Source organism: Nelumbo lutea, chromosome 6, assembly GCF_056320005.1.
Source record: "Nelumbo lutea isolate HS-2025 chromosome 6, American lotus-T2T, whole genome shotgun sequence".
In the NCBI taxonomy this organism is placed as follows: domain Eukaryota; kingdom Viridiplantae; phylum Streptophyta; class Magnoliopsida; order Proteales; family Nelumbonaceae; genus Nelumbo; species Nelumbo lutea.
In genome coordinates this window covers 37,238,846-37,310,934 of record NC_142689.1, presented here as the reverse complement: position 1 = coordinate 37,310,934, position 72,089 = coordinate 37,238,846, and the positions used below count along the sequence as shown (strand labels likewise).

The following is a 72,089-nucleotide window of genomic DNA, read 5'->3' as shown; positions in this document are numbered from 1 at the left end:
GACCTGATCTAGGTGTAGTAAAATGTGGGATTTTGATTCCAAGAAACAAGAATTAGACGGATGTGCCAAATGCATCTACAAAATTCTTTGGATGAGAATTCTGAGAATCTATTCTTTTCTGGATGGAATTTGAGAATAAGATTTTTCAGAATTGATGCCAAACAAAGCCAAAATTACTGGATAATTAGCTCCTAGGTGGGGTTAGAAAATTTTAAAAAATTCAACCAGCCACAAAGCCTGGTTCATCCATGTTTAATCTGGTTTCTAATCCTTCCAACACATTCATATATTTTAAGCAGTAATATGTTTTGGGGATTTAAATTTTGAAGCTCTTCCTTCCATGGATGCCTCTTTTAGTCCTTGGCACCATTCTCTCTTTCTTTGAGTTCTGCATGGTTTGTGCTATATGATGCTTTGGGGGTTTTGAATTCTGAAACTCCCCCTTTTATGGATGCATTTCTTAAATCATGACATCATTTTCTCTCTCTTCCTTCTCATAAAAACACATGCATATATAACCATGATGAGAGGATATACAGATTAGTTGGAGAGTGCCCAAAACATATGTGCCAACTAAATTTGGAAAAGTTCTAAATTCCCATGTCTCAGCTCTAACAAGCATCTTTTGGCTTGTTACCGGGACATATTGAATCAATTCCCCTTTTCTTATCCTTTATCTCATGGGCTAAAATTTTCATTTCTTTCACAAATAGCATTCATAAATGTTTGAGCAATTTCGAATATATAGAGATAGAGGTAATCAAACATTCATAATCAAACATTTAACAACATACATTCATAATTACCCATAATATGATTGTAGTTGGAAACATAAATTCATAATCAATCAAATATAAACAGATCTACCATATCTAGTATCTTTGGTTGTGACAAGCTATTTTTATTTGTACAATTTGAAGAATGTTTAAATTTTACTCCCTTTGTTCTGTTTAATATTTAATTCGGGCAACTTATAATTGGTGGGGAACATAAATTTACAATAAAGATGTAGCAAATAATTTTGCTTGTTTTAGGAGTAGAGGTAACCAATCTAGCTCCTAAGATCCAATGCCTTCATTGGGCTAGGGCACGTATGACCTCTTGTTTTTTTTTTTTCGTTAGATATCCTTGTTTCATGATAATATATATTAACCAATCAAAGTACATATGGAAAATTTTGAAGGAAGGTAGATTTCTTCAAGAGAGTTCAAGAATATTTGAAAATTTGTTTATGGAACACAGACTTTGACATACATAGATACTGAGGTGTTCATTTTACAATCACTCTATCTCCCCTTTTCGAAGAAGTGGATAGTCATGGGTCATCAACACTATAATGACTGCCTATGTTTTCTAGATTACCCATATGTAGGTTTGGATACCTGTTTCACCAAATTTAAAAGTGTTCTCTAATAACCAAATATTTTTAGGGTGAAAACAAATTCTACTTTTTAGTCACAACTTGAATTTGATATCCCTTGATTTTGGCTCCTTATAGTTGATTGAAGAGGTGCTTGATGCAGCGATGGGTGGAACATCGAAGACTTCCAACCAATAACCACTCCATGTGGGATATACTCCTTGGTCGGTGATAGAATTAATCTTGTATTCCTTTTCTTTGTTAGCCTTATTCAGCGTCTTTATTGGTTGAGACGAAGATATGCAACCTTCCGGTCCAACGGGAAAATCTACACTTGGTATGCCTGCCTATCCTCTACTCACATATTCTCTAACTATGGAGATTTGCCCTTGATAGTTTGGAATTTTCCCTCCAGAGATCATTTTTGAAAGATGATAATCTAATGATCATTATATGCAAAAACTCCAGTGATTATTAAGAATGAGTTATACCTGATATTTATGTTCACAAATACAGATATCAAAGTGATAGTTCACACCCAAGCTCAGATCATCCCAAGAATATCTGCAACAAATTGAAGATGGTGCAGTTATGCGTTTACAGTCACAATGCAATTTCTAGAAATTCCAACAAGAAAGGTGACACTTATGTTATGAGTTGGAGTGGATTTCCCACTCAAATTTCTTACAGAATCACTCTCTAATGGTTTTTGTCCAGGTTTGATTTAATGGGTTACAAAACCCTACTTTATTCTCTCACCATATGTAGGCCAAATTTAGTAATGATGGGGAGAACATGCATGGTCTGATCATCATGTTTTGAACCCTATTTATAGATAAGGGAGAATTACAAGATTCCCCTCCTTAAACAATCATTAATTTCTGAAAATCACTTTAATATTGGGATATCTAGGCTTGTATGGCATGTAGCCCACAACTAATGAGAGAACCAACATTAAGTCACATGTTCTCAATACTTGAGCTAGTGGGTTTGCCACTTAACATTAATCAACCTAAGTGGCTAAACACTTAACAATTGTGACCTTACCATTTTAAAAGCCCAAGTCCCATCGGTTTAGCTCATTATGTGATAATCAAGTTAATACAACCTAATCTATTACTTAAGTAATCTTTTTACTGACAATACTTAACTCCACATTGTTTTTTTGGTCGGGGAAAGGCTTTTTCCCTCTGTCTCTATGACATAGTGCCCAACTTCCAATACTAGTGGATCTTTTATAGAGGATTTAGATAATCTTATTGTCAATATATTTAGGTATCCAAAGAAGGAGTTGCACAAAGTATTTTCCATATCTTAACATAGTAGCAAATCCTATTATATTGATTATCAGTTGAACCATCTACGAATATCCAATATGCCCAAATATTTGACTTTAGAAGGATCTCATTGATTGGCATGTCAAAGGTAGACAAATTTGATACTCAATTTGATACCAATATCAAGTCTAGAGATTAAAAGTAATACCCAATATTCTACTTGTCACATAGTCAAGAAACACACTAGGTTTGGTGTAGTTCAATGATTCTTGTAAATACTCATGCTCACACCTTAGGTCATAACCCAAATAATTGACTTTTTGCTCCACTACCTTGGGCAACGTGAGAATGACAATGTTATTAGGATAGACTCCCTAAGTTTATCCATTGGTTGTGAACATTTAAGTACATATTGCAATAACTATATAGTCTCATACATAATACTAATATGAACTAAGAGGTGATTTAGCAGAACAAATAGAGAAGGAAACAGGGCAGGTTTGGTGAAGGTTTTGTAAATTCTAGACCCTACTCGTCTCCCTAAACCTCTCAACCTATACCCACCCCAAAACCCATATTAGATTGTATTTTGAGAATCCAAACCCTCCTTGCACATGAAAGAGCAAAACCTTCCCTACACATAAAAGTGCAAAACCCTCCCCGCATTCAAGGGTAGGGATAGGTTGGATTTAAAACCCACATCTAATTTCCTATTATTTCTTGTCATATATAAGCAATAAATAAGTAAAATAACACAAATAAACATCAATATTTCTAATTATTTAATTAAGAAATATAGAAAATACATAAACTCTCAATTATTTTTCACATAAAAGCCAAAATATTATTACATTCAACACATAGTACATAAAGTTTATATGCTTTCCAATAATATACAGGTTGGGGAGGGTCGGGTTTAGCATAATACTGCATCGTATCGACACCCGCATGGATTGTAGAATCGTAACACCCATACCCGCCCCAAAACCCGTCATTTAAGCAAAAATCCCCGCCCTGTCAGGGAGGGTAGGGGTGGATACCCACCGGGTAGGGTAGAAATTTCCATCCCTAAGAACAAACTCATGGCACATGAAATAAATGCTTTTCTATTTATAACAAAGATATGTATAGTACATCAATTAGAGTTGAGGGCATACACACTGTCTAATAGCTCCCATTTGCACTCAGGTCCAATCTAATATAAGCCATATTCCCATGTTGTTCATGTGTTGCTCAAACACCTTCTGCATTAGTGGCTTTATCAATGGGTTTGTCACATTTCCCACTAAAATTACCTTTTGAATCTCTATATTTCTATGTGATATGATCTTTCAGATTATGTGATACTTATGTTTTATGTGCTTTGACTTTGAGTGTGTTTTAGACTCCTTAGTTTGAACAATAACTCCTATGTTGTCACATAGCAAGGGGATGGGAAATTCTATGGTGGTTACAACTCCAAGCTCTTGGATGAATTTCTTCATCCAAATAGCTTCCTTAGAAGCTTCATTCATGGCAATGTATTCGACCTTTGTTGTGAAATCCTCCCTTGCGTACTACTCTTCTAACTAATATTTCCTGACCCTAACAGAAAGATGAATGTAAATGAAGACTTTTTATTATCTAGGTTTGACTAGAAGCCAACATCAATATACCCAACTAATTGCAATTAACTTCCTTCAAAGATAAGATAATAGTCCTTTGTTCTTCGGAGGTATTTTAATATATTCTTTACAATAGTCTAGTGCCCGGGTTTTGGATTCAATTGATATCAACTCACTACACTTATTGCTTGAGCTATGTCAAGTTGGGTACACAACATTGCATGCATAAGTGTATATGTATAATAAATGTATATAAATATAATATATTAAATTTATTAATATAAATTTTATATATAATTATACATAATATCTATATGTATACATAATTATACTACATATATACATAAAATAGTATTTTTTTATTAGACTTGGATTTTAGTTGCATCGAATGGGGTTAAATCCACATCCGATCTAATTATTAATTGGATTCAAGTTATAACATCCAAATTTAGGATAATTAGATTTGGAGTAGAATTGGGTATTGGACTTTCAAAGTCCATTGATAGTCCTAGTAGGCTGGGCCCAAGCTAAGCAACACTTAAGCTCGACCTGGAAGTTATATACATATATATTTAGATAACAAATTTTACATTGTATAGATAGAAATTTTTATATGTTTTTTATACTAGATTAAAATTAAATAAAAATTTTAGTTTGTAAAAAAATCATAGTTTTATAATTAAATTGTGGTCCAAATAATGCATGCATGGGTTGGGTTGAGAATCAATCAAAGCCCAATGCAGAGTCTTGAACCTCAATCTCGCGCTTAGATTAATTTAATTATGACTATCACCTAATTTTATATATTTACTAATATTTAAATAATAATAAAAAAATTATAAGGTATCATTTAATCATTAATAAAATAAAACAAATAAAATAGAACACTAACAAGTAGTATGAAAGAAATAACTATTTTATTAAGTAATTAACACTGCCTTATTATTTTTATTAAAAATTATTAATATAATTAATCCAAATTACTAAATTATTTTAATAAGAGATAATTAAAGTGAAGATTAATTATTTCAAACAACATTGCATTCCTCCTGGGTCCCACTGGTGTTTAAATATTTGCATGCTGAGCCTAAAGACAAAACCAACGCCGAAGCCTGGAATTTCCGGCCGGACCGAGCTGAAACGATGACCTTCTCTCCTTCAATCGTTGGGCTGAAAAACTCAAAACAGATGTACCATTAATTTCGGGCGTCTTACGTGAAATAACGAACCCAACTACCAACTTAAGAATAGCAAAGTAGTTGTCCATCTCTATCTCCTTGCAATCTCTCCTTCGACTATTTCTCCTGAACTCGGTCAGAATCTCTTCCATGTTTTCCTTCACCATCGGAATTTCAATAACGTATCCATGCATTCATCCAAATCAGACTTCAGAATCTCTTCAATGTTTCCTACAGCATCGGAATTTCAATAACGTGTCCATTCATTCATCCAAATTAGACTGTAATCTACCTGGTGTTGTATCGCAGAAAGCGAACCCCAAGCTCCGTTATAAGCTGATTTAAATCGTTATGGATTAGGCCTATCCACACGATTTGTCCTATCTCAGTTTCGAAGATAAAGATAAGAACTCCGAAAACATTCATTCAAATTCACATTCGAAATTTTGCTCAGTTCGGAGTTCTTCCATCCTTTGTGATTTTCTTTGTCTTGTTTGGGATCTTAATTTCAAAGAGAAGATGGCGTTCAGTGGGACGCTGCAGAAATGCAAGGCTTGTGATAAGACTGTTTATGTGGTGGATTTGTTGTCTGCTGATGGAGTTGCCTATCACAAATCCTGCTTCAAATGCAGTCACTGCAAAGGAACTCTTGTGGTATGCCTCATTGATTCTTAGCTTCATTTTACATTTGATGAAGAAAATATGTAAAGCTCATAGACCAGTTCGATACTGAGTTTGTTGCAGAGGACTAACATTTGATGGGGCAAACCCCGCAGAAAAAAAATAAAAAAACAGAGAAACTGGAAGGATTTTCTGTTCTTTCGATTAGGTTTGGAGGTCTTGTATTAATTTATCTTTATTTGAAAATAGTTTCTGGGTAACCATCGACTCTGAAATTAATTACTAGATATGAACACATCTAAAATATATAGGACCTTGGATTGAAATGGATTAATGCTTTCATTATTCTTCTCTTTTTTTTTTTGTTTGGGATGGTTCCTTTCTTGGTGATGCAAATGGTTTTTTGAGATGCTCAGAAACCAAATGAAATGATTCCACTCCCATACGGTTTCCAAATGCAACCTAATTAATATTTTTCATGCAGATGAGCAATTACTCTTCCCTGGATGGGGTCCTCTACTGCAAGCCTCACTTTGAACAACTCTTCAAGGAGAGTGGAAATTTCAGTAAAAATTTCCAAACAGGTCACATTTCTCTCTCTCTCTCTCTCTCTCTCTCTCAATATTCATTTTTTGTTGAGCTAATGACGTGTGATTTTGGATCTCCATCAGGAAAGTCTGAGAAGCCAAGTGACGGGGTACTACTTAGTTCTTTGTTTGTTTGTTGCATGATCCATTGAAAATAAATGAAATATTTCGTTGGTTGTTGATAAATATTTTTCACTGAAGATTTCTGATGTTATTAATTTTATTAACTCTGTATTACAGTCCAAGGCCCCTAGCAAATTATCCTCAATGTTCTGTGGGACTCAAGACAAATGTGCCACTTGCCATAAAACTGCCTATCCACTAGAGAAGGTATGCAATATCAAAAGCCTTGTTAGCATTCTCGATTCTGTTTCTCAGAGATTAGACGGTCTTTTGGCCTCTTTGGATGGGAGAATGGAAATCCTGATAGAATGGCCATTCCTCCATTTGAAGGAATGGCCATTCCTTCTCCCTTCTTTGGAAATGAAATCCCATTTCGGCTGATTTCAATTCTCATTTTAATTCGTGTCTGAACCAAACAAATTGTAGGAAATTTAAAAGGAAATATTAATAATTAAGTAAAAATTTTGACAGGTGACTGTGGAGGGTGAATCTTATCATAAGTCATGCTTTAAGTGCTCTCATGGAGGTTGCTCTCTTACACCTTCAAACTATGCTGCATTGGATGGAATTTTGTACTGCAAGCACCATTTTGCTCAGTTGTTCAAGGAGAAGGGAAGCTACAATCATGTCATCACGGCAGTTAAGAAGAATTCTGCTCAAACAGATGGAGAAGGAAAAGCTGAAGGAGAGGGAGAAGCAGAAGCAGAAGAATCATAGGAGCAGCCATCAAGGCGTGCCATACTTTTTGGTTGTTTTTCCATCTTTGGAGATGGAGATGGTTCTCTGGAGACAGACTAGGCTCTCTGAATTTGGGATCTCCAATGCTCCCATATTTTTCTTCTATTATGAATGAATTTTTGTTTAATTGGTTTTTCAAGCTTATATTTTGGATTTGTAAGCGGATATAAAATGTTCTATATGTTATTCATATGAAACTAATGCATGGTAAAAGAAAAATAAAATTTTATGTAATTTTTCTTTCAAGTATCTTGACAATGTACACATTCAAATTAAGATCAAATAATAATTTAATTTCCACAGTTTTTTCTTATTAATTTTACCTAAAAGATGTGGTCCATCTTGAAACGTGCTTTCATCATCATCATCATCATCCACGTAGACCAAGCCTTATTCCCACTAATTTCTTTACCTGCCCTGATCTTGAAGGATGCAAGAACCTTTACCTATTTATTTAACACTAACTGGACGTTGTTGTGGTGGATCACTTATGTTGTCTTAACGTATTGAATAGTAAGTTTTGTGCTATATTGACTAATAGTTTTTTTTTTTAATTAGAAATTTTCTTTTGTTTAGATCAAGAAAGCAGACGTTATGTAGTTTTATATTTTTCTAGCTGCTTAGTATCGTGGGCGTACTATTTTTATCTTGAAAAACAAGAAAGGCGATGTTTATATGGTATTGTTTGACAGCTATGTACATAAGCTCAATAATAAATAAACAACTAAGTGTTAGGAGAAACATTAAAAATGATTTTTCCCTAACAGTTGGTTTTCATACAAATCAAGAAAACATTTATTTAATAATTAAGTTTTAACTTTTTTTGGTATTTTTAAAAATTTAAAATAGAGCCGGATTAAATTCAAATCCTATCTGAGTCCATTAGAATTTTGGATTCAAGTCTAAGTCTTTAAATCCGTTTGGATTTCATATCAGATTCGGGTGCAGGTTTTCAGTAGTTAGATCGGCACAGATTTTACTGCATCCGATCCAAGTCTGAACCGATTACAACCCTACCTAAATTCCACGTGTTGACACTACGATGGTTGGATCACCTAAGTACCCATCACATACATGAGATGACAGAAGAAAAAAAAAAGTACATCTCCCCTCCCCCTCTCTTTGATCATACTTGAGAAAAAAATAATAAAATACATACCCATCACATACACGAGCGCTGACAAAAAAAGAAAAAAAAGGTAAATTGGTGAAACCCTGAACTTTCTAAAACAATTTCAAGTAGTCCCTCGAGTAAAGGCATCAAAACGTTCAAAATACTTTGTAGTTATTATTGAGGCTGGTTTCTATGGAAAAATAAAAATAATACAAACTTTATGAATAACAAAAAACAAAAAACAATACGAATTTTGTGAACAATTATCAGTCGGGCCGGGTTTACTTAGGTTTAACTATAGGTCAGGCCGGGCCGGGCTTGGGAAAGTACATCTCCCCTCCCCCTCTCTTTGATCATACTTGAGAAAAAAATAATAAAATACATACCCATCACATACACGAGCGCTGACAAAAAAAGAAAAAAAAGGTAAATTGGTGAAACCCTGAACTTTCTAAAACAATTTCAAGTAGTCCCTCGAGTAAAGGCATCAAAACGTTCAAAATACTTTGTAGTTATTATTGAGGCTGGTTTCTATGGAAAAATAAAAATAATACAAACTTTATGAATAACAAAAAACAAAAAACAATACGAATTTTGTGAACAATTATCAGTCGGGCCGGGTTTACTTAGGTTTAACTATAGGTCAGGCCGGGCCGGGCTTGGGTTGGGCTATTTGGGTAAAGCCCTAGCCCGGTTTGAATTTTATGCGGGCCGGAATTTTTGGCCTGAGGTTAAGCCCACGGGCAAAAAAGCCTGTTCAAGCCCATCTGGGGGTCGGGCCGGGCCATGCTGGCCCGTCGAGCTACCCGGCCCATGAACAAATCTACTTGCAACTATGTAAGAAAGTTCAGAAGAGGTGATTGCAATTGTCAAATTTAAGGGGAGCTTTCAGCAACAACCAGAAACTTTATGGGAGGTTTCAGCAATTTACCTAAGAAAAAAAGTACATCTCCCCCTCCCTTCTCTCTTTGATTAATTTTCTCTCATTTTTGTTGTGTGAACTGAGTACAACTTATGCATGATTCTTAGTAGATGAGAAGCCGGGGGCAACATTGAGAGAAGAGTAGGGTAAAAAGGGAATTAGAATAAAAAAAATAGAAAAGGGCAGCTGAAAACGGGTAGGAAGAAGTGTCCATACAGGAAGAGAGAGGAAAGAAACTTGGGAAACAACACCACTGGAGAAAAGAGATAAAAATAGAAAAATAGAAAGGGCAGATAAAAGGGTAGGAAGAAGCGTTCGAACAAGAAGAGAGGAGAAAAATGTTGGGAAACAAAAACACTCGAGAGAAATGAGATAAGAAATAAACCGTAAATTCTTAAACTATTCTTATGGTTTAGTTAATTGATTAAGTGTATCCTTACTGTTTGAAAATTGACAAACGCTATCCCTATTGTATTTGACAATTATAATGTTAGATATTCTCTCGCAAGAGATGGCACTGCAGCATTACACAGAGCAACATTTGGAGGAAAGAGGGGTTCGACTCTGAGAGACCCCCCTAATTTTTCTTCCAGATTTTCTCTTGGTCGGTCTTTGGCAGTTGCGGCTGGGAAGAAGAAAGCAGCAGTGGAACCAGAGAGTGATTTCAATATTGTGAAAACCAGAGAGAGGTAGAAGGCGGTATCTGAACATGTACTCTCTCTCTTTTTCTCTGATTTATTTTGAAATTTTGAAGAAAAATAAAGGGTAAAATAATCTTTTTTGTCTTATTGTTAATGGATATTAAGGGATGCTAGCAGTAAGGAAAATTAATGAATTGTGAGAAACAGTAAAAACAGATAAGTAAATTTTGAAATAATAAGAGTATATTTAATTGATTAGCTAAATCATAAGGATAGTTTAAGAAATTTAATGCATAAAGTATCCTTTTTGGACATTTTGAATTTTTATAGCTTTGGGGTGAGAATCAGAAACCTGCATTACACCTATCCGTACTTTTTTGCAAAAAAGAGAGGGATCGTCTTAAAAGTGGATTGTGGGTTTAATCAATCAAATCATAAAAATGATATAATCAAAGTGAAACGAGACCGGATAACAAACTAAAGTCCTTAATCTGACAGTTATATTTATACTTTTAAAGCGAAAGAGACAAGCGATGGAAAGTTGTTGCAAATAATAATATTTAATTTTCCATAATTTAGTTGGATAGAATTATAACTAATTTTTTTATGAAAAGAATCAATTATTGCCATATGCAGTTTGCGCATATATATATATATATATATAGCCCGGGTTAATGCGAATTCAATTATTGCCATATGCAAATAATAATATAGTTGATTTGTTGGTGTCAGTGGGTAAATGAAATTATTAGTAGGTTTGGACAAAAGTAGGGCTCCAAAATTTTTAGTTGCATGAAAGTTATCTCCTATGCATGGCAAATCATATATATACAAACAAATGAAATGTTGTACGGACGGCTTCCCTCGAGTCGCTAAATGAAATTTACGCGCACGTGTGGATAATGACCATTAGATAATACGTGAATGACGTGATCCGCGCGCGGGTGGATACAGCCCATTGGACAAAACCCGACCCATTGGACTATGGTCGTTGGGTAATATCCGATTGACAGGGCCCACGCCTAGGTGAACAAAGCCCATTGGACAAAACCCGACCCATTGGAGAGGGGACCGTTTGACAGCCTGGCCCAGCAAGCGGTCGGCTTCTGGTTTAGCCAACCAGTCTGTCGTGCCATCCTACTTCGTAGCCGGTCCAACTATGACCCATCATGCAAGACCAGCCAAGATCGACTTGGCTCATGAACCAGTTTGCTATCCTGGGTTGACCTAGTCCGCTTGGCGTGATGCTCTGTTTCGTTGCCGGTCCACTTGAGCCCCGACCAATCGGACCGGTTTGTCTTACAGCGTTTGTGACCCAGACTGATCTGGTCGAACTTGGTCGTAGCCGGTCCACGTAACCGACTGGGGTAGTTGGAAAGTCTTAGCCTAATGGACAAAACGAGGTTAACAGTTGTCTCTCAGTCTATCATAACTCTCTCTCACCATCCCTTTGTGTCTCTCTCTACCTTCCTCCTGTTGCGCCTCTTCGTCTCTCTCTTCTCTCTCGCTCCTACCCTGGTTGTCTCTCTCCCTCTCTCTCTCTCTCTCTTTTCTCTCGCTCCCGCCCTGGTTGTCTCTCCCTCTCACTATCTCTCTCTCACCTCGTGTTGTGTCTCTTCATCTCTCTCATCTCCATCTGTGTTTTCATGGCCTTTCCTATTTCCCTATGCTCCGTTTTTCTTGCCTTTCTTATGCTGGCACTACTGTTATTGCTTTGCCTGTAGGGTATTATTACGTTGGTAGTGGTGATGGTGGTGGGTTTGGCAAAGTTGTATCGTCTGTGCACATTTCTGGAGGGCACTGGTGTGTTCGGAAGCGCATCGTTAAACACCCCGGAACACCAGTTTAAATATTTATAATTTTTACCATTTATCAAACAACTACTAATATAGTAAATTGGTGAGAACATGTCGTATCCACAGGGAAGCAAGTGAAAATTAATATATACTTAGATATGGACAAAAGAATACAATCGGAAATGGCAGAAAATACGAAAATAAAATATATTATTACTGAAAGTAAATGTTTTGAATATAAACAAGACAATAAATATAAATCAGAATTTAATAAAGTATAGGAATCAACAAAGGAAATAAAAAGAAATACAATAAAATGATCCAGAATTTGGATCCGGTGGCGGTAGTTGCAGATCGACTAGACAGCTTCCTGAAATCCCTCCTGACAAGAACTGGGCGTCCATCCTTTCTACAACCCTCGAACCCCTTGAGACACCTTAGCCTTGAATCGAACGAATTCAGATATGCAAAATAGAAAAACGAATAAGAATTAAATATAAAAGATTGCAGAAATAAAAATAATAGAAAAGAAAAGAATGGTTGATTAGATCCAGTGGCGGCAGTTGCAGATTGGTTGAATAGCTTGCAGGAACCCCTCCTGACAAGATCTGGGCGTCCTCCCCTTCTACAACCCTTGAACTCCTCAAGAAACCTTAGCCTTGTTAACTGGGTGAATTGACCAACCCTTTCTACAAGGCCCCTGTGACCCTTTTTATAGAGAATGGTGGACACAACTAGAAATAGGGAGAAAGATGGGGGGCGGTAGTTGGGATTTAGCAAAGTCAATGATGTCCTAGGGTTTCTAATGGATGGATAAGATGGTTTTGGGGTGATCTTATGGCTGAAAATGGAAAGAGAGGGCACCCAATATTATGTATTGCTGAGATTTGGGCGCCCAGAAATGGAGGATGTAGATTAGAACATCTAGGGTTGAAGGGTTAAGATTAAAAGAATAGGTGGTGCCTTAGATTGAATGGTTGGGATATAAGATGGAGGGAGTGGCTGAGATTTGGAGGTGAGGGGCTGAATGGTGAGGATTAGCAGAATAGGTGGTGCCCTAGGGTTTAAAAGCTATTAAGGAGAGCCCTAAAATGAGTGGTTGAGATTAAAAGAGGTGGAGGGTGGAGATTAAACACATAGGGGCGGCTAGGGTTTGCTAAGAGTGAAAAGATTAGGTTAAAAAGGCTCCCTAGGGTTTGCTAAGGAGAGGGGAGCATGGTAATATAGTAGGATGGGTGCCAACTGGGTTTAGCAATAGGAGGCGCCCTCCTGTTCTTAGTTCTTTACAAAAACACCCCATTTCTCAGTTGGTCTTCACACCAGTTTGCCAAAAACTGCACTTCAGCCTAGAAAACTTCCCAGTTTTCTACATAATTTGCACAGAGACCCTCAAAGGTCACATAATTGATTTTAACTGAGAAAAGGATACACTTTGACTATTCTAAGGCCGAAAATAGCTTTGAATTGATTTCCTTAAGGCATCAAAATGCAGGGTTATCAGGCATTGTGTTTTTTTTGTCCTTCTTTGTATTTCCCTCTACTCCGTTTTTATTTCCTTTCTTATATTGACACTACCATTATTGCTTCATGTCGTTAACCACTTCAGAACACCAATTTAGAGATTTATAAATTTTTCTAATCCCCACGTAAGTTTAAACAACATACTACGTGGTGAGGAAGGGGTTGAACCCATAGGGAAGCGAGGGAAAATTTATTATTTTCTCGTTCTGGACAAAGAAGAAAATGGAACTGGGGATTGTAGAAAATAAGAAAATAAAATTTATTAATGCTGAAATTAAAGGTTTGGAATTAAACAAGACAATAATCAAAATTCAAAATTAAAAGAACACTGAAATCAACAGAAGAAATATATAAAAAGTGATCCCAAAATTCAGATCTAGTGGCGGTAGCTGTAGATTGGCTGGACGGCTTGCAGGAACCCCTCCTGACAAGACCTGAGCGTCCTTCCCTTCTTTATCCCTTGAACCCCTCGAGATGCCTTAGCTTTGAACCAGACAAATTCGGATATGCAAAACACACAAACGAACATAAATTAAATCTAAAAGATTGCTGAAATAAAATGAATATGACAGAAAATAAAGAAAATAAAAGGATGGTTGATTAGATCCAGTGGCGGTAGTTGCAGATTGGCTGGACTGCTTGCAGAAACCCCTCCTGACAAGATCTGGGCATCCTTCTCTTTTACAACCCTTGAACTTCTCAAGAAACCTTAGCCTTGTGAACTGGGTGAATTGACCAACCTCTTCTCCAAGGCCCTTGGGGTCCTTTTTATAGAGAATGGTGGATAAAACTGGGATTAGAAAGAAAGAGGGGGGCATTAGCTGGGCTTTTGCAGAAATATGGGTGCCCTAGGGTTTAGAATGGAGAGTTAGAATTGTTCTGAGGAGATCCTAAGGCTGAAAAGAAAAGGAGAGGGATCCCAAAAGAGAGTGCCCTATAATGAATAGTGGAGATTAGAAGGGATGAAAGGTGAGGATTTAGCAGCTAGGGGTGGCTAGGGTTTGTTAGAGATGAAAATGAGTGGGGAAGCGCCCTAGGGTTTTCTAAGGAGAGGGGAGCATGCTAATACAGTAGGAGGGGTGCCATTCTAGCTTTAGCAGATAGGAGGAGCCCTCCTGTGCTCAGTTTTTCACAAAAAACACCCCCTCTCTCAGTTGGACTTCACACCAACTTCCCAAAAACTACATTTCAGCCATGAAACTTCCCTAGTTTTCCATAAGATTTGCATAGAGACTCTCAGATGTTACAATATTGAATTTACTGGGAAAAGGGGACATTTTGATTATTTTAAGGCCTAAAATACCCCTAAAATGATGCCCTTAAGGCATCAAAATACAGAGTTATCACACCCCCAACTTAACCAATGCTAGTTCCTTAGCAGTGCAGCCTTAAAATTACACTGAGCATATAGATCCTTCCCATTGCAAGGTTATCCCTAACAAAATTAGCCAAGTACCCTGAATCTAGAATTCTCAAACTTTGTATAGATCAGTATTGGGCTTAAGGGGTAAAACCATCTTGTTTTGAATATTACAGAAGCTTGGCTTAAAAATCTATACTGTCTTGATAAGGTGAGATTGATTTTTGAAATCAGGCAGGTATTCTTCTTATCATTTCTGATAGTGGATTTATATCCCTGAACTTGAGATGCACACTCAATTTTTTTATTGCTACCTTTCCATCGTTTGACATAAATCTCGACACTTGCCTTAGGTGAAGAGACCCGGTTACTAAGTGTTAGGTGATTGTCTTTGATACTCTCTTTTCCATTTGACGCAAATCTCGACACTTGACTTAGGTGAAGAGAGCTGGTTACTAAGTCTAGGGTGTCCATTGACCTTTTATTTTCTTTTTATTTTCTTCTTTTTTTTTCCCACACTGTTTAGGGTAGTCCACTATCTCTATAAATTTAAAGAATTTTTGTGTCTAATTTCTCAATCTTTCTCTTCGTATCTCTTACAGGGGTAAATTTGGGAATATTTTCCAATTTCTAAACGGTTTTGACAATATTCAAATAAGACCAATTTTGACTCCTATCTCTTTCTACCAATTTCTACAAAATTCAATATTCTTTTATTAGTTTCTTCAACTTTTTTTTTTTTGTTTGGAATCTCTTTTAATGGACAAGAATTAAAAAAAAAATTCAGTGAAATTTTAATTCTACATATTTAAAGGCTTAGCTTCTCAATTTTTTTTTCTCTTTCTTTCCTCACCCCCAACTTAAATGCCATTGTCCCCAATGGCATGACTAGAATGTTGCAAAGGGACTTGGGCCAAAGGAAACAATCAATAGGATTTTCTTGGGGGTTCAAGGTCTGCCATCTGGTTCCGGATCAAGAAAAGAAAAACTCAAATCCTAAAAATAGAAACACTAGAAACTATGTTGGGTTGCCTCCCAACCAGCGCTAAGTTTAACATCTTCAGCCTGACACATTCACACACTTCTCTCATCTACACTCTCAGACTCACTTTCTTCCTTACACATAGAGGGCTCAGATTGGGCTAACCAAGGGGTAGACATGGCATCTAAAAGATCATCTACTGCATCCACCTTGCAGTTATCTTCCCCTAGGGTTGGATACTTAGAGGCACTAAAAACATTTAACTGCTCCCCAAATGAAATGTCCATTTCTCCCAATTTACAGTTGATGTTTGTATTGGCCATTGCTAGAAATGGACATCTTAAAATTATTGGGATATGGTTCAGTTCCTCAGTTGGGGTCTTGTCTAGGTTGGTATAATCTACTGGGAAGTGAGAACCCTCCACCCTGACAATGACATCCTTAATAACACCTCGAGGAGTCTTGACTGACCAATTAGCGAGTTGTAGAATTACCGGGTAGGTTTTAACTCGCCAATCTTGAACCTGTCATAAATAATGGATGAAAGCAGATTTATACTGGCCCCAAGATCCAATAGGTTCGATCGAAGGTGATTCTAGAGATGACACAGCTTATGAGCGAAGCACCAGGATCTTTCATTTTTTGAGGAAGTTGGTTTAGGAGAGCTACACTAACATCTATCGAGAGCATCACTTTTTGTAGGGCCGATCATGGCTCCATCATTTGAGTACACAACTCTTTCAAGAACTTGGCATATGCCGGGACATGTTGGATTGCGTCGAGGAGAGGGATGTTAATATGGACTTCCTTGCTCTCCTTGTTGCGAATCTCTTTCTTCCTTCGCACTGACCCGATTGTGAGTGTAGTTGGAAAGGGAACTATGGGTTGGTTCACTATAGGCTCTTCTTCTAAATTTTGGTCTTCTTGCTCATTTTCTTCTTTACTAACTCTCTTTTCCTCATACGGGTCCTCTAAAATCCTCCCACTCCTTAAGGTTGTAATAGCCTTAGTATTTTCAAGCTAAGGGTTCTTAGGAGGTGGTTGAATTTGTTGTGGAGGAAAACCAGGTGGCTGATTTCTAGGATTTGCAACCGGTTGACTCGATAGTTGCCCTATTTTTCTCCTCGCCTTGACTTCAGCTAGCTGTCCTATTTAGCTCTCTAATCTATTAATGGGTTGTTGTTGAGTTAGAACCAGCTACTGAAGCTGCATGAATTGGTCATCAATTGTACGGGTCTGAGGAGGTTGTGGGTAAGCCTGATAAGGTTGGGCCGGTTGGTTCCTAGGATACATCTGCTGGAATTGGCTATGCACTTGTGGCCTCTGAAATTGTTGGGCCATAGAGTTAGATGGATGGTACTACTGTTGGGATTGTGTATAGGTTTGACATGGTTGAGTCGATTGAGTCCTAGGATAATCATTGTACTCCTAGTGAGTCTGGGAATCAGACCATTGAGAGTGCACATCTGGCAGGGGGTTTCTTGGGCTTGAGCCCCATAAGTGAAGTTGGGTTGATTTTTCCACCTAGGGTTAAATGTGCGAAAGAATGAGCTAACATTGGGTTGGAAAAATCTGTTGGCCGCATGTACTTGGTTTGGAATGATTGGTTGACATGGGCCCGCCGTAGGGCAGTGACTAACATGATGGGCCGGGTTTGCACAGATGGAACATGTTGGATAGAATGACAAGGTTGGGTATGGGCCACTTTGCTAACGAAATGCAATGACTTGATCAAGTCTTTGGGCCATTCCATTAATCTTACCCAGTTGTTGAGACACATGGTTCCAATCTATCAATGGTATAGGTTGGAAGTAGTTTTTCATTCCATAAACTCCGGCCATTGAATTCATTTTGTTTTAACCCCCTTTTTCTTCTTTTCTTTTTTTGAAATTTGAAATTTAAAATTTGAATTTTAATTTCAATTTTAGATTTTGAAAGTTAAAATCTGCAATTTAAACTCAAATTTGATTTTTTTTTTGTTTTTTTCTCTTTTTTAACTTTTTTTTTCTGTTTTTTCAATATTTAAAATTTAAATTCAAATTTAGATTTTGAAATTTAAGTTCCTAAAATTTAAATTCAAATTCAAATTTTTAATTTTTTTTTTAAATACAAGCAATTCAAACACACGACCTATAGGTTGACCTAAGGTTTTCTAAACTAGTTCAACCAATGTGAATCCTCTTAGGTTCACTTGGAATTACGCCACTTCCTTTGGTTAGCCTAGTAAGAGGTGGGAGGCTCCCCTTGCTCTCGCAAGGATCTTGCTATCCAAATTTTAAATTAGGGTTTAGGGTGAATCGCACGGAAAGGATGGTGATTTTTGGGCCAAGGAAGGGTGATGAAATTCCCACCTTATCTTATTTAAGTTGGGTTGCCCTTAAATGGATTAATGGAAAAAAAAAACAAAATAAACAAAGTGAATGCAAATGGAATAATTAAAATAATAAAAAGAAAACCTAACACATTCACAACTAACAATGATAATTTCAGCAATTAAATAATACTAAATGATGCATGATCTAGCATATCAAACCGTAAATGTTGGAATGCAAATGCAAAACTTTTTAAAATATTAATTATTTTTTTTGAATTATTTTTTATTTTTTTATTTGTTTTCTATATATATTTTTTTGAAATTCGAAATTTGAATTTTGAAATTTGAAATTCAAATTCATATTCATATTCAGATTCAAATTAATGTTTAAATTTAAATTCAAATTTGAAATTTAAGTTCAAATTCAAAAATTTGAACAATCTCCTATTTAACAATTAATTATTCAACAAAATAACTAAAAAAGAGGAAATTAAATAAAGCAACAAATAATTATGGCAAATAGAAAATAAAAATTTAATTGTGCTAAACAAAATTAACTAATACCAATGTAAATTCTAACAACAAAAAAAATAGCTACTCAAAAGATGAAACCGAAAATACAAAAAAAAGAAAGATTATGCGGCAATAAAAAAATAAAAAAAAAATAAATGGAAAAAAATTATCTGAGAATAAAAAAGACAAACCTAATAAAGCAGAAATTTGAACAAGAAATTAAAATAAAGGAAAAAATAGATCTAGAAACAAAATGAAAGAAAAGTAATACTAAAAAAATATAAATCGGATTTAGAAAAAAATTAATTAAAAATTCAAAAATCACTATTCTACCAAAAAATGGAGTTCAAAAATAAAAATAAAAAATAAAAAATAAAATGGGATGACTACACCTGAAATGCAATCCAATTTCTCTTCTCTTTTCTTTTCTTCCGTAGTCTGGCAATGCTCCAATACCCCACCTTTCGCTATTACGTCTTGCAAAATCAAAGAGAAACAAGAATTAAAATAAGATTACAAATAAAGTAATGAAATGAAAATAAAAAAAATAATGAAATAGATTCAAACAAAGCAAATAAAAATTTTTCTCCGTTGCTTCCCCAGCAATGGCGCTAAAAACTTGGTGTCTCCGGAAGCATGTCGTTAACTTATTCGAAACACTAGTTTAGAGATTTATAATTTTTTCTAATCCTCACGTAACCTTAAACAACGTAGTACACGGTGAGGAAGGGGTCGAACCCACAGGGAAGTGAGGGAAACGTTAGCCTTGTCGGAACCCCTCTTGACGAGATTTGGGTATCCTTCTCTTCTATAACACTTGAACTCCTCAAGAAACCTTAGCCTTGTGAACTGGGTGAATTGACCAACCCCTTCTCCAAGGCCCTTGGGGTCCTTTTTATAGAGAAGGGTTGATAAAACTGGGATTAGAGAGAAAGAGGGGGGCAATAGTTGGGTTTTTGCAGAAATATGGTTGCCCTAGGGTTTAGAATGAAGGGTTAGGATTGTTCTAAGGTGATCCTAAGGCTGAAAAGAAAAGGAGAGGGAGCCCAATATTATGTAGGGCTGAGATTTAGTGGCTAAAGGCTGAATGATGAGGATTAGAAATTAGGTGGCTCCCTAGGGTTAGAATGCTAAAAAGAGAGTGCCCTAGAATGAATGATGGAAATTAGAAGGGATGAAAGGTGAGGATTTAGTAGTTAGGGGCGACTAGGGTTTGTTAGAGATGAAAAAAAAAGGAGTGGGTATGCACCCTAGGGTTTTCTAAGGAGAGGGGAGCATGCTAATACAGTAGGAGGGGCACCATTCTGGGTTTAGCATATAGGAGGCGCCCTCATGTGCTCAGTTTTTTACAAAAACACCCCTCTTAGCTGGACTTCACACCATCTTCCCAAAAACTGCATTTCAGCCATGAAACTTCCTCAGTTTTTCATAAGATTTGCGCAGAGACCCTCAGAGGTCACAATTTTGAATTTACTAGGAAAATGGGATATTTTGATTCTTATAAGGCCTAAAATACCCCTAAAATGATGCCCTTAAGGCATCAAAATACAGACCTATCACACCCCCCAACTTAACCATTGCTAGTCCCTTAGCTATGCAACCTTAAAATTACACTAAGTATATAGATCCTTCCCATTGTAAGGTCATCCCTAAAAAAAATTATACGTCCAAGGGCTGGTGGTCGAAATTTGTAACCAGGCCCAAGACTCAGCTGTCTTGCAAAAACCTTATTCTGACCGCATCCTGTACAAGCCCTACCTTGACAAGTACACCCCTCCTCAGTAGTGGCCACAATATGATAGACAGAGGGGTAGCCCACAAGAACACATTAGCAAGTTTGAGGATATCCTCGGTTCATTCACCCTTGACGGGGATCTTAAGGTGCGAGAATTCACAAAGTCATTAACTGGCCTAGTGTACACGTGGTTCATGAGTCTCACCCTTGGGAGCATCGATTCATGGGGTGAACTAGCCAAGAAGTTCCTATCGAAGTGGCTCACCCTGGAAAGAAAACTGACAATGGTCGACCTACAGAATGTGGAGCAAGGACCATTAAAAGACCTTCTGGCCTATGTTATGAGGTTTTAGAAGCTTACACACTCTGTCTTCGACGAACACGCCAATGGGAAGAGTTTCATCAAGTAGTGCGTGCAAGGCATGCACTCTACCTTCAGGATCGGCATCGAGAACATCGAAGTCGAAACCTTTAGCCAACTCTAGAGGTGTGCAGAGAGGATGGCATGAACCATCAATGACACCTCTCCGTACAATAGAAACGAGGCATATGCAGTTGATAGAAGGCCCAGAAATAACGGAGGAGCCAGACAAGGGCCATACTAGCACGATAATGCCTAAGGAAAGAGAAGCATACCTCCCCCCTTTCCCTACACAAGGGAGGAGGTAATCACGGTAATGAATAAGCTAGTCGAGGACAGAGTCATCAACTGCCACCACCACCACCACCAGTAGACCCAGAGAAAGACAAGTGCGGCGGGAGGTGGTGCAACTTCCATCTAACACCACATCATGACTTGATGGATTGTTTCACCCTATGAAGACTGTTTGTGCAAAAGGTAAAGCTAGACAAGCTCATTAAAAAGGATCCAACACGTGTGGAAACCTACCCCCTCCCAGCCCATACCCAGGGAGAAAATATCAGCATGGTCGGAGCAACTGGTCAGTACGAATCCGATGTTTTGATAGAGAAACTAGAGCAAAGCGAAGAACTACAACAGTTCTTCACCAAGCATGGGGCCAACACGACAACATGGAAGCTGGCTATCAGAGCATTGGTAAAAGTCTTTTGGTACCCATTACAGACTTACAGCTGTGATTACAACATCATGGAATTCACAACAGAAGATATGTTGGCCGCTGACCCCCACCATAACAGACCTCTATACATCCTGGCCAGAATAGGTGGTTTTGAAATGAGAAGGTCGATGGTTGACCCAGGAAGCTCTGTCAACCTCATCTCCATCCACATGTTGGAGTTGATGAGCATCCTGAAAGAGGACATCAAAGGACTGCCATTGGAAGTGACAGACTTCAATGGGAATGCGTCCATCACAAAGGGGTCCATCGAGCTACTGGGAGTGATGGAAAGGACTACTACACCACCGCCGAGGATTATGAGGATAGCGAATCACCTACAACCAAGAAGGCCATTCCTGAGGTATGATTTTACAAATTATGATATATATTCTATTTGCTAAAAATGAAAGGTAGCATTATCGCAACTTGTACCGATGATAAATGTCTGATCCTTCCTAGTTTCATTACTGATTGCTAGCAAGATCATCAACGAATGAACATCATTTTCCCAAACATATTTGTCTATCCTCTGCTAATGCAAATACATATTATTTTCTTTGCCAAAAAGTCATTATACTCATCTAATGAAAGACTTTAAGTAATGTTTCAACCAGCATTATTTCATCACATCACCATCGCAAATCGTGTTGATCCAGTAATTCCATCAAACGTTAATTCAGCCATTGATAATAACACAAAGGTATGACATTTAACTGCAATCTTATCACACACAAAATCCCAAAATAAGAGACAAATAATATAAGTGGGCAATGATAGGAGTTGAAGGAGGACATTTTGGAATACTAAGATGAAGTCAAAGCGACTCTCAGGTGCATGACGGATTCTATAGACACATTAGAAGAACCATTAGAAGAGATCAACTTAGTGGTTGACGGAATAGAGAAAAGACTGCTATACATATCTGCCAAACCAACAGGCGAGGACAATGAAAAGCTTATCTCACTTCTAAATGATAAGGAACTATCCTTATCGCAAACCCAAAAAATAGTTTAACCCGTGTATCCTCACAGAGTTTCAAAATGTGTTCGCTTGGTCATACGACCAAATGTCGGTATTGGACCTAGACCTTGTCAGACATTCCCTGTGTATAGATCCCAAGATCCGACCAGTGAAGCAGCCACAGAGAATTTTTAAGCCGAAAATAACCCTGAAGATTAAAGAGGAAGTAGAACGGCTTTTGAAAGTGGGTTTTATCAAACCTATAGCACACCCTTAGTGGCTAGCCAACATAGTCCCAGTGAAGAAGAAGAATGGATAGCTAAGGTTAGTACCCTCCCACCTAATCCTTTAGTAATAGCACATCACCCAAATACTAACTTCACTTTATCATAGATGTTGTGTCTACTTTAAGGACTAAACAAGACTTGCCTAAAGGATGAATTTCGTCTACCCAACATGGAAGTACTGATAGACTCCACTGCAGGATATGAGCTTTTCTCCTTACTAGACGCTTATAGTGGATACAACCAGATCTTTATGGATCTTGTAGACGTACTCTACATAGCCTTTAGGATGCCAATAGGAAATTTCTACTACAAGATGATGCCTGTCGGACTGGAGAATGCAGGGGCAACATACTAGAGAGCGATGACTAGCGTCTTCCATGATATGATGCACAAAGAAATTGAAATCTATGTGGACGATGCATTCGTCAAAGCAAAGAAGAAAGAGGATTACTCTGATGTTTTAGGGAAAGTCTTCACCCGATGTAGGGAATTCAAGCTGAGGTTAAACCCACTAAAATGTGCATTCGGGATACAATCAAGAAAGTTCTTAGGCTACAGAGTAGACCAGATAGGGATACACCCAGATGAGAGCAAAGTCAAATCCATCCTAGACCTCCCGCCTCCAACCAATGAGTCTCAATTAAAAACTTTCCTAGGAAAAATTTTGTACTTAAGGAGGTTCATCCCTGGTCTTGCACACGCAACACTACCACTCATGAAGCTAATCATGAAGTTTGTTGAGTTTAAATGGACCCAGGAGCACCAACAGATATTTAAGCAACTAAAAGCAACACTTGCTAGGGCCCCGACAATGTCACCACCATAAAGACGGACAAGAATTCCGAATATATATCACAACAGGGCTAGAAGCTATAGGATGCCTACTAGCATAGGAGGATGATAATAGAATAGAACTTCCGATATATTACACCAGTAGAACCCTCAAACCAACTGAGAAAAACTATTCCCACATGGAGCAACAATGTCTGGCATTGGTTTTTGCCTCCCAAAAATTCAGACACTACATCCTAGGGAAAAAGGTGAGGCTCATCGCACGGAATGACCCAATCAAGTTCTTCATGGGCAGACCTCCCCTCTCTGGTAGACTCGTCAAGTGGATGATGTGGCTCAATGAATACACAATAGAGTATACCCAACCAAGGGCGATCAAGTGCCAAGCAATGGTGAACCTATTGGCTCTTTTCCCATCAAGCATTAACTTCCCCATATCAGATGATGTACCCGGAGACATGCCCATGATGGCCATGGCCAAAAGTAAAGAGGGGGTCATGGCCTTCGACAGAAGTAGTACTAGCACTTCGGCTAGTGCTGGAGTAACCCTCACCTCGCCTGACAGACAAACCACCGCCTACTCCTTTAAACTCCAATTCCCCTGTTCACACAACATAGCTGAATATGAGGTTTTGGTCCTTGGACTTATCAAATTAAAAGAAGCCGGCACAAAGAAGATAGTGAAGGAGGTGACCATCCTACTGTATAGGACCTTGATCCAGAAGCTGGTCCGCAACCTGGACGTAGACTTCAAACATCAAAATAGAGCAAAAAATGGGTTCGCTAATGCACTAGCCACTTTAGGGTCTATGATGCAAGCTAGCATGGAGCCAATAAAGATCACCAGTCAGTCAGTCGATAAGCAATCAATCTTCACCTTGAGGGAATGGGTAGAAGAGGAGCACAAAATTGCAACTGATGATTGGAGACATGAAATAATCCAAAAGTTGAAAAGTCAGATCATAGGGACACAGGATATCAAGATGATCGCAAAACTTTAGCTTGTGAACGGGGTATTGTATCGTAGAGAGTTAGATGGTGTAAGGATGAGATGCCTAGGGAAATCAGAGGCTAAAGCAGTGCTGAATGAAGTACACAAGATTAATTATGGGGATGTCTCAACAAACCTATTCCGAAGATTACAGAGGTTAAGGTATTACTGGTCTGTGATGAGGTGGGACTCTACTAAGGTGCAAAGGGAATGCGATAAGTGCATCCCACAAGTAGACGGTGGGGAATGCCTCGTGGTTTGTGAAGAGGACTGGAGAAGGGTGTATATAGAATACCTGAAGGAGCACACACTGCCCATTGACACTGCATTGAGGAGGAAGCTACTATCTTAAGTTAAGCGATTCTACCTCCAAGATGAAATGTTGTATAGGAAATCATACGTGGGAAAACCCTTGTGATGCTTGGTCGGTGACGATATTGACAGAGTACTAGAGGCAGCCCATAGCTCTGAACCTACGGCCCATCAAGGTCAATTAGCGCTACACAAACACATCCTACACTTTGGCTTCTATTGGCCAACCATGACGGAGGATACACAGCGAAATCTATGCAGATGCCACAAGTCCCATATCCATAGCGAGAGGATCCATAAACCTGCCAACAACCTCCACCTAGTCATCACACCTTGGCCATTCCATACTTGGGGGGTAGACCTAATAGGCAAGATATACTCACCTTCCAAAGGGTATTGCTTTGTCATAGCATCCATAGATTATTTCATCAAATGGGCAAAAGCCATACCCTTGCGGTGAATCTGCATAGAAAACATAGTCAGTTTCTTAAGACAAAACATAGTCAATAAATTCAGAGTCCCAATGTGGATACTGATAAACAATGGCCTATCCATAAAAAACCAAGAAGTTCGTGACCTATTGGGGCAGTACGGCACAAGACTAGGAACATCGACAACATATTACCGACAAGGAAATGGACTGGTGGAAGACACAAACATAACTTTATTGAAAATGTTAAGCAAAACAGTGGTCGATAGTCAAAAGGATTAGGTAGGAAATTTGTCAGAAACCCTTTGGGCTTATCGCACCTTTATCAGAAAGAGCACACAAGCGACGCCCTACTCTTTGGTGTATGATCAAGAAGCAATACTTCCAGTAGAGATACGAGTCGTATCTACTAGGGTAGCCTTCGTAAAGAGCAAGAAAATCAGACTAGGGAATATGGATCAATTATTTGCAAACAAACTCGAGGTAGTCAATGAAGTTAGAGACGTAGTTTCACAAAAACAGAGCAAGTACATACAGGCCCTAGCCACAAACTTCAACAGACACCTGAGGCCCAAAACCTTCAAAGAAGGAGACAAAGTACTAAAGACAACACTCAACATTAGGCAAGGCAAGTCTGCAACAAAATTTGCCCCAACATGGGATGGGCCATACTTGATAAAAGAAGCCCACACTTCGGGCTACTATGTATTAAAAACTGTAGACACAGAAGAAGATGATGAATTCCATTACTAATGCATATATCAACCACCCGCATGTTGTGCGATAAAGTTTATTATTTCCATAGAATTCTGATTGCGATGAAGTTGTTTTCCTTTCACACTTTTTTATTAAGTCTACATTTATCTGTACACCGTGATAGTAGTCAAATGAATGTGATACATTAATTTGTTCAAATATGTTCTCCGTACTTGCTCATTTTCTATAACTTGTTCAATTATGCTTTCAAAACCCAAGCAGCCCTAGACACTCTAATAAGCCCTGGTAGTCCCAAGCATTCTCATTTTGTTGTCAGTTCCACGATGCTACATGCTCCATGTGAAGGCCCTGGCAACCCCAGGTGCAGTATAAGCCTCGGCAGCCTTGGGCACTCTAATAAACCCTGACAGTTCCAAATGCTCTTATTCCGTGGCTGGTTCCACAATGCCGCATGCTCCATGTGAAGGCCTTGGCATCCCTAGGGGTAGTAAAATCCCCAGCCACCCTAGGCACTCTAATAAGCCCTGACAGTCCCAAGCACTTTCATTCCGTGGCCGGTTCCATGATGCCACATATTCCATTCGAAGGCCCTGGCAACCCCAGGCGCAGTAAAAGCCTCGGCAGCCTTGGGCACTCTAATAAGCCCTAGCAAACCCAGACATAGAGAAAGCCCTGTGAAACCCAGGCATAGAGAAAGCCCTGTCAACCCCAGGCACAGAGAAAGCCCTAGCAAACCCAGGCATAGACAAAGCCTTGGCAACCCTAGGCATAGAGAAAGCCCTGGAAACCCTAGGCACAGAGAAAGCCCTAACAACCCTAGGCACAGGGAAAGCCCTGACAACCCTAGGCACAAACAAAGCCTTGGCAATCCCAGGCACAGAGAAAGCCCTGACAACCCTAGGCACAAAGAAAGCCCTAGCAAATCCAAGCACAGACAAAAGCCCTAATAACCCCAGGCACAAAGAAAGCCCTGACAAACCCAAGCACAGACAAAGCCCTAGGCACAAATAAAGCCCTGCACCCTTCATATGGCGGAGTGACATTGCTGGAACTACGATAAGGATTCTTATGCCAGTACTAATAGCCAAAACACTCTCGAACGCTAACAAGCGTTTGCAATTTTCAGCGACTCAAACTGAGCCTCCAAGACAAAGTACATGTGAGGCATTGTTTTCATTTATGTGCACATCTGATTATGCACAAAATGCGTAACTTTGGACAGTTTGATTACTATTTTAAACTTAGAAATGACAAACATACAACTTTTCATATGCGATAACATCGGACAAAGTCTTATTTGTGATAAAGCGGTTATTTGGTAAGACTTAAGAACGATTCCCCGTAAGGAACTCGACTACAAATAACCGCGAAAAACATTTAGTCGCAACTAAATGTTTTGTTACAACAAAAGTTCTGCAATTATGAGTGAGCCCAACATCGCCTTATCTCAATAATAGATTTCAAAACTTGGCTGCACCCTTCAAAGCTCTTTAGGTCTTCTAACTCCGCCTTGTAGTCAGCGAGGATCCTCTGTTGCCTAGACTGTTCAGCTTTGAGTTCATCCAATTTACCCGCAACCTTGGCAATATTGGCCTTGACCACCTTTCGACGAAGAGGCACATCTTTCATCGAACGTTACAGCATTTGTTGCGATACATTTATACTGGCTTTCCAAAACGCATGCGCCAACACCACGACTCAGCGCTCGATGTCAGACATATCAAAGCCCATCGCAGCAAAAGTTCTGAACACTTCCAGCCAACAGACAAAGATAGACCACGAAAACTCTTTAGCAGGTGTGTTCATTATACGCTCCAATGCAGGCCCGATGACCACTGGATGAAAATTCGCCTAAGGGAGCCACCCATGTCGTACAACCGTCGAGGCAAACGCAACCATTGAGCGGGAAACGCTGTGGGCTAACTCCTCGTACGTTAGCTCTTTTGACGGAAAGATGATCCTAGGCTCCACATCAGTATCCGCAGACTGATTGTCCATGTCTTCAAGGGCCTCAACTTCCACGATGGGAGACTCTGGCTCAACCGAGGCCCTAAGTCCTGCATCTGTGGGGGCTTCAAGGCCGATAGTGGTAGCAACAGAAGGCTTCTCACAACGAGCCATTGTGTTGGTGGTGGCAGCCGCCTGACCCTCCTGACCTGCCTCCTGAACCACAATATCAGGGGCGACGTTGCTATCCCCAACGCCCTCAACAACTCTGGAACCGGGACTGGAGGGCTGCAATGATCTCAGCTCAGCCAGACGCCTAAAGAAAGGCGTGTCTGACACCCCGGGAGGATACTCAACGAAAGGTACCTGCCATACAGTCAGTCATAATGAGTCTGGCTATGTTTCAAATAGTAAACAGATCGAAGAACAAACATAACTTACCTCTTGGCCCGGCTCACCAGCCACCGAGACATCTTCATTGGGCGGAGCTTCATCACAACTCACTCGCTTCAACACAAACGACTGTTTAACAATTAGCCCTCACAATGTGTAATGAACATAACAATTCAAATTAAGTATATACACTAAGCTACTACTCACCACACTCACCCTATTGGGGGAGCTAACCGGGATTTCTAATGATCGCTCCAGAGGAACCACCGGAACCTCCGTGACTGCAAAGACGAAAAGCAAATAGTATTAGCACAATTTCATCGCAATAACACAACCTAGAAAGAAAAACAGAGCGCAACAACAAGAGTCACATATCGAATCTTCATCCCCAGGACCCCGCTTGGGGTGAGGGGGAGCCTTCCTCCTCATCCGCCCACTCAAAAATCGAACGATGGCACCCTCGCTAGAGGGTACCACAATTGGCAAGTTCACCGGATCTACGCCCGATGTAGTCTTCTCCATAGGCAGGGATGCTGTAGAACCTTGACCAACAGCAACTTGGGTTTCTCACGCATGCGATGAAGCCGTGGCCGAAGGCTCCGGTGCCACACCAGGCTAGAAAGAGCGGGGCACCCTCGCAGACCTTGCCCTCTTCGTAGTATGGGGATGGGTACACTCCCCCTCATCGACAGCCGGCTGTTTCCCGTCACACCTGGTCGGCGGCTCCCTCGGCGAACTAGGATAAAGAACGACTGCACCTCCCCCCTAGTTAGTGGCATGACCCTCAGGAGGAGCCGATGTGTGATGAAGACGGGGGTTCGTCCACAACAACTCCCGGAAGCCCCCAAACAGAGCATAAAGATACGAAAGGTGCAGAGACTTACAATCTTGCTCCCTTCCATAACTAGCCACCGGGAACTGTGCGCACCTAGGGAAGGCAAGGTTGTGGCGATGCACCTAAAACACATCCTCGCCACTAGATCTCAGAAATTGACTGTACATGTCATCGTAACCAAATTATCACAGCACTCGGTCTGGGAGATACACCGAAAGCTGTGCCTCACCTGACCAATCAAGATAGGCGATGACCCCAAACCAGGTAATCAATTGAGCCACACCCGTAGTAGCACTCCTCACGTCAATGGCGCACTGATTGTCACCACCCTCCGGAATGGGCACACCAACACAAAATGGCATGGCATGGCGCACCCCCTGGGTGTATGGCCTCTAGATAAAGCCGTTAAGGGAGGAAAACTTCACGCTAATCTCGTTCATTTTAAAGTGCTTGTGCCACTTAGCCTAGAGCCAGCGTTTCCCTCTACACACCTCCAAAACCTTCTCTTCCGCCCCGTCACCATCAAGAGTAGCAACCTGGATCCGAAGTGATTGTAGATGATGCAGCGTCACAATGAGCTCAAATCGCTCATAGGGGAACATCTCAAAGGGGCAAAAACGTAGCTCATGCGCCTCTTGCAACTGGGATCCTTAAGCTGTTGAACAGTGTCATCCAGTTGCTCATACAAATACCCGAGAAACATTGATGCCAACGGAGGCTGATGCCCATTGGCAACAAGGACATCAAGGGGAATCAGAACAGTGCGAAGACCTAGTCAGGAATCCCCGAGAACAAGAAATGGGACGCTACATAGAGAATATAGGTGGCAAGGTGACATTGTGAGCCAACACCTCACACCATGACATCCCTCCCGCCACGACACTTAAACCAATACCCCATCCACTGGTCCAACGGCATTTTACCCTGGGAAGTGGATTGGTCCACTAACGCTTTATAAGGAGGAACTTCCCCAAGAATCTCCTTGCACTACCCCCTCAATTCTGCAGGAATGGATTCGATTTGCTACAAATGCTGCATAGACATGACACCTCCAACCGGCAGCGCCAACAGAGCTGCTACAGCCTTGGCTGTGATAGTGAATTCCCCAAATGCACCAACGAAGGTGTGGGTGCAACAACACCAATGACCGATAAGATGACTGACATACTTGACACCCTCTTGACCCGCAAGGTTTGTGATGCAATCCACAAACTTTAGAAGCCCAGAATCTTGTAACGCGCGACAATAGAAAGGGTTCTCGAGAATGTATTGGGTCCAGGCGGTATAACTAGTAAGGGACTTCGAACTATCAATTCAGGGCTCCTAACATTTATATAACACAGATGCTTCAGAACGGTCACAGAGACACATTAACTCTGTGCCGGTAATAATGCCAAAGGAGCCACCTAACCCCTAGACACGAGCATGAGAGGCCTGAAACCCCGCCAACCATTAATTGCTAGGGTCGTTTCCCTTTCCACTAGCATCTCAACAGTATCAACTTCCCTAACGAAGTCGGCAAAAAGGGAGTCTTGTCTATCCGGACAAGTAACCATGAGGGGGAAGAGATAGATACAGAACAGAGAGACAGGGAATGAAAGAAAGGAATGGAAGAAAACTTCGGATACAAGGAAATTTACGAAAACATTAGCACTAGAACCCTACGGAAACAATAACAAAATTTAAAGGGAAAATCGACATGGTTCCCCTCCCCTGATTTTATAGTGATCATCCTTACTTCATGTGTACAGAACTCCAAACGGCACCGGCACCGGAGAAGATGAAGGGAATCTTGTACAAGACTCAATATGATGCTTAGCGAAAAAGCAATGTAGGTAATTTACCTAGAGGCTCTTATAAAGGAGGGACCAAAATGGTGCATTAATTCAGATGAGGCACCACGTCAATAACCGCCACCACATGCGTATCAGATATCGACCCCATACGTGCGACTGACCCGCATTCATCATGGAATGACAAATGAAGGGCCACTATCAATGGTTGATACGCGGCCACCCTCGAAGAATGTTTTCTTAATCCCCCATCAACCACATCATCCCAATAGATTGCCAACTTGCTCATCATTGACAAGAAACACACATCTAAGACTGATCCAATCATTACATAGGGGGGCTCTGCCTCCGCCAAACCATTAATGATGCCAACTCCTTCCTCTCCCGCTGATAACAGCAACCCAAAGAGACCGACAGTGAAAAAGATGTTTCCATAGTACTTTCCGATAAGAAGGGGGTTAATGTAGGTATATAGTGCTCGCTTAAACCCTTAGAGAAGAACATCAAACATCAAGATTAACATCGAAAAGTTGTGTGTGAACAATTTACAATCAATCCCCATGTTGTGATGGACCTGTAACACACCATCAACCCTAGAATGAACTCACAACGTGTATTGCAAAACTGTGATAAATCCATGGTCCACCAGACCTATTTGGTCCCCGAACCAAAGGAAACCTTGATTGAACCCATCCAAGGGCCTCAAGCCTAATCGAACGTGCGATGAACCTACACCCACCAAAGTGCATGATAAACTAGCGGCTTACAAGCACGCTCATGACCTAGATCAAGAGAAACCTAGGCCGAGCCCATTAGCGAGGTTCACGTGTGTCCGAATGCATGTGGAACCTATGATAGCAAAAGATGTGGTGAGACACCATGTGGAGTCAACAAAGTGCCATCCACCAAGCAGTGACGTCATCAAAGCCACATAAGTTTAGTTAAACCACGCAAGAGGTAGTAGCGCACGTGAGTAATGAGGGATCTCGGGGAGAAGGAAAGCGGATCTTTGGGATGTCCTCACGAGACACGTAGCGAAACCCCAGTGGCACGCTTAATGATCGACAACAAATCCAATATTCCATTTTCCGATAGGAGACAAGCATCTTTATCTCCTACATTTTAGGATCTTGGGATCTCCCCCCATAAATAGAGATCTTCCTCGTATTTAAATTCATTCGACCCTTGCATTTGGCACCCAGCACTCAAACACTTTCTCTCTCTCCTATCCCTCGCCTCTACATCCTTAATCCCAAAAGCCCATTTCCCTACTCGCCGGCCTCTCTCTGTCTTTCAAAGAGACCACTCCCCAACCAAGCCTTACCCCTTCCTACACCACGTTTTCCACTTGAATTCAGGCTCTGATATTTTGCATTTTATATGTGGTATGCTGTAGTTATTCTATTGTTTTTTTTCTTTTGTAGCACCATTAATTATTTTGCCTGCTTCTTCCATGCTTTATTGTGTGTAAATTTGCATTCATTTTTGAATTCAATATGTGGTCTACTGCATTTGTTTGATTGGTTTTTTCTTACTTTTGTTGTACCATACATTTTCCTGCATGCCTTTCTTGTTGTCTCATTTTTTGCTATAGATTTTTATAGTACTTATGTGTATTCAGTACTTAGTTTCTATATTATGCATTTCTACCTAATATACTGTTGTTATCTTGTTGGTTTTGAAAGCAATTATTCAGTGTTTAATATATTCCTCAGTTATTCCTCACTATGTAGTATAGTATATTTCTTTCATTCCAGTTGGAATTGTATATTTCAGTCACGTTTTTATTGTCATTCGTCATATGCTGTATTTGTTTTTTTGTTTTTTTCTTACTTTTGTAGCACCATTAATTATTTTGCATGCTTTTCTCCATGCTTTACTGTCTCATTTTTAGCTATAGATTTTTACAGTACTTATGATGGGCCATACTAAGTTGTTGTGGCATGAAAGTATGACCCATGCCACAACAACTTGATATAGTCATATTGTATGAAGGGTTTTGTATGATCTTCTAGAAGGATTATTAATGCAATTCACAAAAAAATATTACATGCCTAATCAGTATATTTTAATTCAAATGGATGTAACATGTATGATTTAACATTTCTTTGTGGATACATTGGGCATGTAATCTTTCTATGTAATACATGTGTATTTGTTCATAGACATGTGCTCTCTATTTCTGTTATACCAAAATTGTTTATTTGAAAGCAACTATTTGACACTCCTAATCATATACTTTTTATTTGTATCATATAATTATGTTAAATTTTTTAATATGTTCCCCATTTATTCCTCACTATGTAGTCTAGTGTATTTCTTTCATTCCATTTGGAATTGTATATTTCAGTCACATGTTTTTGCTGCCTAGTATTTGGTTCTCTATTTTTTTTATTTTTTACCTGTTACATTTCTACTGTGAGTGGACGCTCGTTTTTCCTGGGCTCCAAGTTGTGTATATATATTCATGGACATGGGCTCTTCATTTCTGTTATATAGTTATATGAAAGTTGTTCATTTCAAAGCAACTAATACATGTGTATTAGTTGTTCATTTCAAGTTGTTATGGCATTTGTGATGGGTCATGCTCCTTGCGATTGTTGCTAATAATACATGTACTCTCTATTTCTGTGATATAGTTATATCAAAGTTGTTCATTTGAAAGCAACTATTTGACACTCCTATTCTATAGCAGCACGTGTAAATCTATTGGAACAGATTCTGTTAGTCCAACTGTCCAATTAGGCTGACAGCTTGCATTAGTTAGAACACCTGTACATATGTATCTATATATACTGAACTCTGTAATAAACAAAAGTGCTTTTACTCTATTTTTCTCAGTTGCTTTTCGCAACTTTATATTGTATCAGAGTGTGATTCGCACTGCATCTGTGCGTTCTTGGTTCCTTTCTCTGCAATACGTCATCGTTTCTTGTTTCTTTTCTCAATCACGCAGTTACTCCCTCTCTTGATCAGTGATCATCTTTGTGTTTTTTTTTTTTTCTGCAATACGAATTTGATCATTGATCGTTTCTTTATTTCTTCCCTCAATCACAAATCTGCTTTTTCTCTTGATCGGTGATCATGGTGACCAATTTGGCTAACACCGGCAGCAACAACATCAATGAAATGCTCATAGATCCGGTATCACCTTTTTATCTGCATCCATCTGATAATCCCGAAACTGTGCCCGTGTCCTGTCCATTGAATGGTGATAACTATTCAACCTGGAAAAGAGCCATGTTAAATGCTCTCTGGGTGAAGAATAAGATGGGATGTGTCGATGGAACAATTGTGAAACCTGATGAATCTAGAAGTTCCGAATTACTTGCTTGGAGAAAGTGCAACTCAATGGTGGTTTCTTGAATCTTTAATGCCCAATCTAGAGATTTACATCAGAGCATTGCCTATGTTAAAAGTGTTCGTGAGATTTGGACAGATCTTGAATACAGATACTCACAAGGAAATGCTCCATAGGTTTTTCACTTGAAGCAGTGGTGCAACCAGAGAATTCCTTGCTGAAAGAGACAAGGAACGGGTGTATCAATTTCTCCTTTGGCTAAGTGATCGGTTCAATACAGTGAGATCCAACATTCTTGGAATGGATCCTCTATCAAGTATTGGTAAAGTATATTCCATGATTTCACAAGAAGAGAAACATCAACTCTTATTTATCCAAAAGGCACCAATTGTAGAGGTAGCTACTCTTCACGTTACTGGCACATCCAAACTCAATTCCAAGAGTGGAAAAAATTGTCCAAAATTCAGAATGTGATCATTGTAGGAAAACAAAGCATACCAAAGATCGTTGTTATGAGCTGGTAGGCTATCCAGACAATTGCGAAAAGAAACCATGAACTGTGTTAAAGGTCAGCAATGAAAGGAATCAATCTAATGTTGCTTCAACATCCAACAACACTGTGGAATCCTCTACTGTTACATGGATGACTACTGACCAATATCAACAACTACTTAGTCTTCTTTCTAGACCACCAACAACGCCGATTTCAGCCAACTTTGTTGGTAAGACAAATTCATCATCTTGGTCTTTTAATTCGGTTGAATGGATATTGGATAGTGGCACTACAAACCACATGGTACCTGTTGAGCACGTCTCTACTGGTTCTAATACCACTTCAACCCATAAACCCATGCAATTACCGAATGGAACTTTACTATCATGGTTTTCACTGCAATTTGTTGTCCATAAGCAAACTTACTACCCAACTGAATTGGGTGGCCTTATTTTTTCCCACCTTTTGTGTCTTGCAGGACCTTGCCTCCAAGACACTGATTGGGGTAGGGATGATGCATGACGGACTATACTATTTCAAGGCTTTGAACCCTACTGCTTTTCATACTCAACATACAATTCCATGGCACTCACGATTGGGTAATGCTTCTTATGACCGCTTATCTCGTATCCCTAGTTTGCACATCATGATGGCTGAGAATAATTGTTGTGATACTTGTTTGAAAGCAAAACAAACCAGATTGTCATTTCCCGTTAGTCGTACACCTCATAGTGGAGCACATTATTTTCTCACTATAGTGGATGACTACTCACGGGCCACATGGGTCTACTTGCTCAATAACAAGTCAGATATTCCCTTTTATTTTACCATGTTTTGTGCAATGGTCAATACACAGTTTCAAGCCAAAGCAAAATTTGTTCGCTCAGATAATGGATCTGAGTCTCTCTGTTTCCATGAAAGAATATCTAGATGAACATGGTATTTTGCATCAGCGGTCCTACGTTGACACTCCACAACAAAACGGAGTTGTCGAAAATAAACATAGGCATCTTCTTGAGGTAGCGCAGGGTCTCCAATTTCAGGCCTACTTACCCATACAATTTTGGGGAGAATGCATCCTAACTGCAACATACTTGATTAATTATCTACCTACCCCGGTGATTGATGGAAAGACCCCGTATGAATTGTTATTTCACAAACCTCCTTCTTACAATCATTTGAAGGTATTTGGTTGCCTCTCTTATGTTAATGCCTCCAAGGTGGGCCAATACAAATTCATGTCACGCTCTCGTAAATGTATGTTTGTTGGGCACCCTCAAGGACAAAAGGGATATCGCCTTTATATGATTTATAAACTGGGCAGATATTTGTATCATCTGAAAATGGTTACTCTTCAGATACCGTGATCCTGTTACCAGCATGTGATAATGCTGACATGAGCTCACAACCAACCCATGGTCCAACTATTGATATTGACCCAACTCGTGAGATTGATTCACATATTGATCTTGTAACAATCTCAGATTTGTCAAAGCCTACCTTGGGCCGATCCACTCGCTCTCGTCATCCTCCATTCCATCTTAATGATTTTGTATGTCCTACATTATCATCTATCAACACACGATACCCCATTTCCAATTATCTTACATCTTCACCCTCAGCTTTCCAAATAAACCTTATGCGAACACCCACTAAACCAAAGTCATTTGCCCAAGAAAATCAGTTTCCTTGTTGGTGCCAAGCAATGGTTGATGAACTAGCCACTTTAGAAAGAACTAATACATGGACCCTTACTGATTTTCCGACTGGAAAGAAGCCCATAGGTTGCAAGTGGGTTTATAAAAGCACGCCTAGTAGCAAAAGGCTACACACAAGCCGAAGGCGTAGATTACACTAACACATATGCTCCTGTGACAAAGCTTGTCACTGTTCGATGTCTGTTGCTCCTTGTTGCGGCACGTCATTGGGAACTTCACCAAATGGACGTCAATAATGCTTTTCTACATGGAGCATTGCAAGGAGAAGTCTACATGCTACCACCACCAGGTTTACTTTCTCCAGGAGATGCACGTGTATGTTGTCTTAACAAGTCCATAAATGGCCTGAAACAAGCTTCAATAAATTGGTTTGATACCTTAGCACGAACATTAAAGCAACGAAGATTTGTGCAATCTCTTGCTGATAATACACTCTTCCCCATTACCAAGCTGGGGTGCTTTCTTTATGTGTTGGCATATGTTGATGACCTTATACTAGCTAGGAATGATGCTTCTGCCATTGCAGCTCTAAAACAGTATCTTAGTGATTGCTTTCTCATCAAGGACATTGGACCTTTACATTATTTCTTGGGCATTGAGGTATCTCGTGATGATCGTGGCATATTTCTTAGCCACTGTAAATACACGTTGGATATTCTAAAGGATGCTATAATGCTTGCTTGTAAACCCAGCCTATTTCCCATGGAACAACACCACCACCTCCAACATGATTCTGGACCACCCATTGATCATCCAGCTCAATATAGAAGACTAATTGGTCGCCTCATTTATCTGACTATAACACGACCCGAGATCACTTACTCAGTGCACATCTTAAGCCAATTCATGCCTGCTCCGTGCCAACACCATTTGGAAGCTGCAATAATCTTCCCTAGATCATGGGCTTCTTTTGCCTTCACAAAATGATCTAGTTATACGGGCATATTGTGATTCCGACTGGGCTGGCTGCCCAACTATTCGTCGGTCCACCACAGGATACTTCACCACCCTCGGCTCTTCTCCTCTTTCTTGGAAGACAAAGAAGCAATCCATTGTATCTCGTTCCTCTTTTGAAGCCGAGTACCACTCCATGGCTGCAGTCCCTAGCTAGCTATTATGGCTGAAACGTCTCTTTCAATATTTGAATCTCCATCATCCAGAGCCTATGCAACTCTACTGTGACAAGAAAGCAGTTTTTCACATTGCTGATAACCCCATTTACCATGAACGCACCAAGCATATTGAGCTTGATTTCCACTTCATCCGCCAGCATATTCAATCCCAAACCGTTGTTACTACACATATCTCCTCGAAGTTACAACCAGCAGATATATTCACGATGGCCTTGGGGTGAGACCAGTTTCAAGCTTTAGCTCCCAAGTTAGGCATCACCCAAGTCCATGCTCGAACTTGAGGGGGCGTATAACAGCACGTGTAAATCTGTTGGAACAGATTCTATTAGTCCAGCTGTCGAATTAGACTGACAGCTTGCATTAGTTGCCATTAGTTAGAACACGTGTACATATGTACTGAACTCTATAATAAACAAAAAATGCTTTTATTCTGTTTTTCTCAGTTGCTTCTCGCAACTTTATATGATCATATGCTTTTCATTTGTATCATATAATCTTGTGAAGTTTTTTTTTTCCATTATTTTTTATGATATCGATTTGTTATTCCTTTGAAGCTTTTAATTAGTAGTTTTAGGAAATGAGAGCAGGGAGAGGATCCTGGGTGGGTAGAGATAGTTTGTATTCATACAATTTTGGTTGACAGCTATATCCTTTATCCTGAGCATCCATTTCGGCTCATAATTATCTCTACCACCTTGGTATCCTCCCCTTCCTTTTATTTTAATTAAGTAGATTATTGGGTCTTTGAGGAAATAAGAGGGCGAAGAGGAATCTAAGCTGGTAGAGATAATGTATTGAGGACGCTGTGGATAGAGGCTATATCCTTTAAGTGGACATTTTTTTCTCTAATATTTTCTTCTATATTGTTTCTTCGTTATGTTTCCATCTTACTTTTCTACTGTGGCTGGCACACTTATTTCCCCTGAGCTCCAAGGTGTTGTGGCATTTGTCATGGGACAAACTTTATAATATGAGTACTTGTACCGCACGGACACCCCGTACTTTTACATCTTCATGCATCTGTCATCCGTGGTAAATTGAGTTTAAGGCCCAAGCCTGTATCAAGTTCGAGTTTAGGCCTAGACCCTAATCTGTTCAACGTGGGCTTAAGTCAAATTGAAATTTAATGCACTCGAACTGGACTAGGTTCAGTTGGTAAATTAACCCACACTAAAATTCCATGTAAATGCACGAATGCATTTATATCTATATATTAAAACACAGTCATCTGATGTGGCATCTGTCTTTTTTTCCTGTTGGTTGAGCAATGAGCACTCTTTTAAGAGAGAGAGCGCTTTTCATTTTCTAATTAATGACTTCCCTGTCTCTCTCTTATTCATCCACATTAGCTTTTTGTCTTTTTTTATCTAAAACATTACCTTTTGTTTCCCATGTATGCATTGTTTTGCATCAACCCATTCACCAGGAAACTGTTTCCCATGTATGCATTGTTTTCTATCAACTCATATTCATCGAGAAACATGAAGCCCACTTCCCATAGTCTATGCAAGAATCTAGCTTCTATAGCTTCCATAAAGAGCTGTGTGATGTTTACGTTGAAGGGGTGTTTGTGTTCATTTTTTATGGATAGGTGTGCAAGTTGTGCTAAAAAACTGTTAAGTCCAGTCCAGGGCCGGGGCTACACCAGGCGCGCAAATTTTTTCAGCAGTTCTTTACTGCTGGTATAGATAATTTGTATTCCATCTGTTCTTGACTATAACCAATTTTACCTAGCTTTCCTTGAATGCTTTACTAGGGGCTATGATGACCGAGTGTGCACTTAATTTGAAGTTTTGTTTTACCCTTCCACATTTCCCCTCATGTCTTAATTGGTATTTAGGCCCCATTTGGTTAGAGGAAATAGGGGTTTGGAATCAGAATTGGAATGAATTATTTCGATTCCAACTATTTGGTGGCACGGAATCAGAATTCCATTTCCATTCCTACTGGAATGGTATTCCCCCATTTGAGGGAATGGTCATGGGAATGAACCAAATAGACTATGGGAATGAACCATTCCAATTCTGAGAATTTCGATTCTGATTCCGATTCACATTTCGATTCGAACTATGAACCAAACGGACCCATAATTTTTCCAATTCAGGTAATTAATTAGTTTTTTATGTAATCAGGCAAGTTGCCTTTGTGCAATAAGCTGTGTATGTCCATCTACACATGCAACCTGGCTTTAGGTTCTTTTCTTTTTTTGTACTCAACATCTGATATTGTGCTTTTTTATATGCGTTCACTATTTACTTTGTTTTGATGTTATGACTTCTTGCCGGTGAAGGGAAAAAACAAGCAACGACCATGATTTTACTGTACCAATCTCCACGAATTGTTGGGCCTAAAAGCAAGAGCTTGGACGAACGAGTCCATGAGGCCCCGAAATGGTATCTTACCCCTCACCAGATTTTGGCCAAAGAGCAAGAGTTTGGACTGGGACCGTTTGACACAAACCGCTGGACTGACCATTTGACAAAACCCGTTGGGCATAGCCCGTTTGACAATTCCCGACCCACGCGGTCCCACTTGTTGGGCAGAGCGTGCGTCTGGGTTTCATGTGGTACGCGCTCGCCCCATCGGGTCCCAGGTGGAGGCTTCCTTCCCGATCTACCGAATGTCGGCTTGCCTTTCTGTGACTGCCATCCGGGTCAGGTCATGCCCGGGATTGGACCCGCTGGGCAGAGTCCGAATTGGCCGACCTACTGCTGTGGAGTGGACATGGTTCAAACCCGACCTAGATGCAGTCCGTTGGACAGAGCCCAGTCCCAGGTGGACCCCTAAACCTTCTTGTGTTTGTGTCCTGAACCGGGGCGGCGTGGGTGGGCCCATTAACCCTGACTATATTTAATCCATATTTTTTATATTATTATGCTATATAAATTTATATTCGTATTTATCTTTAATAATTTAAATATAGAAATAAAGCTCTAAATATAAATTTAAGTTCATGTTCAATTTATATAAATAAAATTCTAAATTGATATTTTGCTACAAACAGATCAGTTGACACGTGTAAGTTTCAACTGCAGTCGATGCATGCCTGAATCTCGATAGTTGGACTAAGACCGTTTGACACAAACTATTGAGTATTGACGCACCGTTGGACAGAGCCGTTTGACAAAACCCGTTGGACAGACCTGTTTGACAAGTCCCAGTCCACCTGGTCTCACTTGTTGGACAGAGCCCGAGTCCGAACCCCCGGTTGGTCGATCTATCGAGTACCGGCTTCCCATTATGGGCTGATAACTCGAACCAGGGCTGCATGAGCTGGCCCACCAACCCTGTCTATATTTAATCCATATTTAATAATTATTTTTAATACTATTATGTTATATAAATTTATATAAATAAAACTAAATATGAATTTTATATTATGTTATATATTATAATTTTATATAACCCGACCCGGTTTAAATTATATAGTTAAATATAATTTAATTTAAACTCCTGTTTAATTTATACTATAAATAATATTCTAAACTGAAATTTGACTGTTATCATATCGCTTGCCACGTGTACGTTTCAACGGTTGCCGATTTATACCTGAACGTCGATAATATTGAGACTGTTCCAGTGACATTATCTTCTGTGCTGGATCAGTTATAGTCTAACTGACATTAGCTTTCAGTTTTTTATTTGCCACCTAAACCATTTTCTCTTCTTCCCTTGCAATTTTTTGTTCAACTTTTTTTTTAAATCCTGTTTCTGTTGCAGTGTTTGATTATTGACAATGGTAGGCAGTGGTACAAGTGGTGCTCTCCCATGACCCATGCGTAGGTGTCACAACATATTTCTCCTTCAGTGTCTTATTTGCTTCATCAATTATAATCCAACGGATATTATAAGACGCACGATGGTTTCTGCCTTTCTGGCAGATCTCTGGCTTTTTTAGAAGTTGGGTTCAGATGCTTTGGCCACGGTCGAAGGTGTTTTTTTTAAAATAGTAAATTTGATGGATAATAAATATGATAATATTAGTTGGAAATGTTTGCCCTATTAACGTATAATTTTCTATTATTTTTATTAAAATTATATTATAAAAAATCTAAAATTTTACTTATTATTAATGTAATTTCATTAAATTAATCCCACATTCCTTGTCATTAGCCCCTCCAACACAGGGGCCCACCCAACGGACCTTTATATATACATATGGGCTGATTTCCTATAATCCGGATTAGTTAAAACCCATAACCAGTTTGCCCAATCCCTAGGTAGGATTTCATCTAAGTCTTTGCTAAAATTCATATTATGCAAGGTCTTGTTGACCAATCTTGTAATTGTTGGATCCCATTAGAATTATTAATCGAATCCACGACTATACTGGAATAGACATTTCAAAAAACTGAATAGCTCATTTAAAGATTGATAATTGCTTTGTAAATGCTGTCTATTTCTAATCCCCTACGGACAAGTCTTGTGGGTTGAATAAATGGAACCTTTTCGTTCCTCTACATTGAGGCAATGGGATCTTCACGTGCAGGGAGAACCATGTGGAATGAAGCCTTATTTTTAGTTCATGCGATAGAGGAATTTGTGCATTTCAACCTGGACGGACATTTTGTCCAGTGAAAGTTGTGGTGGTTGACGGCAACCAGTGATCATGATTCACTGGGAGGAGGTGCTGGTGGTTGATTATGAATGATATTGGACCAAATAAATTGTATTGGTCGTACGTCGATTATGGTATTGGATGATTGGTTACAAACTTTTCCACTATTATAAATTTATTAGCTCAAGTGATGTCTTAATGTTGAAAGGGAAAGTTGTGATCACAGTTGCAGCATGTGGACTCGGCGCTAGATGGTTATTTTGTACGCATCCTGAAAGCATCAGCAATTATATACATTGAGAATATCTTCTCATGAATTTAACGGTTTTGGATCTTCTGCTCATCGCTTGTTTCCACGTCTCTATCTATGGGACATTACAGCTATGCATTAAGAATATCTTCTTTGTCATTCATCGGGAGATGTTTTCAATATATGACAGGTGGTACACTGTGGGTATAATGTAAGAACAATTTGTGGGTAGCAGATCTGGATTACAATTAAACATACATGTATGAAAGATATTTACAATTTGAAGTGTCTTGAACTAAGATGGTAGTCAGATGATTCTGCCAACTGGCAAAGCCGAGGCAGAGGATGGAACCATGCACCAAGAACTGAAACAAGAAGATGGTCAGAGGCCCAAGGATTGTTTACCAGGGTAGGTACTCACACGACCGAAGTGATGAGTTGGTTGTAGGGGTGATACGTGGCACCTGGGGCCAGCTCAACCATAACCCAGACACCACTCCCTAGTTCTGAAGTTGAGGAGTGTAGTGCTCGGTCGCAGTGTGGCGTGAAAGAGTTTTTTGGTTTTCGGCTGAGGAACAGGAACTTGAAGTCTGGTTGAGCGAACTATCTAGGCCGAATGGCTTGGGGATGAATCGACCGGCTCGATGCCCATACCATTTCCGAGATGGGTTAGTAGGAGTGTCATTTTACTTCCTTGAGGTTGCACACGTGCGAAGGATAGCGATGTCGTTTCTTCTCCTTGAGCTGCCAAAGGACAACATCTAATCCACATCGTTAATTTGCTTCGATCTGGACTGTTGGGAATCCTATAAAAGGGGGAGAGTGAAGAGCATTTTCACTTGGCCATTTGTGAAGGGAGGCCGTGTAGAGCTCAACGAGAGGTAGTCTTTGGCTTGGTGTTGCTTCAGTTTCGTGGTCTAGACTTCTGTAAAGTCTGGTAAAATGTCTTATTCTTCCTCTTCCTCTTATAGTAGTGAGTCTGAACCAGGGTCTCTCGTCGAGGCTGTTGCACTTGTCGTTCGTGAGGCCGGCGGCCAAGGCCGAAGAGTTTGAGGCCTTCAATCTTGTGGGGGCTGCTAATTGGGAGGCCGAAGCCAAGGCTGAGTTGTCAACTAAGGAGGAGGTCGCCCTTCCTCCGCAGGCCAATGGCCAGTTTGGAAACACTCCATGGTGTCTGGCACCTAGGGATTTGGCCTGGATCAAAGCCCTATACTGCATACTTGGGGAGTATGAACTCAAGTGCCCGAGTGTTGGTGAGAAACCCACTTCGGCTCAGCCAGGCAAGCTTTGTGTATATGAGCATAGCTTGATAATCGGGCTAAGGTTTCCTTTGGATGAGGGAATTGTCAAGGTGTTTAGGTGGTACCGGGTACTGCCTGTCTTGTTTATGCCAAACTCTTTTAGGTTTGTAGTCAGCCTTCTTTGCTTTTGTTCGGTCCACGACCTTGAAATCACCCTTGTTGATGTTCGCCTACTTCCTCCAACTGAAGCATTACCAGCAAGGGTATTACTATTTCTTAGCTCAACAGCGCATCAAAGTGTTGGTTGGGACCTTGTCTTCAGTGAAGCACTGGAAGGGGAAGTTCTTTGTGTGTTGTCCTGGAGGTTGGCCTTTACCGACTGAACTTCAGAAGCCGAGGACTAAAGTGAAGGCGTCGAGCATGAGCCATCTCATCAAGTAGGAGAAGGCATTGATAAGTATGATCGAGGAGGTCAACATGATGGAATACACATCCTTCTCGATGTTGATCTGTGCCGGGCTGATGAGAGAGACGGTTGGTTTGTGTGTCATTTGATTTTTCCGATCATTTCTTTTTTCTAAACTCTTTTACTTGGTGCTAATTTTTCGTTTGTTCCTATGCATGTGTTCAAATGGCTAGTCGTGATGAGATGATTCGTCACAGGAGGGTTGTGGTAGAGAGGTCGCGGTCTAGAGGGGCCTAGGGGACCCAACCATGGGTCATTGAAACGCAACCGAGGTCTGCAGAGCATACGCCCCTGCAACAAAAGAAGCTGTGGCAGGTCAAAGAAGAAGTGGTGGTGGTCGACCTAGAGGAGGGTGCCTTGGCCGACCACTCCCCTTTCCGTGAGAGAACACATTGGAGAGTAGACACCCCACTTTGTATATGCCGCAGAGGAATGTTTGACCCAATGATGGGCTCAAGATGAAGGGCATCCCCGAGCAACTTGTTCAAGGTTTGATGACGCCAGCAATTAGGCACAAACTTACTGGGTCTTTGAGTAGTTCTCTGGAGAGCGTGCTTCTGTGCCATACCGCAACGGTAAGCTTTCTTGTTCCTTTGGTCATTTTTGCTTTAGTTGATTACTTCTGTTGTGTTGACAGTTGGTCTCTTTTTGCAAACTGCTTGCTCAGCTGTTGCCATGGTCGACCGCCTTTGGACAGTGCAGTGCCTTTATGAGGCAAGGGAGGATGAGGTTGAGTGCTCGAGGACTCGGTTGGTCGAGCTTTAGGCTGAGAACGCCAAACTAAAGTGTGGCATCAACGAGCGGAATGACATCGTTCGCAAGCTGAAGAACCATGTCTCTGAGTTGAAGGGATCTCGGGATGCACTAAAGAAGGAGGCCGATGAGAGAGTGGCCCAGGCAGAGGAAGAAGGGATCGCCAAGTTCAAGGCCTTAGAGGCTTATCAGAATGTGTTGGACAACTTTGCCTCGTACTCTTGGGTGGAGGGGTTCTACCTCTATCGCTATAAGATTGTGCGTCAGTTCCCTGATGTTGATGAGGTCGTGCAAGGTTTAGACCGGTTCGGCTCTCCTACGCCTACCGAGGATGGTACCATTTCTATCGAGGTGGCCAAGGAGCGTTCGGCCGAGGAATGAAGTGTTCGCCTGTTATTGTCACCGCTATTTTTGCATTGTTCTCCCGACGTTGTCTTCCTCTGTTTTTGTGAGGTATACGGCTCGGTATGCCGAGCCCCTCCATTTGTAATTATTTTTCGTTATTAATGAAATGGCATCCTTTGTCTTGACCTTTGTATTTCCTTCTCTTCCTTTTTCTTGTGTTACTTTGTTGAACTTAAACAAGCGGATTAGTCGTAATCCTTGGTCTTATTCTGGTCAAGGTCTAGGGTAGCTGAGATCTTAATGTCCTCATGTCCTAGCCTTCAGCTTCGTGCTAGCCGAGGTGCTTCTGAGCTCTCGTCGCTTGGGGATGCTTAGTGGCACCTGGTTCGAGGGAGCCTCACACTCTTTCCGGGCAAGCCGTGTCCTCGGTTGGCTTTGCTTTGATATATCGTCAGTTGTGTGCGCAGAGTTCGTGGATGCCCTCTAGCCTTAGGAAGTGGGGGTGTCATTCCTGGTTCAGGCTTTGGCCATTGTGGGTCGGTCGAGTCAGCTAGTCAACCTGGATGGTTGTGTGTTGCCAAAGTGTGATTGCATCATGTGGTGATTAATAGGAATAGTGTGCGGGTGCCTCAGTCGTTAGAATTTGGTTGGGCGGTGTGTGTTGTGCGGTATGTGCTATGTAGTGCAGTGTCTGCTAAACAACTGAGTGTAGAAAATGGTGTCTTTATTGATGTATATTATTGATAATACATCCTCAAGTTTCTGATATTCCAACTCCTCGGTATGGGCTTCCGTCGATGTCTTCTAGTCTATATGTACCAGGTCCGAGGACTTTGGTCACTCTGTACGGTCCTTCCTAGTTCGGTCCGAGGACTTTGGTCACTTCGCGAAGGATGAAGTCACCTATCTTGAAATCCCTTCTTTGGACTTTGGAGTCATAGTACTTAGCCATCCTATGTTTTTTTGATGCCATTTTGAGGTAAATGCGATCACGTGCTTCTTCCACCAGTCCGAGCTCTGCGCATAGGTCCTCATTGTTCTACTCGTCATCGTAAAGCTCGGTCCAGAGAGTTGGGGAGCCTATCTCCACGGTGATCATGGCTTTGGCCCCGTACGCTAGGCTCAACGGTGTCTCTCTGGTCATTGTCCGTGATGTGTTCTTATATGCCCAGACAATGCTCAGCAGTTCCTTGACCCACCTTCCCTTAGCTTTGTCAATTCTGGTCTTCAGGCCGTGCAATAGGGTTTAGTTGGTCACTTCGGTTTGTCCATTGCACTGTGGTCAGTGAACGGCTGTGGTCTAGTGATCAATCTCAGGTCAATGCAAAAGGCTTTGAACTTACAATCGGTGAACTGAGTGTTGTTGTCGGTGATGAGGACCCAAAGAATGCCGAACAGAAAAACAATGCTCTGCTAGAAGAAATTCAGGGCATTTTGTGCGGTGATGCGTGCCAGGGCTTCTGCCTCCACCCATTTGGTGATGTAGTCCACTGCAACAAGGAGGGACTTCTTCTACCCAACTACGGTAGGGAAAGTTTTGAGGATGCCCATTCCCCACTAGGCGAAGGGCCATGGACTTGTAATTGGCTTCAGGGGGACTGCAGGCTAATGATGAAGGTTGGAGTACCTTTGACAGCGATCGCACTTTCTGACGAGCTGAGTTGCGTCTTGCTTCATGGTCATCTAGAAGTAGCCATGTCGGAGTGCCTTATGTGCCAGGGATCGTGCGCTAGGGTCACCTCCACAGATACCTTTGTGTATCTCCCCGAGAACATAGTTGGCCTCGAAAGGGGGGAGACACCTTAAGTAGGGGAGAGTGTGTGACCGGTAGTAGAGTTGTCCCTGGATGAGCTAGTATCAGGCCGACCTGTGTATGATCCCATTGGCTTCGAATCAATCTTCTAGCAGTATGCCATCCCGAAGGTATTGTTCTATGGGGTCCATCCAAGATGGGCCTTACTGAACAAGAAGGATGAGGAAGGCTATAGAGAAGATGTTGGGTTGAGCTAGTGTATATATCCGGACCATTGGATTGAGATCTGTCTATAGCGAGCTAGCGAGCTTTGAGAGTGTGTCATCTCATACGTTCTCGGCTTGAGGGATTTATTGGATGTTGAAATGTTCAAGCCGTTGGATGAGCTCTTGTACCCTTTGTAGGTACCTCGCAATGGTGGTGTCCTCACCTTGAATTGGCCATAGATCTGGTTGACCACTAGTTGAGAATCACTAAAGGCTTTTGAAGGGATAGGAAATCCATCACATGAACGCCCAAAGATTGCGGAATAAGGGGGGCGAATTTCAAAAATTTTTTTCTCCCTTCAACTGGGAATCGAATTCCCCATTTAGAAAATCATATTTTCAATGATCATTCTTGAACCATAAACTGAACCAGATCTGAACCAAAAGGAGTGGGGAGAGATAATACCTGATACAGAGAAGTGGTATCTCCCAATGGAGGTGTTCACGCCCAATGAAGGATCCAAAATCTGCTCCCACTGAAGATGGCGTAGTGTAGGGTGGAGTAGAATCAGCAGTGTTCTTCCAAAAGAACTTGACTCTTCTCAAGAATCACCTGGATGGCTTGTGAATACAACTCCCACCAATCTTTTCTCCAAAAGATTGGAATCAAGATCCAATCTTGATTTCTCCCAAGAACTGGAGATCGAACTGCTGTAAGCGGCGGCTACAGGAAAGAGGCGGCAAGAGAGTATTTGCAGGGTGCTGAATTCTCTCTTCTAATAATCTCAGCTCTGAATACAAGGATCTCTGGAATGCATTGCTTGTCTAAAGGTTGTCGCCCCCTCTTCCTTTTATAGACTTAAAGGGATCAGCTCTTAATCCCATTAGGAGTTGTTAACCCGAATCATATTTGGATTAGAAGTCCCTTTAAGTGATAAGGGATAACCCATATCTTATCTGCAGATTAAATCAGCCATCTCCTAATCTAATTAGGAGGTTTCTAGATCTAAATAAGATTTAGATCTTGGACTCTCTAAGTGGATAGGATATGGGCCCAATCCTATCAGTTGATCCATCTCAGAATTTGCCCCTTAAGTGACTAATCAAATTAGCCCAGTTTGAAATGGGCTTAAGGCCCATTTAAGGTTATGTATTCATTTAGCCTTCCAAACTGCTACCCAATTGGGCTTCCTTGTATGTCGTGGGACCCAAACATTGATCTACACATCAGCCACATGGGTTCAGCCCAGCCTTTGTTACAAGGCCTGGCCGAATACACTGTTATGGACAGTGCACCCCCATGAAACCCATCAGATGGGCTCTATGGGCCCAACACTTACCCTAAGTGGTCCCTGAGCCAAGCCACCTTGTAACACCTAGGGACTGTGGGCAGATGCAAGATTAGCCCATCAGGTATTATCCTCAATGGTCTTACACTTAACCTCTCAGCCCATAATGATCATACACTGCCCGACAAGGAAGGACCTCTCCCTCAGCTGGAAGGAACAGTGTTGCACTCTTTGCTTATATGGATCCCGGGAATTAAAACCTTTTGCAAATCATTTTGAAACCATAATTTATATACTTTTATATCTCATATAAAATATATTTTGCAAAGCAAATCTCAACGATTGAAATCGGCTGCCGGCAGTCTTGGTTTCCATTAGTGAAAGTGCATCCCCGATCATTACCTTTGTCCGACAAAGGGGCTGATCCTGTCACTATGATCACCCACTCAGATGAATTCTCAGACTGTCCCAACATACCCAGGTTTTGACCCCCGCTAAGGATGTCACTGAATGGTACATCAAAGATAGCCCAATCCGACACCTAGTGCAGTATCATAATCGAGTCTAGGGGTCGGGTGTAACTTTCTAGTTTTTCCCATCAATCTCCAAGGTCCAGGGCAATACTAGAAATCTGGTCCAATTCAAAGATTCAATTAATCCTACACTGCATGTGCCTAGGGTCTCACCCCGGTAGTTGAGACAAGCCACCCCAACCGACTTGGTGGCACCACAATGTCAGCCTTGTTAGTATAGGTCTCCCTAGACCGACCCACTGGCTGTGAACATTCTAAACTAACACAAGTCTCATTAAGTGTCCAGTTTAAGGGTATTACATAGAAACATACCAAGGGAACATGAATCAAATATGCACTTTTATTCATTTACAATAAACTCATAAAGTACATAATTTTGATTGAACCTAAGGGCATACAAAATTGTCTAACAACTTTGACTCGCCAAGCACCGAGGTCAAGGGCGAGCTAAAGTTCGGTGATCAGAGTTTCAGACTCAGCTTCATTTGAACTTGTTGGTATGCTCTAATATAGTGTTATCCGGGCCGAGGAAAATCAATCTACCTCCACTACCTTGCTGATTGGAGGCTAGGGAAACCTAATACAGTAGGGCTTGAGCTTTCTTGCCATGGTGACTAGGGCTAGGGAAACCTTATCTAGATTTGAGTACCAGGTTTCCACGCCATTGAGGACCTTGCTGGTGTAGTAAATCGGTCTTTGTGTCCAGACTTCCTCCATTACCACTACCAAACTGACCACCTCGTCTCTAGCCGAGAAGTAGAGAAGTAGCACGTCTCCAGAGCTCGGCTTTGTGAGTAGGGGCGGCAAACTAAAATACATCTTCAGTCCATTGGAAATCTTTCACCTTTTTCAGGGCCTTGAAGATGGGCAGACATCGACCCACGGTCTTTGGCATGTACAGCTAAGGGCGGCTACTCGTCTAGTGAGATGTTTCACTTCTTTGTAGGTTTGGGGTGACTGTATGTCAAGGATTCCCTTGATCTTCTCAGGGTTGGCTTCGATTCCTCATTACGTGACCATGAACCCCAGAAATTTGCTAGAATCGACCCTGAAAACACACTTCGTCAAGTTCAGCTTCATTTGATTCCTCTTGAGGGTGCCGAAGACTTCATTGAGGTCAGCTAAGTTTTCCTCGACCTTCTTGCTTTTTATTAGCATGTCATCCACATATGCCTCTATGTTGTGGCCGAGCAAATTTTTGAAGATGTGGTTCACCAGCCGCTAATAAGTAGCACCGGCGTTCTTGAGACTAAAGGGCATCACTTTGTAGTAGTAAAGTCCTCGGTCAATGATGAAGGTTGTCTTCTCCTGGTCATTCGGGTGCATATGGATCTGATTGTAGCCTGAGAATGCATCCATGAAGCCAAGAGTTCGTGCCCTGTTGTTGTGTTGACGAGCTGGTCGATCCTCAATAGGGGAAGCTGTCTTCGGGATAGGCTTTGTTTGGTTCGAGGAAGTTGATGCAAATTCTCCACTTTCCAGTGGCCTTCTTCACAATTAGTACGTTCGCCAGCCAATCCAGGTACTCCACTTCCCGGATGAAGCTGGCGCCTAGCAGCTTTTGGACTTTGTCGTCGATCACTTGCCACTATTTTGAAGTGAGAGAGAATTGAATGTATTGAATATCTTTAAAATAACTCTTTTCAACTCATTTAATATTAAGAAGTGATTACCCTCTTTGCCCTTATTTTTTTATCAATAAATTTAAATAGAGGGGTAAATTTTGTCCTTAGAAAATTACAGAAATAGTCTTGTGGCCATTTGTACTTTTTAAAGTAGTATAGATATACATATTATGTGGAAAACATTTGGGTGTATCTAATATTTTATATTAATTAATCATATTAAAAAAAAATAAGTGTGACAGAATAATTAATTTTATCGATGGTGAGTCAAAAATTAAATTAACCTTTTGGGTCAAATGTGTCTACCCTTGATGTCATAATTAAATAATAAAAAATAAAAAATATATATGAAAACAAACAAAAGTATAAAAAATACAAAATAATTTGTAGAAAACATTTGGACACATCTCTAATATCATATATTCATCATATAAAACTAAAACATGTGTAAAAAATAAACAATTTTTATAAACAGAAATATAAAATAATGTAGAAAGTTTTAGAAACATATCATTTACCATCACCATCATAACAAATTGCTACGTACAAAGCACGTACACACTATTAAAGATTAAATACAAAAATTAATGGATTTTCCCACCAACCAAAGGTTCAGAATTTCGTCACATATCTAACCAATACGTATCCATAAATAACAAATACATTAAATATAGGTGTTTCAGGCATTTGACCAATTTCAAGGGTAGACAAGCCTAAAACCTACCTCTAACCTACTTTTACAAAAAAAAAGGGGGAAGGCGTATGGTTCAAGTACCTATACACCCCTTGCACCTTATTGGGATGTATATCAATACTCTGAACCTTCCCACCATTTGTTAGGGAGATAATTATTTTCATCAAATCCCTCTCTTGAGCGTAATTTGAAAATCAGCAGATTGAATTCATCTCCATTTGCAAAGGTTGACTGCTTGATGAACACAGCCATACAATTCATTAAGCAACCTCCATATGAATGCTTTGTCCGTTAACCATCTAAACGAAACAGCTATTGTTGATGCTCGAATTGGCCGAGACAACAAGGTAATTTCACTCCCGAGCTCTTGTGGAGATGGCTGAGGGTTTCGAAGGTTTGAAGGGGGGGAAGCTGAGGCTGACGACTATGTTCGAGGTGGAAGGTCTTCTTCGGATACTGTAGGAGCTGAAGACTGGCACCAAGTACGATGTGTGAGGGGTTAGAAGGAGGTCCTGCAAGAACAGAGGTGTCAGAGGCCTCGGGTGGGTACCCGAGGCGAGGACTCCAACGATCAAGTTAGTATGAGAATAAAGTGAGTTAGAGGTCTACAGATGAAGGGTCCAGATGAGGACTTAAATAGCACTTAAGTTCTCTAGAGTGAAGTAGTGCTTAAAGATTACTCATGCTCCAAATCGAGTCCAAAGTGTCTAACCCCTTACCTTGTGGGGGGTACTTCGTATTTACAGCCAGAGCTGCTTGGAAGTAGTTGGGCTTGGATGGTCCAGATGCGGGCCGTACAAGGGCCGGGTGAGGTCCTCTGCCAGAGCCACGCGGCGCTCTTGGATTGGGTCCGTTCGGTCTATGCCTGAGCCCTAAGTGTATCCATGGTACGCTCAGGCTAGCGCCCTCTAGTTCGACATGCATCAGCCCCGTATGGGCCAGCCAAATGCACCTACATCACTTGCCTCCCACTCCCGAAGCCGAGGTGAGGGTTAAGAAGAGGCCTCGGCTTTGGCCGAAGGGAGTGTCAATACCAATAGGTGCCATTAGGCCTCGTTCAGCGGAGTATACCCTATAGTGGCGTTGCCTTCATTTCGCTTCTATATCCGTCTAATTTTCAATTCGTGGAGGAGTGAAGCTGTGGATGCCTCAGTTGTGGCCTCGGCTGGGTAGCATGGGAAGAAAGGGGCTCGATGAACTGGTTCATGCGTTTGATTGGTACGATCGCGCAGGCTGGTGGGTTGTAGCGAGCGGACCAACTGGTTTCCCCGGTGTCATTTCGTCTCCTCAAGGTTGGGCATCAATTATCAAACGTCATTTTGTCTCCCTGAAGCTAAGCGTCAGTTGTCAAACGTCGTTTCGCCTCCCCGAAACTAAGCGCCAATCAAGCATCATTTCGTCTCCCAAGGTCGAGTGATGGGTGTCACGTCTTGGATGGGCAGCGGAGGCGGGGGACTTGCAGCCGTTGGATTGGGCAAGATCTGAGCCATCCATTCTTCTATAAATAGAGGGCTTAGTCACGGTTCTCCCATCATTTCTCTCTAGGCACCTTGGTTATCAAGTGAACAACTCCCAGACCTTCAATTCTTCAAAAAACTCCATCTTCTCTCTTTTTTTCTCCATCTTCTAGGTATTTCCTTGAAAACATGTCTTTCTAACTCTAGTCCTGAGTGCTATGAACTTCTGAACATTTCGGAGGGAAGATCTCCTTGGACCCCTTCTCCTTTCTCTTCCGAGAGGAGGTGATGGTGCTGAGGGAAAGAGTAGCCTCTGGGGTGCTGAGGGCAGCCACCGAGGCGATGACTCTCCCCGTGAGAGCGCTGCATCAGTATCGTCGAGGTAGACTGAAGGGTCCCCTCAAGCTGAGGGGGAGCTGGTCCCGAAGACTGTCCTGGGGCCCATGGCTGGGAGCGTTGCCCAAAGGGTGGCCACAGCTAACCTCCCACTCTTGGAGTTTGATAGCTCTTTAGAGGTGGACCAGGTCAGGTCTTTTGCCAAGAGGTTCCACATGCCTCAGACATATACACTTAGGGTTCCTAGTGTTGGTGAGCAGTTGTGGACCCCCAATGAGGGGGAATTCTACATATACCAACATTTTTTGTAGTCTGGCCATAGGTTTCCCCATCCTCCTTTAATCTCTAAGTTGCTGGAGTGGTATGGCATCACTATCAACCAGCTCGTCCCCAACGCCCTTAGGACCATTATAGCCATGCTAGTGTGGGATCAGCTTCGGGATGTGGAGTTGACTTCAAAGAAGTTTTCATGCCATGTTCGTGCTAAGGAAGCACAATTTAAGGCCAGCATGTACTACTTCCATCCTCGAAGGGGAAGACCAGTTTACAACCCTTCATCCATTGACGGCTGGAAGGACATGTTTTTTAATGTCACTTACCCCGAAGGATGAAGGTTTAGGTAAAGGTGGGGAGAGGTCAGCGTAGTAGTCGACAGGTGTCCCCCTCCACTCCCGGACGAGGATGCCGTTGATGTATCCCACCTACTCATGATGGGGACAATCCAGACCAAGCCATTGGTGGAGGAGGAGGCTCCGTTAGTGTCCACGGGTCTCAGCCCTACCCCCCTCGATAGGAGGTCCTACAATTCCTTAACATGTTGCCCATCGTCCTCGTTTTGCGATACTAGTCTATTTTCTTTTGTTTGCAAAGGTGTCGATGGATGCCAAGAAAATGTTTATTGAACGTGCTCGTGCCAAGTTGAAGGAGCAAGCGAACCAAAAGGCGGGTTCACAGACACCGCAGAGGCCTGTCGAGGGCACGCCCGCGAGGAACAAACAGGCGCCTGCCCCCACCAAGGGGTTAGCTTCACAACAGGTCCCCGCCAAGGGGGCAGCTCCAATGGTCCCAACTAAGGGGACATCTTCCCAGGTCCCTACCAAAGGGGCCGACCGAGGTCATGAAGAAGCCGACTGAGGCTTCTCCTGCCAAGGATGCCACGATGAAGGGTTCTCCTGCCAAGGAGCATCACATGGGGCCCTCGTATGCCCATACATATGCCAAAGAGCTCACCGAAGGGGCCGAGCACTTTTCCAAGGTCTTCCTCCCCCGATGGTCAGTTCGCGAGGGGGACTATCACCGAGGAATGGGTCAGCGAAACCCTAGTGAGTATGGTAAATCTCTCTAGAGATCACTTCTGGATGATGCAGAGCTCACCACGAGCCGTCTATGACAAGGGTTGCATCACTTGGCCGAGGTAAGTTTTTTGTATTCATTGTGGTGTTCTTTTGTTTTTGTTTGTTGTAGCTTTTGCTGATGGTTCTTGTTGCAGGCCTGTCTCCACTCCTTCTCAAAATGGAGAAGGAGAAGTTCCAAAAAATTGCCGCCGCTGCCGAGGAAAAGCTCACCAAGTTTAGGGTGGGCAAGTGTTTTGGCTAAAAGCTGAGGAGAAGCTGAAGGAGGCACAGAAGGACCTTTCCAAGGAGCAAGAGGAGAGGGTTTGTCTCGAGAGCATCATCTCCGAGGCCCAACAGTGGGCGGCCAAGGTGGAGCAAAAGGCAACCGAGGTAGCAAAGCGGGCGGCTGAAGTTGAAGGAAAGACTGTTGAGGCACTAAAGCGGGCAGCTGAAGCCAAGAAGGTGGCAGAGGCTGAAGGGAAAACTATTGAGGCACTGAAGCAGGCAGCTGAAGTGGCAAAGCGAGCCGAGGAGGCAGAGAAGTGGGTAGAGGACCTTGTCGACTGCGCGTTTGGGATGTTCCTGGACATGATCGAGGACACCAAGAAAGTCCTCAAGGAGATGTTACTGGACTTTGACATCAAATGCTTGAAGGTGATTCCAGACTCTCTCGAGGAGGCTACTGAGGTTGCCAAGGTTGCCAATGGTGGCGCAGAATCTGCCCTTCCTCTGGTTGGTGGTGAGTCCTAGGGTTGTCTTCTTCCTTTTTCTTTTTTCTTTTGTTGCTTGATATAAATGTGCTCGGCCTAAGAGGCCGCAAAACTTTTTGTAAAGGCTCAAAATTTGATGAAGTGTAATGACAGAATCAAGCATTCTTTTCATACATTGTGCCCCTTTTGTTCTATGAAATGTGTTCTCCCTTTCTTTCTTCCTCCTTTCCTTTTTTTTTCTTTACCAAGAGGGGTTTCCTGCCCCTCCCAATGACGAGACCACAGTGCACGCACGAAAAGTAGCTTGTATTGGCTTGTTACATGCATGCCTTAGGTTGATAGGAAGGGGAGGCCGAGGTAGAGTTGTGCGACCGAAGTGCGGCTTACCTGGCCTAGTTCCTTCTAAGTGTCCACTTAAGCAAGGCCGAGATGGCCTATTAAAACATGGGGAAGAGGCAGAGGCAGAGCTGAAGCTCGCCTAGCTCCCTTCCTCCCGTGGTTGCTTAAGAAAAGCTGAGATGGCCTGTCAAACTGCGAGGGAGGGGTTGTGGCAGAGTGCAGGCTCGCCTGGCTCCACCTCTCCAAGTGGTTACTTCGATGAGGCCGAGGTGAATCCTTGAGGAGGTTTGGGTCTCAGGCTGAGGTGAACCGCTGAGTTGGTAGGGGTTACCGTCTTTAGCTAATGGCGATAAGTGCAAAAGACCAAGAAGCCAATTGCTGCCGAGGCGGGTGATGAGGCGTGCGAGGCCTACCCATCCTAGTATAGTTTGGCGAGGCATGTAGTTAGGGTGTTCGCTATTAGCAATATGCCTTGGTGACGGATTGACAAGAGGGCGCAATCCTCGGGAGAGGCCATGCGTCTTGGGCAGTCGCGAAGCCGAGGAGTCTTAGAGACCTGGTGGGAACACACGCTAAGCATTGAGCTGAAGAGGAACTTTTGCTTCATTCATTCATTACTTCATCAAAAAATTACATTCATCTGTAGTACATCCGGAGGTTCTCTGAGTTCCACGTCCGAGAGACGAGTCTTCCTTCTAAATTTTCCAAACAAAAGATGTCGGGGCTAACGACTTGCTTGATCCTGTAGGGGCCTTCCTAGTTGGGGCCCAACTTTCCTACTCTAGGTTTGGGGACCATGACCTTCTTGAGGATGAGGTTCCCCTCTTGGTAGTGTCTTTCTTTCACCTTAGAGTTGTAGTAGTGGGCCACTAGTTGCTGGTAGGTGGCCACCGTGATTTGTGCTTGCTCTCGGGCCTCTTCTAGTAGGTCTAAGTTTGCTCTAAGTGCTTCATTTTTCTCAGCCACATCGTACGCTTTGATCCGAAGTGTTGGCTAGCTGATCTCTGCTAGAATCATTGCTTCCGTACCAAAGGTTAGGCCGAAAAGGGTCTCTCCCGTGGCCGTCTGAGGTGTGGTTTGGTATGCCTAGAGAACGTTGTGTAGTTCGTTAGCCCACAAGCCTCTAGCTCAGTCCAACCTGGTCTTCAGCCCATCCAGGATGGTTATGTTTGTGACCTCGACTAGGTCGTTCATCTGAGGGTAGCTCACCAAGGTGTACTGCTACCTGATGTCGAGAGAGGCGCACCATTCTCGAAACTTAGCATCATCGAATTGCTTCCCATTGTCAGTGACAAGCATGTGGGGGAGGACAAAGCGACAAATGATGTTTTTCCAAAAGAAGCTCTGGATTGCTCGAGCTATAATGGGGGCTAAGGTTTTGTCCTCTACCCACTTGGTGAAGTAGTTCACTGTGAGGACGAGGTATTCCTGCCCCTGTTGCATGAGGAAAAGGGCCGAGGAGGTCCATTTCCCACATGGTGAAGGGCCAAGGACTGCTAAGAGCCGAGAGGGTTGTGGATGGTTGATGGTAGAGGTTAGCATGTCTCTGACATTGATTGCACCTTCGTACCAGCTTGGATGCATCCTTGTGAGGAGTTGGCCAAAAGTACCCCTACCTTGGTGTTTTTTGGGTTAGGGCTCGGTCGCAGAGGTGGTTACCACAGATGCCTTCATGAATTTGTCAGAGCACATAATCGCCCTCCTCCTTATGGAGGCATCGGAGGTAAGGCAAGGTGAAGGATTTCCTATACAACTTTCCCTCCAACAATGTGTAGTGTGCTGCCTAACGTTGGAGTCATCTAGCTTCGTTCCTGTCGTCAGGCAGTCATCTTGTCAGTAGGAAGTCGATGATGGGGTCCATCCAAGATGTTTCGGCATCTAGCGGGAGTACTTGGGCTTCTTCTATAGAGGGCAGAGGTAGCTTCTCCATGTGGACGATGTGGTCAAGGGCTGCATCTGAGGTACTTGCCATCTTAGAGAGGGCGTCAGCTCTTGCATTCTAGGCTCACGGTACTTGTTGCAGGGAGAAGCGTTGGAACTGGCGGGCTAGCTCTTGAACTTTGGCAAGGTACTTGGCCATGCTTTGTTCTCTGGTCTTGTACACCATTGAATTGATTCACCACCAACTGCAAATTACCGAAGACTTCGATATACTTGGAGATGAGGTCCCTGGCGAGCTGTAATCCCGCGAGGAGGGCCTCGTACTCAGCTTCATTGTTGGATGCCGGAAAGTCAAATCTCAGCGCATATTCTATGATGGTGTTGTCAGGGGTGAGGAGGATGAGGCCCGCTCTGCTTCCTTTGGCATTAGACGAACCATCAACAAAGAGTCTCCATGATGGATGGGGTGAAGGGCTGGTTTGTCAGGAGCATAATGGTGTGAGCTTGAAATACGGCCTGAGCTTTCTAGTCGAGATAATAAGGGCGAAGGCTAACTTCTCCACCTCGGGGTACCTGGTCTCAATGTCGTAGAGGACCTTGTCAACATAGTATATAGGTCTCTGGACTCCGTCATCTTTTTACCAGGACCAAGTTGATGGCCTCGTCTCCCGCTGAGGAGGGAAGGTGAGGAGAGGTATAGCTTTAGCTCGTCGAAGGTGCGCTGGCATTCCTCCGTCCACTGGAAATCTGTCATCTTCTTGATGGCGCAAAAGAAGGGAAGGTAGCGGTCGACCGACTTCGACATGAAGCGATTTAGAGCAGCTATTCTACCAGTGAGCCTTTGAGTCTCCTTCACTGACCGAGGGGGTGCCATGTCTAGTATGGCTTGTATCCTGTTCGGGTTGGCTTCAATGCCTCTTTGGGTGACAACAAAGCCCAAGAATTTGCCCGAGGTGATGCAAAAGGCACACTTCCTTGGATTAAGCTTTATGTTGAACCTGCGCAGAGTGTCAAAGGTCTCGGTAAGGTCCGAGGTGTACGCTTTAGCTTTCTGGCTCTTCACTACCATGTCATCTACATATGCTTCGGTGTTCCTCTCCATCCGGTTCTTGAACACCTTGTTAACAAGATGTTGGTAGGTGGCCCTTGCATTCTTGAGGCCAAATGACATCACTTTGTAGCAGTATGTGCCATGCTCGGTGATGAACGAGGTCTTCTCCTCATCCTCGGGGTGCATCTTTATTTGGATATATCCGAATAAGGCATCTATGAAGCTGAGTAGCTCATACCTAAAAGAATGGTAGGATCCATCGTATGGATGCCAAAAAGGTTGCGGAATGGGTGGACGAATTTTAGAATACAATATTCAAGAATCCTATTTGAACCATAATCGAACCAGATCTGAACCAAAAGACAAGGGAGGAATTATACTTGATCCAGATAAGATGTATCTCCCAAAGTTGGTGTTCACGCCCAAAGAGGACACCAAGATCCACTCCTGCTGAAGATGGCACAGCAATGTGTGGAACAGAACCAGCAGAGTGCGTCCTACACATTGAATCCTTCACAAGAATCCTCTGGAAACACTGAGCATCGAATCTTTTCAGTTCCTTCTACAAAACTGATATCAAGAACTGATTTCTTGATTTCTTTTCTTCAAAGATTGAATCTTTTCAGAGAATGGCGGCGGCTGGAGGAGAACTCTCGAGATGAAGATGGCGAAGATTGCTTCTCTTCTCTCTGGAGTGTATGAGATCCTATCTCAATTCGCAGTAAGTTTTTCTTGCTCAAAATCCTAGGTTTGAATTCTGTTAATCCTCTTAGGATTTCACCTCTTTTTTCTTGATTAAGAAATCTCCTAATCCTATTAAGAGTTATCCCAATCCAAATTAGTATCTAGATAGGGGACGATCTTAATCCTATCTGCAGATTAGGTTAGCTTACTCCTGATCTTATCAGGAGTTTACCATATTCAAACCTAATTCAAATTTGGCCTCCTAGAGTGGATTAGGTTAAAGGCCCAATCCTTTTGCTAACCTTAATCTCAGATCCACCCCTTAAGTGGGTGATCATATCAACCCAGTCCGAAATGGGCTTTTGGCCCATTGAGTAATCAGTGCTCAATTGGTTTCCAATCAGCAGCCCAGTTGGGCTTCTTTGTATGGCATGGGACCCAAGCATTGATCTACACACCAGACACATGGGTTCGTCCCAGTCTTTATTACAAGGCCCTAGCGAATTCACTAAGAAGCCCAGTGAACCCCTGAGTCCATCACATGGACCCTATGGGCCCAATAATTACACTAAGTAGTTCCTGGACCAAGCCATCGTATAAAAGCCCTGGGACTATGGGCAGGTGCAAGATTATCCCATCAGGTATTATCCTAAATGGTCTTACACTTAAACTCTCAATCCATAATGATCAAGCACTACCCGACAAGAGAGGACCCATCCCTCGGCTGCAAGGAACAGTTTTGCACTCTCTAATCACATGGATCCCGGGAATTAAAACCATTTGCAAACATTTTGAAACCATACTTAAATATATATCATATATATAAATTTTGCAATACCAAAATTCCAACGATTGAAATCAACTGCCGGCAGTTTGGTTTCCATCAAAGTGAGTGCATTCCTGATCATTACATTTGTCCAACAAAGGGGCTGATCCTGTCACTATGATTATCCACTCAGAATAATTCTCAAACTGCCCTAACATGCCTAGGTTTTGACCCCCGCTAAGGATCTCACTAATTGGCATATCAAAGACAGCCCAATCCGACACCTAGTGAAGTATCATAATCGAGTCTAGGGGTCAGGTGTAACTTTCCAGTTTTGCCCATCTATCTCTAAGGTCCAGGGCAATACTGAAAATCTGGTCCAGTTCAAGGATTCGAGTAATCCCATACTGCACGTGCCTTGGGTCTTACCCTGGTGGCCGAGACAGTCCATCCCAACACTTGGCGGCACACCAGTATCATCCTCGACAGGATAAATCTCCCCAGACTTATCCAATGGCTGTGAACATTTAAAACTAACACGAGTCCCATTAAGTGTCCAGTTTTAGGGTCTTACACAGAATCATACCATACAACATGAAATCAAACATGCACTTTATTTATTTACACTAAATGTCAAAAGTACATCAAATCAGATTGAAGCTAAGGGCATACAAAACTGTCTAACAGCTCCCACTTGCACTTAGGTCCAATCTAGTACAAGCTGAAGTCCCATACTTTCCACGTGTTTTTCAAACATCTTCTGTGTCAGTGGCTTAGTCAATGGGTCTTTCACATTATCCGCTGATGCTACATTCTGAATTAGGGCATCCCCTCTACCAATGATCTCCCGCAGTACGTGGTACTTTCTCTCGATGTGCCTTGACTTCGAGTGGGCCCGATGCTCTTTAGCCTAGCGATCACTCCATTGTTGTCACACAACAACGGGATGGGTGATGTGCTGAATGGAATCACTCCCAATTCGTGAACGAATTTCTTCATCCACACGGCTTCCTTGGCAGCTTCACTTGCGGCAATGTACTCAGCCTCGGTTGTGGAATCTGTAGTGGACTCCTGTTTGCTGCTTTTCCAACAAATAGCACACAATCCTATCGTGAAAACATACCCATATGTAGACTTTCTATCATCTGGATCTGACTGGAAATCAGCATCAGCATGCCCTAGAACTTGTAGTGAACTACCATCGAATACTAGACAAAACTCTTTTGTCCTTCGAAGGTATTTGAGTATGTTCTTCACAGTAGTCCAATGCTTCTGCCCTGGGTTGGCCTAGAATCTTCTTACCACACTCACTACCAGAGCAATGTCAGGGCGAGTGCACAGCATGGCATACATGATGCTCCCCACAGCTGAGGCATAGGGAACTTCTTTCATGCCCTCAATCTCCTCGGAAGTCTTGGGAGACATCTTCTTGGAAAGAGTGACTCCGTGCGTGAAAGGAACGTTTCCTTTCTTGGAGTTCTCCATGCTGTATCTTTTGACAATTTTGTCAATGTAAGCAGCCTGGGATAATCCAATTATCCGCTTTGATCAATCTCTATAGAATCGAAGACCTAGTATATAGGAAGCTTCTCCAAGATCTTTCATGGAAAACTGCTGTGAAAGTCATACCTTGACCAAAGTCAACATTCGTACATCATTCCCAATGAGTAGGATATCGTCCATGTACAACACCAAAAAGGTGATCTTATCCCCACTAGACTCCTGTAGACACAAGGCTCATCCGGATTCCTTTCTTGGAGTTCCCCACTGGACTTCCTGCTTAAGTCCATAAATGGATCTATTAAGTTTACATACCAAGTGTTCTTGACCAGCAGCAATGAAGCCTTGTGGCTGCTGCATGTAGATATCTTCACTAAGATCTCCATTCAGGAATGCGGTTTTGACATCCATCTACCAAATCTCGTAGTCATGGTACGCTGCTACAGCTACCAGGATCCTAATGGAGCATGGCCACGGGTGAAAATGTTTCCTCATACTTGATGCCTTTTTTCTGAGTGTACCCTTTCGCCACCAAACAAGCTTTATAGGTCTCAATTCTGCCATCGGGGCCCTTCTTTCTCTTATAGATCCATTTGCAACCAATTGCTTTTACCCCGGAGGGCGGATCTACTAGAGTTTAGACTCCATTGGCCTCCATCGAGTCCATCTCAGCTCTCATGGCCTCCACCCACTTCTGGAAATCAAAGTCCAACATAGCCTCCGCATAATTCATAGGATCCTCCTCACTAGTATGTGAGAACAACCCCAAATCTTCAAGTGTCTTACACTTGGCTTCCTTCTGGTCCAAAGTTCATATGGAGTTTTCGGAACCGATTTGATTGGAATCTGATTCAGCATGTAGATAGTAGTCTCTAATGCATATCCCCAAAAGGATGTGGGTAATTCCGAGCATACATGAAGTGACCAGACTAACAATGTTCTATTCCTCCTCTCTAAAACACCGTTAAGTTGAGGTGTAGCAGGAAGAGCTAATTGTGACACTATCCTGTTGACCATCAGGTAGTCCCTGAATTCATCAGAGAGATACTCGCCACCTCGATCCGATCGAAGGGCCTTAATTTCTCTCCCTAATTGTTTCTCGACTTCTTGTCTGAACTCTTTGAACCTTTCAAAGGATTCAGACTTATGTCTCATTAGGTACACGTAACCATACCGAGAATAATCATCGGTAAATGTAATGAAATACATGTGTTGGTTACGGGTCCTAACACTCAGGAGGCCACATACATCAGTTTGTATTAGGTCAAGTGTGCCTATACATCTTTTAGGCTTACCGTTAAATGGCCGCTTGGTCATCTTACCTTGGAGGCAAGGCTCACAAGTGGGAAGATTTTCTACGGTTAGAAAATCCAAAGGACCATCCTTTACTAGCCTTGTGATTCGGTCAACACCGATGTAGCCAAGTCGGTAATGCCACAGGCACGTGGGACTTACTGTATCATGAGTTCTTTTCTTGGGATTTTTGACCAACGTAGTTTCGGTTAAGTTAGTTTCCAGAGAAGGATATAGAACATAGAGATCGTTCTCCAATTCCCCGCATGCAATGAATTTATTATTCCATTTAACAGTAATCACATTACTAAAATAAACAGTATATCCATCAGCACACAGTTTAGAAACAGAAATTAAATTTCTTCTCAAGTTTTGTACATAAAGACAATTTTTAAGTACAAGTACTCCTTCTCTAAAGACTAATTCTACGGTTCCTATTGCCGCAGTTGCAACACTTGCAGTCGTTCCCAAGAACAGTGTCACTTCTGCTAACTTTGAACCTCTGCAGTTTCTATGACACAAGTTTTGAAGTTACCTTTCTTAGATTCTAGGTAGGCAGGACAGTTCCACTTCCAGTGCTTGGTCTGCTTGCAAAAGTGGCAGGCATCAGGTGCCTTGTTCTTCTTCTCCTTCTTGGGCTTGGCGGCTTTCTTCTGGGGCCTCTTTGCCTTTCTCTTTTTCTTGCCCGATTTGTTAGCTTCAGCAAGCATAACCAGAGGCTCGTCCTTCTTAAGTAAGTCCTCGGCCCTCTGCAACATATTGCTGAGTTCTTGGATGCTGACATTCAGATTGTTCATGTTATAGTTCATTGTAAACGCGTTGAAGGAAGAGGGCAAAGAATTCAGGATGGCATCTACTTGTGTCCCAAGATCTAGCACGGATCCAAGGGCTTTGAGTTCGTTAATGTAGCCCATCATCCGAAGACAATGGTCATGAACTTTCTGCCCTTTAGACATCTGCGCGGTCATGAACAGTTTGAAGACCTTCTGTCAAGTAAAACGATTCTGCTCTTCATATATTGTCTTTAGAATGTCCAATATGTCCTTGGCTAGTTCGATCTGATCGAACTGCCTCTATATTGAGTTGTCCAGTGAGGCAATGACAAAGCAGCGGGCTAGAGAGTTCTTATCCTCCCAATCTTGGCACTCCCTCCTTCGGACCTCAGAAGCCCTATCACTCGGATGCTCCGGGGTAGGATTTTTCACCACCTTATCTAACTTTTCGAAAGTTAGGACCAGCATAAGATTTCTGTACCAGTCAGCATAGTTTGGGCGCTTAAGCTTGTTATCATCTAGAAGCTTTGTGAATTGACCGTTTGCCATTTTCTAGTAAAACAGCAAAGATGTTAGTCCACAACCTTAGTTTGATTAATGTTACCTACATAGATATGGATTTTAATCTATGTTCCATTCGCATTTGTTCATCTCTGAGATTTCTCTCCTATCTCAGTGACGGAGACGGCAAAATGTCTCTGGAAATGTGGGAAATCACATAGGGTGCGTGAAGCCAACTGTTTTAGCTGCAAAACCCCACCACCTTTCTGTGACGGATCATATCCACTCATCATATGAGTTTACCTTTGGCCTCTGTCAGACAAGGTTCAGTGTCGTTTTCAGGTAAACCTTTCTATCCAGTGAGTGCTCACCCATCATATTCAGGTTACACCAAGGTACAGTGAGAAAGTTCCCATTTTCTAGTGAAGCCCCTCCCACATCGGTCTATGACGCCCCTATCATCTTATGAAACACTCTAACAGATCCAACAGCAAATGGATAATCCAATTTTATGGTGTGTTTCCTCATTACTGAAGGACCCATCATTGTGCTAATGACGGAAGGCCTTTAGAGAGTCCATGAGATGGATCTCCCTATAACATGCACCCATATATGCTGGAGAGAACAAAATTATGCCCTAGTTTATTTTAGGTCAAACCAGAGTGGCTCCCACTGACTTTCATAAAGTCAGATTTTTTGTGGGCCTTAATTGGCTAGGGTTTCCGCACGTGTACCATTTCAGGGTTGTGGGACCCACCATGAAAGGAAGGGGTCATCCAATGACCTTAGGGGACACCATGGAAATGATGTGCATTCAACCATGGTGTGCGTAAGAGCCACTAACGATTCATCATGAGTCAAGTGCTTATGGCTCATGGTTGCAGCACATCATACATCCACACATCACATGCAATGGAAGAAATTGATCCAATCAAAAAAATTACTGTAAAGCCCATTAAACAGCCCATTTAAAAATAGCATTAACTATTAATGTTGTCTAGGTATATGGGCTGAATCGCAGTTAGCAGTTCGGCCCATATAGCTTTTCTCACAAGAGTGGGCTTTTGCAGTTTTAACCCTTTAAAACTGGCTTTACAGGTGGGCCGAATTAATCCCTGCAATTGAACATCAGATTTGGAACAGTAAGTGTGAGAAAATTGGACTGAAAACAGTCCCCTTCGAGCCCTAGATTCGGTCCAAACGGTTTTGGTCCAATCTAGTCCGAAATTGTCCGAAACCGATTTTTAATTCAAGAGTTAATTCATAAAAGATCTGAAATTAATAATTTTGATTTTAGACAATCATAAATAAAATATGGATTGTTCGCACCACCTGCAACAGAGGTTAATTACTAGGGTTGCAATTTCACAAACTGCAAATCGCGGAATGCGATCTCTCCATCTACAAATCTCCAGTGCCGCCTTCTTCTTCAATCAAGAAAATAAAAATTACAGAAATCATATTTCTATTAATTAATTACATCCTTGATCAAATCCTATACATTCAGTCTAGAAAAATAAATAAAAAAAATAAAATTATTTTACAGACCGAATTGAATAAATAATAAAAAGAAGATTTGCGTAGACCATTTAAGCCAAATCTGCACTTCGATCCTAGGTTCGAACAATCCATTAAATCAAAATAAATAAAGAACAGTTCTAAATAAATTTTTAGATTTAATAAAATTAATTTCAGATCAATCGCCCTCAACAAGAAACAATTTCTTGAAAAAAGAAAATAATCTGTGCAAATCTTGTTAGAACAACTTCTGCCCATCTACACAAGTTCAGATATGATTTTCTTGGTTCAAGATTCGAACCTAGCTTTGATACCACTGAAAGAATGGTAGGATCCATCGTATGGACACCAAAAAAGTTGCGGAATGGGTAGGCGAATTTCAAAAATTTTCCCACCTTCTTCCAACTGGGAATCATATTCCCTAAATTTAGAATACAATATTCAAGAAGCCTACTTGAACCATAATCGAACCAAATCTGAACAAAAAGATGAGGAATTATACTTGATCCAGAGAAGCAGTATCTCCCAAAGTTGGTGTTCACACCCAAAGAGGACACCAAGATCCGCTCCTACTGAAGATGACACAGCAATGTGTGCAACGGAACCAACAGAGTGCGTTCTACACACTGAATCCTTCACAAGAATCCTCTGGAAACACTGAGCATTGAATCTTTTCAGCTCCTTCTGCAAAATTGATATCAAGAACTAATTTCTTGATTTCTTTTCTTCAAAGATCGAATCTTTTCAAAGAATGGCGGCGGCTGGAGGAGAACTCCTGAGATGAAGATGGCGAAGATTGCTTCTCTTCTCTCTAGAGTGTATGAAATCCTATCTCAATTCGCAATAAGTTTTTCTTGCTCAAAATCCTAGGTTCGAATTCTGTTAATCCTCTTAGGATTTCTCCTCTTTTTTCTTGATTAAGAAATCTCCTAATCTTATTAGGAGTTATCCCAATCCAAATCAGCATCTGAATAGGGGGCGATCTTAATTCTATCTGCAGATTAGGTTAGCTTACTCCTCAAAATGGATAGGGGACGGTCTTATCCTACACACCTTTCTCCTCAAAATGAAAAAACAATATAAATTACAAAAAAAAACAAATAAATACACAAAAAAATGAGAATGTTGCAATTGGTTTGGTCAAAACACCCTAATTTTACTTTCCAACTCTACCCTCAACTTTCTATTTTTCCCCATTGTATATATTGTCACTACAAAATAATTATGAAAAACATAAAAAGAAGAAAACAATATAAATTACAAAAAAGCAAAGAAATGCATATAAAATTTACAAAAAATATAGAAAATCATAGAAATTTCTATACCTACCATACTAAAAAATGAGAATGTTGCAATTGGTTTGGTCAAAACACCTTGATTTTACTTTCTAACTTTACCCTCAACTTTCTATTTTTTTCCCGTTGTATATATGTCATTACAAAATCATTATGAAAAAACACATAAAATGAAAAAAATAATATAATTTACAAAAAAAACAAAGAAATAGAGAGAAAAATTACAAAATAAAAATATAGAAAATCATACAAATTGAAGAAAAAGATAAATTACAATAAAGAAAGAAAAACCATAAATTATAGAAAAATGAACAAAAATTGTAGAATAAAATAAAAATTTATATCTACTACCATATATAAAAAATGAGAATGATTTAGTTAGTGTGGTCAAAAGACCCTGATTTTTCATACTAATTCTACCCCTTAGTTTTTTTGTTATTCTGACATCCCAATTCTATATGATGGTGCATGATCATTGTTGGAAAAAAAAAAAAATTATCATTTCTAAAAGGAAATTGGGTGGATTAGGTGCTTAGGTTTGGGTTGGGCTTCAACCCAACCCACCTAACCCATCAACCCACTACTGACCCATTTTGGGTTCAACCCAAACCTACCATAACCCAACCCATTAATTTTTCACATAATACATAAATTCTAGAAAAATATAACTATAAAAGAATACATAATATATAAATAAAGATAACATAAATTAAAGAAAAAATAAAAATTACAAAATAATTATAAAAAAATAAAGAAAATAATATAAATTACAAAAAATCAAATAAATACACAAAAGAATACAAAAAATGTAGAAAATCATAAAAATTGATGAAAATAACAAAATTACAAAAAAAACAAAGAAAACCATAAATTATAGAAAAGTGAAAATATAAAAATTCCATTCCATGGGCCCTAGACATGTTTGTCAATTAGGCCCAAGTCTTCTAAGGGCATTTGCCCATTAGGACTATATGTTATCATGTCTGTGGTTGTTAAGTAGGGCCTACAACTCATGTCCTAAGTTGTATGTAACACTATGACACATTATGAATTGTTCAATTGTTTTATTCTTAGACAAATGTGCGGAGGTGCTCAACATGCCTAGAAGGTGTTTGCATACATGTTACTTTGGTGGTTGGTTGATAAATTTTTCTTTCAACTAATTTCTTTATCTCCTCTTAGTTAAAAAGTAAGAAGAAAATATTTTAGGTGTAAATGTAAGTCATTTAATAGTCATCTTAGATAAAGACTTCTGCTATTCAATGGTTACTTGTGTAAATAGCATAATAGCTTTGTTTACTTCTAACCATCAATAGTAATTATTTTCATAGGTTTTAGGTTATTACAAAATAGGAGATCGGTTAAGAGTGGCATCTCCTATTCTCCATAAATTTTGTGTTTTATTGGGATGAACTGTATCTGTATATAATGTTGTCGAATGTAATTTTATCATTGATTTGGTGTACTAATGTTTAAATCTAATGCATTTGCAACAACATTATATACATATTATAAAATTTAGATCTTGTCATTTTGTGAGGATAGTCTTTTTTATGTATTATATAATTGCCACAGGATCGACTTGAACAATTTGTAAACTTTCATTTATGCCTGAAATATAAAAGTATAGTTATAAATCACCATCAATATCAAATATCCCGTGCATCGCATGGGCCATTCTACTAGTTCTATTTAAAAATGGGAGCAAATGAAATGTTATTTCCTGAATTAATAGGAAACCACGTGTTTAAATAGGGAGTTCTATTTTGTCCACATTATTTTATATTAGATGACTCATTGGTATAACATGGTCAATGCGTTATAAAACTTCACAAAGTCTTAAATGCCCCTAAATTTTTTGGAAATGAGCCATGCTGCCTCTTCTACTACAGGAATTGATAGTGATAGTGGTGATCTGTAATGTTCGGAGGTTGAAGATGAGCAATGGCTTTGCTGTATTTTGTCAACTAAGGAGGGTGTAAGGAAGAGTGGTAGGAAGGGAGAGAGAGAGTATTAAGGAAAGTCCTCTAAAAGGTAACTCCATAAGACTAGCAATTACCAATGGAAGTTCTCAATCCATAATAGCAACTGAGAATAAAGGATATTTAGCAGCTGCTAATGACAGATCTCAATTCAGAATAGTAAATCTCGTCCAATTATCAAAACAAGCTCTCACACAAATTTGATAACCACTAAATTAGAAAGAATTAATTAATCAAAATTAATTAAAAAATCTTTGTACCTAGGCTCTTATTCTTAGTTTCTTTATTTATTCTTTCATATTTGTGTATATATATTGCATCTATCGGATCGAGGAGGGAGGAAGAATAAGAAAAGCATCCAACGCAAATACAGTTATATTTTCAGAAGCTCTGAAAAGCAAAAGAAAATCATATCTACCACTTTTTAGGCTTTGAACCTGAAAACTAGGTTTCTAGCTTTTAAGCATCAAAATTCCAAGTTATTGATTTATAAAACGCCACATAAAATCAAATCTTATCATACAATATAGGTCAGCTGCATGAATCCTGCGTGGAGGAGTGGCCAAAGTTCACCCAGCCATCAGAATAAAGGAGAGAGAGAGAGAGAGAGCTTCAATTTTGATTTTGAAGTGATCAAACTGTGAAGGCAATTGTTGAGCAATTGTAGCAGATTCCATATAAACAAGCCAAGTTACGTATATATTTTTTTTCTTTTATTTTCTTTGTTCTTATTTCTTAAGAAAATAGACCAAGAAAAAAAAAAGAAAAGAAAGATGAGAGGGAATTAAAAGGAAGCAACTGAAATCAAATTGTAGGAGAATGGGCGAAACCACCAAACGAAGGTGACTTTCTTTTGCCCACAAAAACCTGTAGGACGCCGTCAGGTCCCCCGGCCAGAAGCGTAGCTTCATTCTCTCCGACCTGCCTCCAGCATACGCTACTGACGAACCCATTATCATGAGAAATGGATCCAAATCCCCGGACCCATATGGGATCACGCCACCTCTTATCATACACAAACACCTCGTTGCTCTCCGACCCGCATCCAAGCAGTCCCCCGTTCCTCCAGACCGATAGCCCAACAAAGCTCCGACTGTTCAGATGACCCTCGTACGTGCGAATTGCGCGGGCATCACCCATGTCCCAGAGCTTCAGGCACCCGTCGGTTCCTGCCGTAACGATCATGCTCTCCTCGAGAAAACGTACATAAGTCACAGTCCTTCGGTGACCATGAAAAACCAGGACCGGAGCTGACATTTTCCGGACATCGTAGGCGTATGCCCTCCGATCTGCGCACCCCACGGCAAACAAGGACCCACCATTCGGGTCAAATTCCACGCAACACACGGAACTCCGCGATGCGCTTGGTTGTGCTGCAGACACGCACATTCCACCACCACAACGGGTGTCCCACATTTGTACGCTCCCGTCGTCGGACCCCGATGCCCCAAGGACAGGGACCCAATGTGAGTAATCTACGCTCCAGACGCGCCGCCCGCCGTGTTCGTCACGCTCGAATATGGGCACCCGACGCTCGAGATCATACTCCGTGACAACCCCATCGTAGTCTCCCGACCCCAACACATGACTACCAGTGTCGGGCTTCCACCGGAGACTGCTGAGCTTCGCCGGGGTGCATATGTAGTAGTCACATGCACGGGTGTGGTCTAGGTAGGTGGTGTCCTGCGTATCGTGGCTAGATTCATGTGGTAACAAAGAACCAAAACTATAAACCCGGATTTTTCTGGCGATTCCTCCTGTTGCTAAAAGGTAATCAGAAGGATCGAACTCGATCACGCCCAGAGTATCGGATACCGCTCCAACTGTGCTGGAAGAGACGACGGTGACGAGATTGAAGTCCCATTCATAGCGAGCTTTTTCTTCTTCTTCTTCTCCTCCTCCTCCTCCTCCTTCCGGTTGTACATCTTGTTTCTGCTCTTCTTCGTGGCTTTGGAATTGTATTGGACGATCGAAGTCCGTCGAGAAGTTCCTCATGGTCCATTCAGAAGAAACAGCGGCGGTGGCGGTGGTGGTGGTAGTGGAGTTTATTGGGCTTGGGGACCAAGACAAACTAGAGGCTCCCATCGAACCAAAGCTCATGTGTTGGAGATGGTGCAGGTATAGAAGAACAGTATTTGATTCTCCTATTTATTTTCTTTCATTTTTAAATGATATAAAACGGGTTATGCAGATTGCAGAATACCCTCCATGTTGTTATGAATCTCCGAACGAGCCACGGGTTACGTGGCCGTATTTTCAACCGGCCGATGGACCTACTCTCCTTGGCTGGCGATAATGAACACTTACATTATGCCAGTGATTTGAGGCTTGAGCTACACCAGACCAAACCAAAATCCAAGCTAGAGTTACAAAACCCTGGTCGAACCACTGATCACTACTAGCTAACTCGGCAAAGTCTGGGATTTTTAAAAAGGGGTACTTTGGGTATTGTATGTGATATTAAAATATGTGAAATTTATAAAAAAGTAATCAAGTGGAGGAGGAAGAAAGAAATGGTGGTTGTTTGTGTGCCTCATTTGAAGGATGTGGACTAAAGGAGCCTAGTGCCGGCTTGGGAGTAACGTGGTTGAAGCCAGACCTATCGTGGTTTTGTTAGTCTATGAATATCCAACTTCTAAGTTCTAACTCCCAACTTCTCGTCAATTTATCACAACTTCTACTAAATCGTGATTGTGACCCGAGTTTGCGTCCTGGCGATGTTTCGTTTTCCTTGTTAGTCTATGAATACTTGAAGTAAAAGGTAGGAAAGGTAAGGAAACTTGCACAACTTGTAACTATACGGCTACGTTGGGTTTGAATGAAAAGATATAGAAAAATAAGGAAAAAAGAAAAACTTATGCAAGGTTTATAAAGATTTTCTTACTTTTTCCTTCGAACCAAATACAACTGTAGGGTTTCCTGTTTCCCTAATCCCTACCTTTTTCATATGTTTTCTTTCCTTCAAACCAAATGTAGTTTAAGAGACTGTTCTTGGCAACAGAGATTCTGTGGTCAATCCGAGACCGGATCTGCTCCTTACAGAAGGCGCCTCATTCGCGCCTCACACGCACGTTGTACTATGCATTGGAAATATTTCTTATATATTCACGAAAAATATTCCCAATGCACAGCGGATGAGCATGTGAAGTGTCGAAAATCCCAGTTCAGTCAATCCTGTTCGGTCAAGTCAGAATTAGGATCTGCTTTTCACACAGGGCGCCTCATGATGACCTGACAGACACATCCTGCCATATATTAAAAACATTTATCGTAAGTACCAAAAATGTTCTCGATGCACGGTGGAATGTAACTGTAAAGACATATGTGAAGAGCAGATTCGGTCACGTCAGGTCATCGAGTTCTCGGCCAAAAGCTGGCGACGATATCAA

The 72,089-nt window shown here is 41.3% G+C and overlaps 3 protein-coding genes and 1 long non-coding RNA gene across 11 annotated transcripts; 2 read left to right on the top strand and 2 right to left on the bottom strand.

Moving 5' to 3' along the window:
- Positions 1 to 5,488: 5,488 nt before the first annotated feature.
- LOC148848587 (LIM domain-containing protein PLIM2a-like) lies at positions 5,489 to 7,805 on the top strand. The gene is made up of 5 exons (XM_088949829.1): positions 5,489 to 6,073; positions 6,525 to 6,624; positions 6,712 to 6,737; positions 6,868 to 6,957; positions 7,222 to 7,805. The coding sequence occupies exons 1-5, from the start codon at positions 5,939 to 5,941 to the stop codon at positions 7,465 to 7,467; spliced, it is 597 nt and encodes a 198-aa protein (XP_088805955.1). The 5' UTR covers positions 5,489 to 5,938; the 3' UTR covers positions 7,468 to 7,805.
- A 19,328-nt stretch (positions 7,806 to 27,133) lies between these two features.
- LOC148848586 (uncharacterized) lies at positions 27,134 to 30,968 on the bottom strand. 8 transcript variants are annotated; one of them, XM_088948656.1, is made up of 4 exons: positions 28,657 to 30,968; positions 28,502 to 28,575; positions 28,343 to 28,408; positions 27,134 to 28,267 (listed from the first exon to the last, which is right to left on the bottom strand). In XM_088948656.1, exons 1-4 carry the CDS (start codon positions 28,814 to 28,816, stop codon positions 27,806 to 27,808), a joined length of 762 nt encoding a protein of 253 aa, XP_088804782.1. In that variant the 5' UTR covers positions 28,817 to 30,968; the 3' UTR covers positions 27,134 to 27,805. The 8 variants fall into 8 exon arrangements, with proteins under 8 accessions (XP_088804782.1, XP_088804781.1, XP_088804785.1 ...); XM_088948655.1 differs by having other exon boundaries at positions 28,343 to 28,423; positions 28,511 to 28,575; XM_088948659.1 differs by having other exon boundaries at positions 28,511 to 28,575.
- Positions 30,969 to 34,035: 3,067 nt separating this feature from the next.
- On the top strand, positions 34,036 to 35,538 carry LOC148848585 (uncharacterized). Its single transcript, XR_016101308.1, has 2 exons — positions 34,036 to 34,945; positions 35,195 to 35,538. It is a non-coding gene; the product is annotated as an uncharacterized LOC148848585 (long non-coding RNA).
- A 33,815-nt stretch (positions 35,539 to 69,353) lies between these two features.
- Positions 69,354 to 71,331, bottom strand: LOC148848584 (WD repeat-containing protein RUP2-like). The gene has a single exon (XM_088948583.1). The coding sequence runs from the start codon at positions 70,798 to 70,800 to the stop codon at positions 69,505 to 69,507; it is 1,296 nt and encodes a 431-aa protein (XP_088804709.1). The 5' UTR covers positions 70,801 to 71,331; the 3' UTR covers positions 69,354 to 69,504.
- Positions 71,332 to 72,089: the final 758 nt, after the last annotated feature.

Coding starts and splice junctions, on each gene's coding strand:
- LOC148848586 (XM_088948653.1), bottom strand. CDS start 28,816: ATGGAGAAGACTACATCGGGCGTAGATCCGGTGAACTTGCCAATTGTG. Junction 28,576..28,656: donor AGATTCGATATGTGACTCTT/GTTGTTGCGCTC, acceptor TCGTCTTTGCAG/TCACGGAGGTTCCGGTGGTT. Junction 28,268..28,342: donor CTGGTGAGCCGGGCCAAGAG/GTAAGTTATGTT, acceptor ACTGTATGGCAG/GTACCTTTCGTTGAGTATCC.
- LOC148848587 (XM_088949829.1), top strand. CDS start 5,939: ATGGCGTTCAGTGGGACGCTGCAGAAATGCAAGGCTTGTGATAAGACT. Junction 6,074..6,524: donor ACTGCAAAGGAACTCTTGTG/GTATGCCTCATT, acceptor TTTTTCATGCAG/ATGAGCAATTACTCTTCCCT. Junction 6,625..6,711: donor CAGTAAAAATTTCCAAACAG/GTCACATTTCTC, acceptor GATCTCCATCAG/GAAAGTCTGAGAAGCCAAGT.
- LOC148848584 (XM_088948583.1), bottom strand. CDS start 70,800: ATGAGCTTTGGTTCGATGGGAGCCTCTAGTTTGTCTTGGTCCCCAAGC.